Raw genomic sequence first — 72,089 nt, forward strand, 5'->3', positions numbered from 1 at the left:
ATCAGACCTGCAAGCTCCACATTTAAAGCAGAAGTACTCTTTCCTGCCAATCATTGCCAAAACCTACTGGGACCAGACACCAAAGCTGTATTCTGCTTGGATACAAGTTATCTTCAGTAAAGAAACGTTTGAACTTCATCTAAAGGTCTGGACATCATTTCTGCTACTAAATTCCTCTATTACTCCTACTATCACGACACTCAAATTTATTGCAAGTGAGCCAGGAGTCCGGCCATACCCAGGTAGGAGACAACGTGACACAATTATCACTATCCTACAGAGAAATTCATAGGCCATTACACCACTCTGGCATTCCTAATCTGGGACGTGCGTTATAACACCTTGGAATGTAAAATTTGATTCAGCTGCTTTGCCAAATTTTACAAAACAATTTGCTTTGTGACTAATTACTTTGTCACAAAGCGCATTTGTAAGTAGCGGATGCAATGACTGGGAGCTGCGAGAGAGGGCCGCCCCCCATCACTGTACACCTAAGATGCCGCATTCATACATGATCGCGGCATCTGGGAGTAAAAACTGTGTGAAAATTAACAGAATTATTATTTTTTCATCATTTGCCTCCATTTGCTTGCGATGGGCCGGCCGCCACCATCTTGCTTGAAGATATAGCACGATATAGCCGGTGTGGTGACATCATATGTCACCACGCACGGGATTTCGGCCAAGATCTTCAATCAAGTGAATTAAGGCGGTAAGTATAATTTTTTTTTTTGTTCTGTTAATTTTTACACTGTTTTTACTCTCAGATACTGCGAGCAAATGGAGGAGGTAAGTATGATTTTTTAGTTTTTTTACACTATTTCAGGTTAAATTGATTCGCTATCACGAAGCACGAGGAAATTCGGCTTTGCAGCGAATTGAATTTATCCTGAAATTCAGATTGAATTCCACTTAGTTGGATTAGATTCGCTCAACTCTAATGGGAACGCTGCATATGCCAAATAGAAAGCTGAAGAAATGCACCATGACTATAGCAGTTTCTATACGTTTGGCGCCTCCAGTCCCTCTATCTCCATGTTCCGGGAAATTTTTCCTCCTCCCTGACATTAAGCCAGCCTAGCCCTGTCAAGAGCCCTGAACGAAAAGCCTAAAATCAACGTCACGGAGCATATTAGAGACGTGAGCACATAAACCTGACACAAGTAGTTAACCGCGCTCGCAGAAACCTACTGTACGGAGGCACAGCCTAAATGGAAATCCAATAAAGCAATGTTATAATGGCCAATCAATATGTATGTGTGGTTAATGAGGACACAAGGTCACAGTAAATGGACATTAAAGCCAAGGGAATCAAGAAAATTGATATTCCAAGAAAACTGCGGAGTCGTGGGAATTTTTGCACGTTACTGTATACATCTGTAAAGAATAAATCAAGGCAACTGGACGTACTGTAGATTTCTTGAAAACGTTTCACTCGTTCTTCCAACGAGCTTTCCCAATTCTGAGTGACTGTACAAGAATTCTCTGGGAATAAATATGTAACTGAATCAACATCTGGTAATTATACCCAGCATGGGGTCAGAGGTCAATATACCCAGCATGGGGTCAAAGGTGTTGATTCCATTATCCTAATTGGAGTCAGTAGGTGATATGGACCTCACAGAAAAAGGTGTCAAGACAGCATTGTATGTGGCAGACAATAGATGTCTAACCCTCCCCCCCCCCCCCCCCCCCCGCCTCTATTCAAGCTTGGCTTCTCCATTTTTACGTACATGGCCTCCTTCACACCTCGTTTGTACCAATCGGCCTCCTTATCCAAAACACGTACTTGACTGTCTTCAAAGGTGTGACCTGTTTCTTTTAGATGTAAGGTATTTAGGTATAATTACCAGATGTTGATTCAGTTACTCAGAATTGAGAAAGCTCGTTGGAAGAACGAGTGAAACGTTTTCAAGAAATCTACAGTACGTCCAGTTGCCTTGATTTATTCTTTACAGATAAACTATGACCTGGATAAATGAGAACCTTCACAGACATGTTCCTGTATACAGGAGGGCAACTTATCGGCTTTACCCCTAGTATCGGTCCCCTATTGCATGACTTTCTATACGGTCATGGCTTGTTATTCCAGGTGGCTCATTCAGCCCTCTCATAGTTTTTCATGGCTGACCCAATTGCACATGTCGCGGCGATCTTTCATCCCGATGGCGCCGGCTTTTTCTTATACTCAGTGATGACAGTGATAGATCAGTCACTGACACGATCCCGCATGAAATGTTTCACTGAGGATATTGATTATCCGCAGTCCAGGTAGACTCAATGAGCTGAAGTCCTGGCGGCGGGCTCCCCGGGTGAAGACATCTCTCTGATAACTTAGTTTTCCATGTACTGTTGAACCGTGGCTCTGCTTTGTATGGACACATTAATGGGCTGCCTTAGAGGAAGCATTACAGTATGTCTAGAGCAGGCATGTCCAAACTGCGGCCCTCCAGCTGTTGCAAAACTACAACTCCCAGCTTGCCTTAATAGCTGTAAGCTCTTGTTAGTCTGTACAGTACCTTATTTGTGTTGGTATCTTTCTCTGTTTCCTGACCTTGGCTAGTGTTATGGTAATAGTTTAAAATCCCTTTTTCTCTTGCTCGTTTTTTGCCAGAACATTTTGAACTTTGCTTTTTGCTGTATCCTTTGACATAAAACCTAACCATGTTATCGTATGCCCGACAGATCACACAAGTGGCCACATGGACAATACAGTAAAATAGTCTCCCCATATCCAAATGCTGCCCAGATAGTATCATAGTCTAAACATACAGAGCAAAACTATTTCAAACTAGTATAAATTAGTGTCAAGGTAGCGCCATAAGATGTTCAGATAAACTGTGTCCTAATAGTGCTCTAAGCTACTCATATAAACAGTGCCCAGAGCCATACGCCATTCAGACAAAAAGTGCCCAGATAAATCCGTGGGCCATTCAGAAAAACATCCCCCAAATAGAGCCTTAAAGGGGTTTTCCCATCTCAGACAATGGGGCATATCGCTAGGATATGCCCCCATTATCTGATAGGTGCAGGTCCCAGAACTGGGACCTGCACCTACAATGAGAACAGAGCCTGGAAATGAACAGAGGGAGCACTGAGCATGCGCAGCCACCCTCCATTCATTTCTATGAGGCCGTCGAAAATAGCCAAGCCCGCCGTCTGCCCCATAGAAATGAATGGGATCATGGGCCGCGCATGCGCTGTGCACTCCCATTTACTTCTATGGGAGCAGTTCTTGGTGGTGGACGGACCCCAGGAAATCCAGGGTCCTCCAGCAACCAACGCTCCCCACTTTGTTCTCGTTGTAGGTGCAGGTCCCAGCAGTGGGACCCGCACCTATCAGACAATGGTGGCATATCCTAGCGATATGCCCCTATTGACTGAGATGCAAATACCCCTCTAAGCTGTTCATATAAACAGTGCCCAGATAAAACCATAACCTGTTCAGATAAACAGTGCCCAGATAGAGCCATAACCTGTTCTTTTAAACAGTGCCCAGATAAAACCATAACCTGTTCAGATAAACAGTGCCCAGATAGAACCATAAGCCATTCAGATAAACAGTGCCCAGATAGAACCATAACCTGTTCAGATAAACAGTGCCCAGATAGTGCCATAACCTGTTCTTTTAAACAGTGCCCAGATAGTACCATAACCTGTTCAGATAAACAGTGCCCAGATAGAGCCATAAGCCATTCAGAAAAACAGTGCCCAGATAGAACCATAACCTGTTCAGATAAACAGTGCCCAGATAGTGCCATAACCTGTTCTTTTAAACAGTGCCCAGATAGTACCATAACCTGTTCAGATAAACAGTGCCCAGATAGAGCCATAAGCCATTCAGAAAAACAGTGCCCAGATAGTGCCATAACCTGTTCAGATAAACAATGCCCAGATAGTGCCATAACCTGTTCAGATAAACAGTACCCAGATAGTGTTATAAACCATTCAGATATACAGTATGCAGATAAATCCATAAACTACTCAAATATATAGTGCCATAAGACATTCAGATAAATAGTGCCCGGATAGAGCCATAGTCTTTTAAGATAAATAGTGTCCAGACAAAGCCAACTACACAGTGTCTATACAAAGCCAGCTAATGCTAAAATTCTCCCTATGACCTATTATACATTAATATTTATAGAATTTTAGGAGTTCTCTGGGGGAGTAACAGGTAACTTTTTACAATTTAATAAATAAAATACTTTTCTAGAAATATTTTCACTATAATATACAGTCCTGATCAAAATTTTAGGACCACTTGAAAAATGTCAAAAAATCATATTTTACATTGTTGGATCTTAACAAGGTTCCAAGTAGAGCTTCAATGCAACAAGAAGAAATGGGAGTGAGACAAAACATTTTTTGAGCATTCAATCAATTGAAAATAACGATTAAACTGAAATAGGCTGTTTTTCAGCTGATCAAAATTTTAGGACCACATGCCTTTAAAAGGCCAAATCTGTGCAAAGATGTGGATTCATTGTCATCTTCTGTCAGGTAGTCACACGTTGTGATGCAAAGGCAAAAAAACTCTCCCTTTTTGAACGTTGTTCGGGTTGTTGAACTGCATAAACAGGGTCTCTGACAGCGCGCCATCGCTGTTGAGGTGGGACGCAGTAAGACAGTCATTTGGAATTTCTTAAATGATCCTGAGGGTTATGGAACAAAAAAAGTCAAGTGGAAGACCCCAAAAAATTTCATCAGCACTGAGCCAGAGGATCCAATTGGCTGTCCGTCAAGACACTGGACGATCCTCGACCCAAATTAATGCCCTTACTGGTGCTGACTGCAGCCCCATAACCATCAGACGGCATCTGAGACTGAAGGGCTTTAAAAACAAAAAAAGTCTTTAAAGACCTCATCTTCTTGAACGCCACAGAACTGCTCGTTTGGACTTTGCAAGAGAGCACCAAACATGGGACATTCAAAGGTGGAAGAAAGTTTTATTCTCTGCTGAGAAAAGATTTAACCTTGATGGTCCTGATGGTTTCCAACGTTACTGGCATGACAAGCAGATCCCACCTGAGATGTTTTCTACGCGCCACAGTGGAGGGGGCGCCATAATGGTCTGGGGTGCTTTTTCCTTCAGTGAAACAATGGAGCTTCAGGAAGTGCAGGGACGTCAAACGGCCGCTGGCTATGTCCAGATGTTGCAGTGAGCATTCCGCATGACTGAGGGCCCTCGTCTGTGTGGTAACGACTGGGTTTTTCAACAGGACAACACTACAGTACACAATGCCCGCAGGACAAGGGACTTCTTCCAGGAGACTAACATCACTCTTTTGGCCCATCCTGCGTGTTCTCCTGATCTAAATCCAATTGAGAACCTTTGGGGATGGATGGCAAGGGAAGTTTACAAAAATGGACAACAGTTCCAGACAGTAGATGGCCTTCGTGCGGCCGTCTTCACCACTTGGAGAAATGTTCCCACTCACCTCATGGAAACGCTTGCATCAAGCATGCCGAAACGATAACGGCGGAGCTACTCATTACTGAGGTCATGTTTGGAGGTTGGATTTCTGTTTTGGGGGAGTTTAGTTTTTTTTGGGAGGTGTGGTCCTAAACTTTTGATCAGCTGAGAAACAGTCTGTTTCAGTTTATTTGTTGTTTTCATTAAATTGAATGCTCAAAAAATGTTTTGTCTCACTCCCATTTCTTCTTGTTGCATGGTGAAGCTCTACTTGGAACCTTGTTAAGATCCAACAATGTAAAATATTATTTTTTGCCATCCAATATGCTTTCCTATGCTTAAGCACAATGTATGTGATTTATATCTACCACAATACTCGAATTCTCCACCTGGTGGTGGAATTATACAGTATGGTTTGTTACTTTTGCTGTGTTAATTGTCTTAATACATCACAAATAAGAACAGATGGGAATTTGATGCCGGATGCCTAAGTATTTTCTGGATCTATTGTCAGTATCCGGAAGCCAAGTGTAAAAGTTACCTAAAATCAATACAAGCATTCATGAGATTATGTGGTTTAAGGAGATACATGAGATACGAGGGGTATCAGAGTTTATCTATAACCACAACAGACCAATCTAAATTATAGCAGCTATCAATGTCTACACCTTTGCATCTCCCCTGAGATGATCCAGAGGAACACGTTAACCTCAGGCCTCGAACGATAGATGCTTTATCTCAGCTTTGTTCCAAACACAATTCAAATTAGGTCAAGAGCTCCCAGCAAAGAACATTTCTAGATAAAACAGAAGAAAAATCTCATCACATCGGAGTAACAGCATTATATGTAAATCCTTCATCACTGTGCACAGCTCAGTGCCACAAACAGCCTGGGGAAGCGACCTCCCGGAGGAAATGACATTAGTGTTAATGATAATGATGCACATGAGATGGCGATGGATACGGACTATTTCTTTCCAGACTCTGCTTTGTTGACATCACTTTCTACTTAGACTTGTTACTAAAGTGTCTCGTTATCAGGGATCAGCTACTGCCGCTAATGGCAGGAAAGAAGAAGATATTCCAAATGTAAAATGAGATGCCTGGGCAATGTGGACTGAGTCAAGTTTTTGAACATTTTATGTTGGACAAACTTGGGAACTATTGGTCCTGGAAAGAATGAACAGAGCAAGAAGAAGGAATTAGTTGATAGAGATAGATAGATAATTAAAATCCTTGACTCCGTCATTGCACCAATCCTTCTGTATGGCAGTGAAGTCTGGGGCTCTTACACATACCCCGACTGGTCAAGATGGGATTCCAGTCCAACAGAAATATTTCACCTGGAATTCTGCAAGCATCTCCTCCAGGTCCATCGGAGAACCTCTAACAGCGCCTGTCGAGGGGAGCTGGGCAGATTCCCTCTACACTTTACAATCCAGAAGAGGGCGCTATCATTCTGGGGCCATCTATGGGTTAGTAGTGAAGGCTCCCATCACCATGAAGCCTTGCTATACCAAGGGATCCCAGGCAAGGCAAAGCCCCAAAATCAACTTACTGAAACCCAGCCTGACCAGAAAATCACCACCTCACAAAAGCGGAGGAGGAAGAGAAGCTGCCCATCCTGCTGGGAGAGGAAGAGAAGACTGTGGACATAGCAGCACAATATATCAGTGACTGGTACAGACTGAGAGGAGCCTGATACGCCATGGACTTCGATACCCTGACCCGGAGTGTGTCCACATTTCTCAACCCCCTATTTCCAACATGCTTTGGCAATACTAATGCATAATTTAGACCTGCCAATAAAGCTTGATAGATAATAGATAGATAGATAGATAGATAGATATGTGGTAGGTAGATAGATATTAGATAGATAGACCAATAGATTAGATAGATAGATAGATAAAGATTTACATAGGTGTATTTTGCCCGGCACTGTATAGACGCCAACACTTCGGTAACGTCCATCCTTCTCCAGTAGATAATGACTTACAGTAAATCAGTAGCCATACTCTCCTCTTAGTAACAATCTCTCTATATTTATCCTCTTTCTCACTTCATGTTTCTCGCTTCAGAGCTGATCCTCCCATTATACATGGTCTCTTTGACCCTAGATACGTCCACTCTGTTAGGTTTTATCACAACAGTTCAGGGTCTTATACAGCGGAGACCAGGGCATTGATCGACCCCATTAACGGACTCTCTATTATCACGTGTGTGAACAGCAGCACATTGCGCTACACATCAGTTAGTCCATGCGACCCATCTCTTGAGGGACATGGATTGAATGCAGCACTGCTTGACCAAATGGAATTAGCTGTAATTGTAGAAAGTGTGAAGACCACCATCAAATACTTCCTCATGGATTAGAATGGAAAATGCAAAAAAAGGCACAAAAAATACCCTGTAATATCTGAGGAAAACATGGAAATATTAAATGAGCAATGGTCTACAAAAGGCAACAGCTTGGACGTTCTAGGTCACATGGATTCTTTACTTGGGATCTCCATTTGATCTGCATCCAATTTGTACCATTTGAGAAGGAGAACCTTGGACACCAAAGGTGTTGGGAGCCATTTATGATTTTTCAGCCCCCAATAACTATTGTACATGTCTCAATTAAGTGGTACCTGCAAATACAGTGAAGGAGTTTAAGCATGCATGGGATAGTCATAAGGCCATCCTTCATATAAGATAGGGCCAGGGTGTCACGGATGGTGTTACAGAAAACTAGAAGACACAAATGAAGATCCGACTGACTTGATCCAAAACTAAGGAACAAAAGGGTAAGCCCTGTAACAGCCCTAGCTCTCTCCCTTACTGCTCAGCCTATGCAAAAATCTCAATGGGAGAAAATTGCAAACCCTCGTTCCTCGACTGTATGACACCTGAACACCCCATAATAGTGAGGGGACATGACCACCGACTCCCTACACTTAAAACGGAGGGAGTCAGGGTCACCTAGGATCAAGCCCGCAGGAAAACAGAAATAAAGAAACAGACTTATCTTGTGGATGCAGCAGTAACAGCTTCTAGCATCAGCACACTCCAGGAAGTTGTATAAACCGCAAGGTAAGGCAGTATGGGGAGGAGATATATAGGGAGGCAATCACTGCTAATAGATGACAGCTGGGAGAGGGAGGAGAGATGTCAAAACGAAAGCAAAACAAAATCATGCAGAAGGTACTGAAGAACGTCTAACAGAACTTCTCAAAGATCTGGTGGTGACCCAGGGGCTATTCATTGTATTCAGTATATTGGGAAGACTAGATGGGCCAAATGGTTCTTATCTGCCGACACATTCTAGGTTTCTTGTAAATTCAGTTTATTTTTTTATTTACAATATATATTTCAAAATAAATGAAACATTAAAGAATTATACATGAGATAAAGTTGGAGTTACTTCACTCCGACAATGAAATATAAGATTTAACGTTCACATTGGAACATGGATCAAGACAATAAGGGTCCATTCACACGTCCGTTGTTTCTTTCCTGATCTGTTCCGTTTCTTGCTGAACAGATCTGGACCAGATCTGTACCCATTCATTTTCAATGGGTCCTGAAAAAAAATCAGACATTGTGCTGTCCGATTTTTTTCAGGACCCATTGTAAATGAATGGGTCCAGATCTGGTCCAGATCTGTTCCGCAAAAAACGGAACAGATCAGGAAAGAAACAACGGACGTGTGAATGGACCCTTACAAGATTATTTAGTAACATCCAGTCACATAAAATATTCTATGTTTCTAAGAAGTCCGTTTGGTAATGTGACTCAAATAAGGGGCAGCTATCCCTGTGGTGACTGCAAGGCGATAGAGCTAAGGATTTCAAAAATAGTAAGGGATCATGCAATTTTCTCTTGAAGCACTGGTGGTGTTATCTATTATGCCTTTTATCCCTGTGACAAAATATATGTGGGATTGACGACTAGAGAGCTAAGAATAAAAGTTAAAAAAAAATGGGAACAAGAGGAGGGGGACAAAGCGAAAAAGCTGGCACAAATGGAAAGTATGTGGATATTTACATTGGACACCTTACAAGGCTTTTCTCTGATGTATTCTTAATTGGGGTTTTTATTCAGTTATTTTTAATTACTTTCAGAGAATCATTGGAAGTTCCTAATGTGAATATGGGGGAGATGGATCAAGTATGACTGCGGATATAGGAGAGGACTTTAAAAGAGATGATGACAGAATCATGATGACAAAATTATGATATGATTATAATAGGAACTTTTAAAAGAGTGATTTTAATAATTTGAGAACGGCCCTTCATTAATTCATGCACGGAAATTATTATAATATTACTATTATTATTATTTTTTGTAAAGAATATCACAGTTGTTTATCATGTACATCTTATAATAATGTATCTAAGTATAATATTTTCATTAAGCTTATCATTAACGTAGCACTTAATTATGGTATATTTAACTATGAACTAAATATTTTAATTATGTTATATTTATTTTTCACCCTATAAGACGCACCGGCCTATAAGATGCACCTAGGTTTTAGAGGAGGACAATAAGAAAAATTATTTTTCATTGCACCTTAGATCAGACCACCAAATGGACGCCCAATGCCTCTCATCAGCCCACAGCAGTCTCATATCAGCCCCCAGCAGGCCCAATTGCTTCATATCAACCCCCACCAGCCCCCATTGCCTCTCATCTCAGCCCCCAGTGGCACCATTGCCTCTTATGTTAGCCCCCATTGCCTCAGATCATCCCCCAACAGCCCCACAAAAATAAAATAAAAGCTTACCTCTCCTGCTCCGGATGCTGCCGCTCCTCTGCTCCAGCACTCTTCTTCTTTCTCCTCCTCGGTCAGCTGTGCTGTGACTCAACGTGCACAGTGTGAGGTCACAGAGCGCCGAGGACAGGAAGCGGTGAGTACAGAGCCTTCACCGCGTCCTGGTCCTCTGGTATTAATGAGCACTTCCATAATGGAAGCACACATTAGTATTCGCCCCATAAGACACAGGGGCATTTCCCCACACCTTTAGGAGAAAAATGCGTCTTATGGGGTGAACAATACGGTATCTTTATCACATAATCATTGTATTTGAACTGATGGCACTTTAACTAGTATTTTAGTCTGTTTTCATAAATTAGACTTTTAGGGTACACCTATATATGAATTAGGACTTTTGTATATTAGGTATATGGATGACGTAGTAATGCATGCACATTGGCACAGTGGCACTTTAATTAAGTATTTTTAATAAGTACATGTTTGTTGAGTTGTCTAGAATTTTTTTTCATTCACTACACAAATTGTACTTTTTTCACTTATATATATCACAGCCGGTTTATTTAGGTGGAAACGTTACCATTTATGATTTTGTATATCACTCAATAGCAATCAATAAATAGCAATCAACCCGCGCTTACTAGTAGGCACCTCTCATTTTTTGGATGTTAGTTTTAGTATAAATATTCCAAACCCACCGATACCTGTTGCGCCAACTGCAATAGAAATAGAAATAAGACTCCCACAAAGACACTTCTGTGCCTTATTCTGATACATACAATTTGGTACAATGTTCCAAAGAGTTGAAAAAATAGTCTACTACAGTCACTTGCCTTGTCTGTTCTTATATTTGTAGCAATCCTGTAGTTTAGTCCTGCCAATGAGCTCCGATGCTTAATCCTGCTTGCTTGTGTCTTTGGCTTCTGCGCGTGGCGACGCCCCGGCCAGCGGCGTTTGCTCGTGTCTTAAAAGTCAGAACGGGCTTCCCGAAGTGTTGGTGTGACGTCACACATGTACATCAGCCTCTGGGAACCAGAAAAAAACCAACACGTTTCAGAGAAATTGGTCTCCTTCATCAGGGATACTGGACCAGTATCAGTGACAAAGAAGACCGAGTTCTCTGAAACGCGTTGGTTTTTTTGTTGGCAATGGCTCTCCCGCCGAGACTCCCACGGTCATGTGAACTTCAGATCTAGTACCAACTGCTGGCAAGGGCAAATCCAAAATAATGAAACTATTCAGAGTGATATACAAAATCATAAATTGTAACGTTTCCACCTAAGTAAACCAGCTGTGATATATTTAAGTGAAAAAACTACAATTTGTGTAGTGAAAGAACCAAAAATTCGGGACAACTCAACAAACATGTGCATAATCAAAATACTTAATTAAAGTGCCACTGTGCCAATGTGTATGTGTTACTACGTGATCCATATACCTAATATATAAAAGACCCAATTCATATATAGGTGTACCCTAAAACTTTAATTGATGAAAACAGACTAAAATACTAGTTGAAGTGCCATTAGTGCAAATATACAATGATAAAGATAAAATAATTAAAATATTCAGTTCATAGTAAAATATACCTTAATTAAGTACCACATTAATGAAAACCTAATGTAAATATTATACTTAGATACATTATTATAAGATATACATGATAAACAACTGTGATATTCTTTACAAAAAACAAAAAAATAAACAAACTAATAATTTTATAATTTCCATGCATGAATTAATGAAGGGCTGTTTTCAAATTATTAAAATCACTCTTTTAAAAGTTCTTATTATAATCATGTCATAATCCTAAAATTGATACATCTATAGAACCATGGAGGGAAGCAGCACTCCAGAGCAACACAGCCCCTTTGTTCTGCTGATTGATGTGTGTGTGTTTGGAGGGGGTGACTACAGAGGTTGGACCCACAGCGACTGCACCTTTTTTATTTTAAGAATCAATGGAGGAGATTTATCAAACTGGTGTAAAGTAGAACTGGCCTAGTTGCCCATAGCAACCAATCAGATTCCACCTTTCATTTTTGACGACTCCTTTGGAAAATAAATGGTGGTATCTGATTGGTTGGAATGGGCAGCTAAGCCAGTTTTACTTTACACCAGTTTGAAAAATTTCCCCCAATATGTCTATGTAATACAAAAAAACTAATTTTAGTCAATGGGGATAAACTGCATAATTGGGACTGTGCCAAGTTCTGCAGTTAAAGGGCCACTCAACTCTCCAGCAACAATGGTGAAGCTACCAGGTGTCAGACCCTCATAATCACTCTAAACTGCCTTTAGGATACACTATCAATGTTCTGTCACTTAAAAAAAACAGATCTTTAGGGTTTTGAGATCAGATTTAAAGAAGAGGTCCACCAACTAACCAAAAATCTGACCAAAAAGGTCAAACAAAGAAAGAGAATGGCCCCATGCAAAACCTCCAATGGACTTTATGACAGATAAAGATTGGAGACAAGACTTGATACATTGTATTCTAACAATATTGATAATTAAGAACCCAAATTGTAAGTTATAGAAGATGCCAAAAGGAAAGTTTCTACAACAGATTGTTACTACTGTGGGGAATGAATGACCCTGAAGCAGAATCTCTTGCTTCTTCCATTGAGTAGACTAAGATCTTAAACTGATGCGCAGGTCGGTCGGACGCAGGAAATGGCAGGTTAAAGATGAAAAAACATTGTGGAGGTCTGACCCTGAATGCAGACGCTTCCAATTTGAAGTACATGACTCCTTCACTTAACACATCAATGCTCCGGTTAATTGCTACACAAATCGCTTACTAATGTAAGCAGGTCAAGGGCAGCCAAGCTCGTTTCAGATCGGTGTTATGTTTAATGACAGCATGTCCTTTTATTTACATCCTGCACAGCAGAAACTTGTGTTATCAAGTATAAATGTTAGGCTAAAGGTCTGGCGGAGCGCGGCGGCACATGAAGCGGCGCTGATTCATCTCAGGATTAAGAAGTACAGTAAAATTTTCTTAAAGGGGCTGTGTGGATTAGAAGACTCATTTGCAAAGAACTGTTTTAGATCATTCAGGAGAGCAGGTACAAAGAGAATGTCTCAGAAGGACCTTTGATTGTATGATTGGCCCATTGAGTTCTAGGACAAATTGTGTAATTCTTTATTTCGCCTGTGGTGGCACTGCAAGGAAAATAAACAGTTGATGGCAGATTTTATCATAGACGTCATCTGACTTCAGCAGGTCTTAATAATTGGCAAGGAAATTTTTTCACAAAAAGAGTGAGTGTCAACAATGTAAAAAGCCTTTCATCCAAGATGGGAGATGCTGGATTTCTAAATACCCTGGATAATTGGATAGTTAATAAACCTACTGTAAAGATATAGAAGGCAACATCCCAAAATCAATTTTTTTGGGGCAATTCTACACTTAAAACAGTTGTCAAACTGAGACACTCTGGTTAATCTGATGTTGGATTAAAGGAAGGTTAGCGTTAAAGCATCTGTAAAATAGCTTGAAATTCCTGAATAAGACGCGATTGTGCAAGAACAGGAGAATGTTTCATGTAAGGACACACTTGTCCACTAAACTAAGTGCAAGTCCAAGTTCCGAAGGGCCTCTATGACCCCAGATTTCCTTAGGACACAATCCATTTTTATTTATTTGGCCTTGGCCTTGTGACTCCAGGGTCAAACTGGCTTACGAAGGCACCTGAGGATCCTCTGATGGACACCAGCTCTCGCACAATGAGTCCCTTACTGTATAAAACTGGATCCCTAAGGTCTAGCAGAGGACAATTTGCAGCTGACCTCAGAACCAATAATTACCAAAAATCCTATTGTGAGAAGGGTATCGTTTGGGAGTACCAATATCTGCCATTGAAACAGTTAAACTGTGTGTGGTAAGCCTTGCATGTGTTTCTGGGAACCGAAAGGTTAACCCAGAAACAGGATAGGCAGGGTTGATAGCCTGTTTTGTCTATGTTGGCCATAGCTAACATAGACAGATCTTAAAATACGTACTGGGACTTGCGTATACTGGAGTGAGTGAGGGTGGCAGCGGGACGCTCACTCCACCCGGGCTTCGGTCCTGGGCTTCCATAGCCCACAGCTGAGAGTCACATAGGTCATTAAGGCCTAATTTAAAGCTCATTGTAGACCTGAGCAGGGTGGCCAGACCTGGAGAAGCTGGCTGCTGAACTACAGAAGGTATTGCATGTGCCGCTCAAACGTAAAAACAATGAAATAAAAACTGTGCCAAAACAACCAATTTTTTTGGTCATCTTGCCTCATAAAGTGTAATAATGATCAAAAAATCATATGTACCCAAAAATTGTACCAATAAAAATGTCAACTCTTCCTGCAAAAAATGAGCCCCTGCACAAGACAATTAGCAGAAAAAAAAAGAATATATGGCATTCAGAAAATGCTTTGTTATGTAAAACTGAAACAAACAAACCAAGAAAGTAGACATATCAGATGAACGTTGTAAAAAATAAAAACAGTCCCAAAATAGTAAATTTTTGGTTACTTTGCCTCACAAAAAACGTACTATAGAGCGATTAAAAATCATACGTACCCCAAAATAGTACCAATAAAACTGTCACCTTATCCCATAGTTTCCAAAATGGGGTCACGTTTGGGAGTTTCTACTGTAGGGGTGCATCAGGGGGCTTCAAATGGGACATGGTGTCTAAAAACCAGTCCAGCAAAATCTGCCTTCCAAAAACCATGCAGCGTTCCTTTCCTTCTGCGCTCTGCCGTGTGCCCTTACATCAGTTTACGACCACATGTGGGGTGTTTCTGTAAACATCAGAATCAGGGTAATAAATGTTGAGTTTTGTTTGGCTGTTAACCCCCGATGTGTTAAAGAAAAAAATGGATTAAAATGGAAAATCTGCCAAAAAAGTGAAATTTTGACATTTTCCTTTAATTCTTGTGGAACACTGTAAAATCAGTTTTGAGTAACTTGAGGGGTGTAGTTTCTACAATGGGGTCATTTTTTTTTCTATTATGTAAGCCCCACAAAGTGACTTCAGACCTGAACTGGTCCTTAAAAAGTGGGTTTTGGAAATTTTATTAAACATTTTTAGAATTCCTTCTAAACTTCTAAGCCTTCTAACGTTCCACAAAAATTTAATAACATTTACAAAATGATGCAAACATAAAGTAGACATATGGGGATTGTTAAGTAACAAATATTTTATGAGGTATCACTTTCTGTTTTAAAAGCAGAGAAATTGAAATTTAGAAAACTGTGAATTTTTCAAAATTTTTAATACATTTTGGATTTTTTCATAAATAAAGGTGAACTATATAAGATGCACATGTGGACTTATGACTCCAGTAGACTACATATTTGGCCTTGGGACTCCAGCAGACTTCACTTGTGGTGTTGTAACTGTAGTAGACTACAACTGTGGCCTTGTGACTCCATCAGATTACATGTGTGGCTTTGTGACTCCAGTAGAATACATCTGTGGCCTTCTGACTTCAGTAGACTACAAGCATGGCCTTCTGACTCTAGTAGACTTACACATGTACCTTGTTACTCCAGTAAACTACACACATGGCCTTGTGACTCCTGTAGACTAGACTAATCATGTAACTGCAGTAGATCACATGTTTGGCCATGTGACTCCAGTAGAGTACATGTGTGGCCTTGTCACTCCAGTAGACTACATGTGGCACTGTCACTCCACTAAACTAGACTGATATGTAACTGCAGTAGATTACATGTTTGGCCATGTTACTCAAGTAGGCTACATGTGTGGCCTTGTCACTCCAGTAGATTACACGTGTGGCCTTGTCACTCCAGTAGGCTACATGTGTGGCCTTGTCACTCCAGTAGACTACACGTGTGGCCTTGTCACTCCAGTAGACTACACGTGTGGCCTTGTCACTCCAGTAGACTACACGTGTGGCCTTGTCACTCCAGTAGACTACATGTGGCACTGTCACTCCAGTAGTTTACACTTTCCAGTGTAAACAATTTGCCCTAATGGTACTGAGCTGATGAGGAAGAAACCAACACAAAAGGATACAAAAATTTAGAAGTAAACAACAGTCTGTAGCGTGGCTAGACAGTGACAATAATATCACTTCTTAAAACCAGTTCTATGACCCATTTGGCTGTAATAGTGAATTTCTTTGGAAACATTTTGAAGCCATGTAAAAATGTTTACAAAATTCGACAGATTCAGCAGCAGCAAAAAAATAAATAAATATTTTACAGAATATTTATGGTGGAATATAGTAAAATTCTATAAGCTATGACATCCTTTACCTTTCTGGGGCTTGACCCAAGAAGCATCAAAAGTATCAAGAACCTTGTCAAATACAAACATTTTTTCACATAATTTTAGCCTCCAGTAAAACAAAACAAAAAAAACAACTGCATAAATTTTGATACTTAATTTTTTGTGTGGAAGAATTTGAAAATTTTGGAATCAACAGTTGAAACACAGAAAGCTATTTTTTGTACTCAAGGATTTATTTGAGCATAATCAGGACATATTCAATGATTTTGTCCATATAAATCCCAGAAAATGTTTGGCCGTGATTATGTTGTCTTGTAAATTAAAATGGCTGCCAAAGAAATTGGCTTTGCTGTGCTAGTCAATAAATAGGAAAGAGGCGGCGAGGCGTGATGCCTATGCCAGGAAGCTGCGTCTCAGCCTCATTGTATGAGTGAACCAATCTGCTCCACATGTCAGATGTGTTTGTATTTTGCCTTAGTGAGTAATGCTCGATGGTTTATCAAACATGAGACTCATTTACTTGCAGTGGACATGTTTATGTGCGAGATACCTGACATTTACTGACAAAGTGCTGTTTGGGTCATGTTTTAAGAAAAAATAAAGGTTCAGCCAAGAATTTAAGATGAATGGAGCAGTAATAATAGCTTATCTTCAATGCTTATATAGTGGAGTACTATTCAGCAGTACATACGGTAGAGACCAGTATTATAGCAGTTATATTCTTGTACATAGGAGCAGTATTATAGTAGTTATATTCTTGTACATAGGAGCAGTAATATAGTAGTTATATTCTTGTACATAGGAGCAGTATTATAGTAGTTATATTCTTAACCAAATCTCTTTTTATTGAGATAGCAAATAGTTAGAAAGTGCCACAGTACAGCATACGCCATACGCAGATGGCATCAGAATAGTGCAATCAAATATAACAACAGTCAAACAAATGAGGGGGGAAATAAACACACATAGACAAACAGGACAACGGACAGGGACAAAGAAGTCACATACAAGAAGAAGGGAGAGGGAGGGAGAGGGAGGGGGGAGGAAGGCAGGTCCAATAATGGCGGTGTCGGACAGATCATGACAGGGTCGTTCACGACGCCGGGTGACGATAGGCTTTCCAGGGACTCCATATGTCCAGAAAACGAGGGTGAGTGTGAGATTCCCAGTGAGCCAGTTCTTCAAAACGACATATCTGATCCGCTTTCTCTTGCCACATCAGCAGCGTAGGTGCAGAGTCGTTCTTCCACAGCAGAGGTACCAGCAGGCGGGCAGCAGTTAGAAGTAGCGTTGGTAGGTTGTTCTTAGAAGGGGTGAGGGACATATTGGGGCACCAAAGCAGGACTAATTGCGCATCTAAACTTATAGGGGAGCCACAAATGCGCCCGATTAGGCTCTCAATCTGTGTCCAGAAGGGACGGATTAGACTGCAGGACCACCATATGTGAGATAGGGACCCCTTCTCTGTTCCACACCTCCAGCACCGATCTGGTATTTCGTGATTAAGTAGTTTATTATTCTTGTACATAGGAGCAGTATTATAGTAGTTATTTTCTTGCACATAGGAGCAGTATTATAGTAGTTATATTCTTGTACATAGGAGCAGTATTATAGTAGTTATATTCTTGTACATAGGAGCAGTATTATAGTAGTTATATTCTTGTACATAGGAGCAGTATTATAGTAGTTATATTCTTGTACATAGGAGCAGTATTATAGTAGTTATATTCTTGTACATAGGAGCAGTATTATAGTAGTTATATTCTTGTACATAGGAGCAGTATTATAGTAGTTATATTCTTGTACATAGGAGCAGTATTATAGATGTTATATTCTTGTACATAGGAGCAGTATTATAGTAGTTATATTCTTGTACATAGGAGGCAGTATTATAGTAGTTAGATTATTGTATATAGAAGCAGTATTATAGAAGTTATATTCTTCTACATAGGAGGCAGTATTATAGTAGCTTATATTCTTGTATGTAGGAGGCAGTATTATAGTAGGTATATTCCTGTACATAGAAACAGTATTATAGTAGTTATATTCTTGTTCATAGGAGCAGTATTATAGTAGTTATATTTTTGTATATAGGAGGCAGTATTATAGTAGTTATATTCTTGTACATAGGAGGCAGTATTATAGTAGTTATATTCTTGTACATAGGAGCAGTATTATAGTAGTTATTTTCTTGCACATAGGAGCAGTATTATAGTAGTTATTTTCTTGTACATAGGAGGCAGTATTATAGTAGTTATATTCTTGTACATAGGAGCAGTATTATAGTAGTTATATTCTTGTACATAGGAGGCAGTATTATAGTAGTTATATTCTTGTACATAGGAGCAGTATTATAGTAGTTATATTCTTGTATATAGGAGGCAGTATTATAGTAGTTATATTCTTGTACATAGGAGGCAGTATTATAGTAGTTATATTTTTGTACATAGGAACAGTATTATAGCAGTTATATTCTTGTACATAGGAGCAGTATTATAGTAGTTATATTCTTGTACATAGGAGCAGTATTATAGTAGTTATGTTCTTGTACATAGGAGCAGTATTATAGTAGTTATATTCTTTTACATAGAAGCAGTATTATAGTAGTTATATTCTTGTACATAGGAGCAGTATTATAGTTATATTCTTGTAAATAGGAGGCAGTATTATAGTAGTTATATTCTTGTACATAGGAGCAGTATTATAGTAGTTATATTCTTGTACATAGGAGGCAGTATTATAGTAGTTATATTCTTGTACATAGGAGCAGCATTATAGTAGTTATATTCTTGTACATAGGAGGCTTTATTTTAGCAATTATATTCTTGTCTGTATGGGGCAATATCTGATCTATAAGTTATATACTCCACATAATAAGCTTGAGGCACAGCTAACATTCCCATCTCCACTCTTCCTTAAAACTCATATAATGGGTATTACTCAGCATTAATAAATAACAATTCAGATCTGTTCTCCATCCTAAGTTATTATGGGAGGCACAGTACTTGTTACTTAGGGATATTTACTCTATCTCTGATGCTAATATGTGATGTCCTTTGTGAATATAAAATACATAAATTATAATGAGCAGAGATGCATTATATAGATTTTTTTGTTTCCCTATTCACCAATTCTAGGAAATGTCCTTGTCTTTGTTATTCAAGGCCTCTGCACTAATAACTTACTGGATTTGGGCTTTCAGCATGTAGGAATCCCATTGGAAAGCAATGTCCTGTAAGTGGGTTACAATTAGATTAAGGCATTTTAGGGCCCAATTAGACACAGAAGCCTTAACTTCCATTAAGTCATGGAACGGTCTAGGCAGACTTAATGTTCTATATGGCTTGTAATGAGAGAGAAGTCCCTAACTAAGTAGGAATTGATAAGATTAAGGCTGAGAGGCACTGACACACTGGCATGGATCGTTAAGAGAAGGCTAGAAAGGTCAGAGACACCAATGAGACAATGTAACGAGCTTGTGACTTATGGCTGGACCATATGCTGCAATGTAACAAATGTGTAACTAACAAAACCATGGACAGGACCATATGCTACAATGTAATGATTATGTTACTTAAAAAATGTGGACAACGCCCATATGCTACCGAACCAACCTACTGTCCTATACAAGGTTATATTATCTATTAGTGACCCACCAGTGGCACGTTATAGATGGTCATCCCATATGTAAAGTGTAGAACCTACCTACTGCTAATATTATCTTCCTGAAGAAATTCTGATCTATACCAGAACACGCAATCTATCTATATACAGTGAGGAACAGAAGTATTTGAACACCCTGCGATTTTGCAAGTTCTCCTACTTAGAAATTATGGAGGGGTCTGATATTCACATTGTAGGTGCATTCCCACTCTGAGAGACGGAATAAAAAAAAAAAAATCAGGAAATCACATTGTATGGTTTTCAAAGAATTTCTTTGTCTTGCACGGCTGAACATAAGTATTTGAACACCTGAGAAAATCTGTGTTAATATTTGGTACAGAAGCCTTTGTTTGCAGTTCCAGAGGTCGAACGTTTCCTGTAGTTCTTGTCCAGGTTTGCAGACACTGCAGCAGGGGTTTTGGCCGACTCCTCCACACAGATCTCCTCTACATCTGTCAGGTTTCGGGGCTGTCACTGAGCAACACGGAGTTTCAGCTCCCTCCAAAGATGTTCTATTGGATTTAGGTCTGGAGACTGGCTAGGCCACTCCAGAACCTTGATACACTTCTTACGGAGCCACTCCTTGGTTATCCTGGCTGTGTGCTTCGGGTTGTTGTCATGTTGAAAGACCCAGCCGCAACCCATCTTCAATGGTCTGACTGAGGGAAGGAGGTTGTTGCTCAAAATCTCACAATAAATGGCCCCATTCATCCTCTCTCTTCGCAGAAAGCACCCCCAAAGCATGATGCTAACCCCCCCCCCATGCTTCACAGTAGGGATGGTGTTCTTGGGATGCAACTCATCCTTCTTTTTCCTCCAAACACGAGTGAAGTTTAGACCAAAAAGTTTGGTCTCATCTGACCACATGACTTTCTCCCATGCCTCCTCTGGATCATCCAAATGGTCATTGGCAAATTTCAGACGGGCCTGGACATGTGATGACTTGAGCAGGGGAACCTTCCGTACAATGCATGATTTGAAACCATGACGGAGTAGTGTTCTACAGACAGTGACCTCTGAAACTGTGGTCCCAGCTCTCTTTATGTCATTGACCAGCTCCTTCCTTGTAGTTCTGGGCTGATTCCTCACCTTTCTTATTGTCAGTGATACCCCATGAGGTGAGGTCTTGCATGGAGCCCCAGTCCGAGGGAGACTGACAGTCGTCTTTAGCCTCTTCCATTTTCTAACAATTGCTCCAACAGTTGATCTATTTTCACCAAGCTGCTTGACAGTTGCCCTGTAGCCCTTTCCAGACTTGTGGAGGTCCACAATTTTGTCTATGGTGTCTTTTGACAGCTCTTTGGTCTTGCCCATAGTAGTAGCTGGCATCTGACTGACTGTGGGGTGGACAGGTGTCTTTAAATAGCTCAGACAGGTGCTACTAAGTTAGAGTTGACTAGAGGTGGACTTTTTAAAGGCACAGTAACAGGTCTTTGAGAGTCAGAATTCTTGCTGTTTCTCAGGTGTTCAAACACTTATGTTCAGCAGTGCAAGACAAATACATTCTTTAAAAATCATACAATGTGATTTCCCGATTTATTTTATTTTATTCTGTCTCTCAGAGTGGGAATACACCTACAATGTGAATTTCAGACCCCTCCATGATTTCTAAGTGGGAGAACTTGCAAAATCGCAGGGTGTTCAAATACTTCTGTTCCTCACTGTATATATACTTAGCTGAAGGACCCGGCTTCGCCTGGGTATATTAAATCTATTTCATTTAATGTTTGTGTGTGTCGTTAAAAGATATCAACACTATCCACTATAACAGTGACATCTACAGCACCCCACCCCCTCCAGACTCCCTGTCCTTTTGAACAGCTCACTCTCAGACAGCCGAACTGTACTGTCTGAGTGTGAGTTGCAGGAAGAAAGTCACCGTCCCTACCACCCCTGCAGCTGATTTTTTACTTAATTTTGTCAGCTGAGAAGTGGGAGGGGGTGTGGACTAATCAGATCGGGGCGTGTCTTAGTGGGACCTATAAGTTGATTTTTGACTTCATTTTTTGAATCTTTGTTGGCTAAGGAGTGAGAGGGGCATGGCCTAACTGGATCAGGTTGTGTCCTTTTTAACAGCTCACTCTAAGGCCTCATGCACACGACCGTTGTGTGCATCCGTGGCCGTTGTGCCGTTTTCCGTTTTTTTTCGCGGACCCATTGACTTTCAATGGGTCCGTGGAAAAATCGGAAAATGCACCGTTTTGCAGCCGAGGCCGTGATCCGTGTATCCTGTCCGTCAAAAAAATATGACCTGTCCTATTTTTTTGACGGACAACGGTTCACGGACCCATTCAAGTCAATGGGTCCGTGAAAGAACACGGATGCACACAAGATTGGCATCCGTGTCCGTGATCCGTGGCCGTAGGTTGCTTTCATACAGACGGATCCGAAGATCCGTCTGCATAAAAGCTTTTTCAGAGGTGAGTTTTCACTTCGCGAAAACTCAGATCCGACAGTATATTCTAACACAGAGGCGTTCCCATGGTGATGGGGACGCTTCAGGTTAGAATATACAGAAAAACTGTGTACATGACTGCCCCCTGCTGCCTGGCAGGTGCTGCCAGGCAGCAGGGGGCAGACCCCCCCCCCCCCTGTTTTTAACTCATTTGTGGCCAGTGCGGCCGCCCCCCCCCCCCCTCCCTCCCCTGTAGTTAACTAATTGGTGTCCAGTGGGCCCCCCCTCCGTCCGCTATAGATAACTCATTGGTGTCCAGTGGGCCCCCCCCTCCGTCCGCTATAGATAACTCATTGGTGTCCAGTGGGCCCCCCCTCCGTCCGCTATAGATAACTCATTGGTGGCCAGTGGGCCCTCTCCCCTCCCACCCCCTCCTAATTAAAATCGCCCCCCTATCATTGGTGGCAGTGGTGAGTACCGATCGGAGTCCCAGTGTAATCGCTGGGGCTCCGATCGGTAACCATGGCAACCGGGACGCTACTGCAGTCCCGGTTGCCATGGTAGCTTAGCAATTTGTAGAAGCTTTATACTTACCTGAAGAGCAGCGATGTCTGTGACCGGCCGGGAGCTCCTCCTACTGGTAAGTGACAGGTCTGTGCTATAAGCAATGCGCCGCACAGACCTTTCACTTACCAGTAGGAGGAGCTCCCGGCCGGTCACAGACATCGCAGCTCTTCAGGTAAGTATGAAGCTTCTACAAATTGCTAAGCTACCATGGCAACCGGGACTGCAGTAGCGTCCCGGTTGCCATGGTTACCGATCGGAGCCCCAGTGATTACACTGGGACTCCGATCGGTACTCACCACTGCCACCAATGATAGGGGGGCGATTTTAATTAGGAGGGGGAGGGAGGGGAGAGGGCCCACTGGCCACCAACGAGTTATCTACAGCGGAGGGAGGGGGGGCCCACTGGACACCAATGAGTTATCTATAGCGGACGGAGGGGGGGCCCACTGGACACCAATGAGTTATCTATAGCGGACGGAGGGGGGGCCCACTGGCCACCAACGAGTTAACTACAGGGGAGGGAGGGAGGGGGGGCCCACTGGACACCAACGAGTTTACTACAGGGGAGGGAGGGGGGGGGGGGGCGGCCGCACAGGGGAGGGAGGGGGGGGGCGGCCGCACAGGGGAGGGAGGGGGGGGGCGGCCGCACTGGCCACCAATGAGTTAACTACAGGGGAGGGAGGGGGGGCGGCCGCACTGGCCACCAATGAGTTAAAAACAGGGGGGGGGGGGTCTGCCCCCTGCTGCCTGGCAGCACCTGCCAGGCAGCAGGGGGCAGTCATGTACACAGTTTTTCAGTATATTCTAACCTGAAGCGTCCCCATCACCATGGGAACGCCTCTGTGTTAGAATATACTGTCGGATCTGATTTTCACGATGTAGCTCATATCCGACAGTATATTCTAACATAGAGGCGTTCCCATGGTGATGGGGACGCTTCAAGTTAATATATACCATCGGATTGGAGAAAACTCCAATCCGATGGTATAAAAGAACTCCAGACTTTACATTGAAAGTCAATGGGGACGGATCCGTTTGAAATGGCACCATATTGTGTCAACTTCAAACGGATCCGTCCCTATTGACTTGCATTGTAATTCAGGACGGATCCGTTTGGCTCCGCACGGCCAGGCGGACGCCAAAACGACTTTTTTTTCATGTCCGTGGATCCTCCAAAAATCAAGGAAGACCCACGGACGAAAAAACGGTCACGGATCACGGACCCACGGACCCAGTTTTTGCGGGCCGTGAAAAAAAACTGTCGTGTGCATGAGGCCTAAGACAGCAGCACTGTGCTGTCTGAGTGTGAGCTGCAGGAAGAAAGTCGCACCCCTCCCTCCCAACCCTGCAGCTGACAGAAGTTAATTTTTACCTTCATTTTTTCAATCCCCGTCGACTGAAAAGTGGGAGGGGGCATGGCCTAACTGTATCATAGGTGTGGCTTATCGGGACCTGGGGCGGGGATTTAAGTTCGTCTTTTGAGGGTGGACACATTGTGGCAGGGGGCATGTCTGGGCTCCTTCCTGCAAGTGTGATGCCCCTCTGGGCACCTTACTGGCTCATTTGCATACCAAATAAACTGGATTTTTTTAGAGGAAAAAAACATCTATTGCTGGAACAAAAGCACATCTGGAAATAATGTACTAAGTGCTATTAGGCCATGGCTTTACTTCAATAGCGATTATTCTGGTGACAGATTTTCTTTAAAGCTCTCCTACAGCAGTGAAGAAAAATGGCTGGGTTGTTATGGAAACCTGATGTAAAGCTGTGTGTGTGTGGAGACTGGCCTGCGAGCTTCAATTGGCTGATAATAGTCATGTGACCAAGCTTCTATTGGCTAATGCATTTTTTGGAATATCTCAGAAACGGTACGTCCTAGAGAGCTGAAACCCAGTCTAAAACCTTCCCGGACACCTGATGTACTAGTGTGCCAAATTTTGTGATTGTAAATGCGACGGTGTGGATACCTTTAGCGGACATACACACACACACATACACTCAGCTTTATATATTAGATATATAAAGAAGGACGTATATATGTAGAGTATGTGTGTGTATGTGTGTATGTATGTATGTATGTATGTTCCGCGATCACTCAAAAACGCAACCATTGATTTCAACGACACTTGGTATACACACCTCTTGCTACCTGGAAAGAAATCTTGTGGGGGGTCTCAGCTATCTAGGACGTACCGTTCCTGAGATATTCCCCAAAAATGACCTGCATTAGCCAATACAAGCCTACAGGTCTTTCTTTTCATATCCCAACTGCCATACACACATGTCCCTTATCAGCCAATAGAAGCTCACAGGCCCTTAGTCTCCACATACACGCAGTTTTACTCCAGGTTTCCATAACAACTCAGCCATTTTTCTTCACTGCTGTAGGTCAGCTTTAGGCTAGGGCTGCAGGACACATAGGGCACAACTACACTGCTACATGCATCCAGCTTGGATGGATTTTTTGCCATTGTCGTGTCGCAGTCGCAGGATGTTACAGTGCGACTCCATAGTCTATCATTATAAAAATTGTTGTGCGACATTGGTATGACAAAATGTTGTGCGACCCATGTTGTCATGTTGCCCTAGCCTTAAAGGGGCAGGGTGTTGTGGAGGTCACTTTTAAGGGGGCAGGGGCCACTATTAAAGGGGCAGAGCACTGTGGAGGACACTGTTAAGTTGGGAGGGGCCACAATTAATGGGGCAGGTGCTGTGGAGGTCACTGTTATTGGGGAAGGAGACACTATTAAAGGGGCAGGACGCTGTGGAGGTCACTGTTAAAGGTGCGAGCACTGTGGAGTTCACTGTTAATGGGGCAGGAGCAACTATTAAAAGACAGGACGCTGTAGAGGTCACTGTTAAAATGGCGTTCACTGTGGAGGTCACTGTTAAGGGGCAAGCACTGTGGAGGTCACTGTTAAAGGGGCGGGCACTGTGGAGGTCCCTGTTAAAGGGGCGTTCACTGTGGAGGTCACTGTTAAGGGGGCAGGGCCCACTATTAAAGGGGCAGGGCGCTGTGGAGGACACTGTTAGGTTGACAGGGGCCATAATTAAAGGGGAAGCTGCTGTGGAGGTCACTGTTAATGGGGCAGGAGACACTATTAAAGGGGCAGGACGCTGTGGAGGTCACTGTTAAAGGGGCGAGCACTGTGGAGTTCACTGTTAATGGGGCAGGAGCGACTATTAAAAGACAGGACGCTGTGGAGGTCACTGTTAAAATGGTGTTCACTGTAGAGGTCACTGTTAAGGGGCAAGCACTGTGGAGGTCACTGTTAAAGGGGCGGGCACTGTGGAGGTCCCTGTTAAAGGGGCGTTCACTGTGGAGGTCACTGTTAAGGGGGCAGGGCCCACTATTAAAGGCGCAGGGCGCTGTGGAGGACACTGTTAAGTTGACAGGGGCCACAATTAAAGGGGAAGCTGCTGTGGAGGTCACTGTTAATGGCGCAGGAGACAATATTAAAGGGGCAGGACGCTGTGGAGGTCACTGTTAAAGGGGCGATCACTGTGGAGTTCACTGTTAATGGGGCAGGAGCGACTATTAAAAGACAGGACGCTGTGGAGGTCACTGTTAAAATGGTGTTCACTGTGGAGGTCACTGTTAAAGGGTAGGGCACTGTGGAGGTCACTGTTAAGGGGGCAGGGCCCACTATTAAAGGGGCAGGGCACTGTGGAGGACACTGTTAAGTTGACATGGGCCACAATTAAAGGGGAAGCTGCTGTGGAGGTCTCTGTTAATGGGGTAGGGGCCACTATTAAAGAGGCAGGCCGCTGTAAGTGTCACTGTTTAAGGGGCGGGCACTGTGGAGTTCACTGTTAAGTGGGCAGAGGCCACTATTGAAGGGGCAGCTGCTGTGGAGGTCACTGCTAAAGGGGCGGTACTGTGGAAGTCACTGTTAAGGGGGCAGGGTGCCGTGGAGGTCACTATTAAGGAGGCAGGGGCCACCATTAAAGAAGCAGCTGCTGTGGAGGTCACTGTTATCACTGTGTGCATGCTGTCAGTCACTAATAACACATCTCCTGTGAAAAAAGCAAAGGTATAAAAGTGTAAATTACAGGTTTTACTGAATCGTTTCCCACAAAACTTAATTTGCAGTGTCATGCTCCGCCCACTTTGCCACCGCACCAGGCATAACACAGTGGATCAGTTTTCTTCAGCGCTCCCCTTTAAGGTTATATTCGAAAATCAAGTCAGATGTGAATATTTTATTAATTGTAGTGAGCTCAGCTGTAACCGTCTCTCCTTGGAGAAACTGACCCTGAGGGCCCATAACGTCTCCAGAATTTCAGATCTGTAAAATGAGAATATGCGTTAATGGGTGAGGCGCTAAATGATATTAACGGACAGTGTATAGTAATTTGGAGGAATGTCGACTCGCTAAGCAAATTGTCAGACTAATGTGGGCGAAATGGAGACATGAGAAGGGAATTGGGTTGAGTAAAGTCATTTCCATTTCATCATCTCAGGAATAGTCCAGCAAGTCGTGATCTATCAAAAGAATATAGAAAATGTAATGATCCAGCCTAGGAATCACCCCCAAGGTTAATGCAGAGCACCACATAATACATGCATCTGACATTCCCGTCCCCACATGCCTTAGCATGTACTCCCATGACTTAGCATGTACCTCCATGACTTAGCATGTACCTCCATGACTTAGCATGTACCCCCATGACTCAACAGGTACCTTCATGACTCAGCACGTACCCCCATGACTTAGCATGTACCCCCATGACTTAGCATGTACCTCCATGACTTAACATGTACCCTCATGACTCAACATGTACCTTCATGACTCAACACGTACCCCCATGACTCAGCACGTACCCCCATGACTTAGCACGTACCCCCATGAATTAGCACGTACCCCCATGACTTAGCATGTACCCCCATGACTTAGCATGTACCCCCATGACTTAGCACGTACCCCCATGACTCAACATGTACCTTCATGACTTAGCACTTACCCCCATGACTTAGCATGTACCCCCATGACTTAGCATGTACCCCATGACTTATCATGTACTCCCATGACTTAGCATGTACCCTCATGACTCAACATGTACCTTCATGACTTAGCACCTACCCCCATGACTTAGCACCTACCCCCATGACTTAGCACCTACCCCCATGACTTAGCACGTACTCCCATGACTTAGCACGTACTCCCATGACTTAGCACGTACCCCCATGACTCAACATGTACCCCCATGACTTAGCATGTACCCCCATGACTTAGCATGTACCCCTATGACTCAACATGTACCTTCATGACTTAGCATGTACTCCCATGACTTAGCATGTACCCCCATGACTCAACATGTACCTTCATGACTTAGCACGTACCCCCATGACTTAGCATGTACCCCCATGACTTAGCATGTACCCCCATGACTCAACATGTACCTTCATGACTTAGCATGTACTCCCATGACTTAGCATGTACCCCCATGACTTAGCATGTACCCCCATGACTTAGGATGTACCCCCATGACTTAGCATGTACCCCCATGACTCAACATGTACCTTCATGACTTAGCATGTACCACCATGACTTAGCATGTACCACCATGACTTAGCATGTACTCCCATGACTTAGCATGTACCACCATGACTTAGCATGTAGTGTAGCATCATGACTTAACATGTACTCCTATGACTGAGTATGTACTCCCATGACTTAGCATGTACTCCCGTGACTTAGTATGTATCTCCATAACTTAGCATGTACCCTCATGATGTAGCATGTGGCCACATGGTTTAGCATGTACTCACAGCATATTATCTATTTACTATGATAGATATTTTTGTAAAAATGTAAAAAATAGGAGGGCACTCAATTATCTGGGACCACCAATGTCAGGTGACAATGACCACATTTAATATAAAAGTTGGCATAACAATATACATACATAAAATAATACAATGGAAATGTGCCCACTTGGGCATAACAATCCTGAACGGCACAAAACAAGCGGCGTGATAACGGCTGATGCGAAATGTGGACTTTATCCTAGGTGGGCAATCCGAGTCCAAGTGTAATGTCCTATGGGGATCAAGAATGATGTTGGTCTATGAGCTAGACCGCACTACCATGCATAACGTAGTAATGGTGTATCGATGAATATAGCCCCAAGGGGCAAAGTACGTTACCCCTCTTCTTATGCTGGGTGGAGGTGGAGAGAAGTCCTTGCTTCGCCACCCGGACTCACTTCGGTGTCCCGTGTGGTCTCTAGGTCTGATACGCGGCGTCCCACGTGACCCGGCGGCACACCACGTGATACACGCGGCTCGTTGGGGAACAGATCGACTGATGGTATGTTGAGTCCTAAAGTACGGACCGTGCAATAATCCACAACTCCAATCAGTAAGGGTCCAAGGGGCTGCCTTAGAGTGTCGGCACCTCAGGAACTTGAACAAAGAACTTTGCTGTCTCAAACCGGACGCGTTTTAGGGATCACACCCTTTCATCAATGGTAATAACAGCATCTAAATGAAATTCACAACCGCACATGCGGTATTGGTGCATTTGACATTATGTAAATTTTTTGTAAATACATATGCATTATGCACACACTAGTTGCTGGATTAAGACTACAATAACAGCATAACATAGCATAATTAGCTCCAGATCTAGACCACCTATGTGACACATACACCTGCATCCCAGGACGCCCGTATGGTATACGCACGCTCCTTTGTGGTCAGAAAATGCACTTGCTGTATAGGTGCGTTTTTTGCGATGCGAGTGCGTTTGTTGGAGCCATCATGCTAGAGCACAGATCTTTACTATAACTGGCCTGAACAACATTAGAAAAAATTTTGAAATGTATATTGGAGACCTCAAAAACATAGGAATGTTGCTAGTGAGATGAATACCAAGATGGAGATGGACGTGAGGGGTGGTCCGGCAGGGAGAGGGAATCCAAGTGCTGGAAACAACATGGAATGGTAGGATCAGTTCAGACCAATTTTGAGACTGATCCTACCATTCCATACACAATATAAACAGGTAGAGAGGATTGTCTGAAAATACTGGCACTTTTTATTGGAGGACAAACTTTTGGGTCCTTTTCTGTGAGGATTTCCACGAATAACGTACACCAAAGCCAACAATTTGGCTTCAAAAGTTGCCCCTACTACCAAACAACAACCGATCACAACGGGCTCCTTATGAATTAAACCAAAGGGGTTCTTTAGGTGTGGTAGATGCCTAAACTGCAAGAACACATCCTTCCCTAAAAAAACTATGAAGGTAAAATCCACGCAGAATGACTTTGAGATTGAGATCAGGGAAACATTAACATGTGACTCCCAAAATGTCATCTACCTCCTTGAATGTCCATGCCGTAAACAGTATGTAGGTAGAACCAAAAGGCTCTTGAAAAAGAGAGTGATGGAACACATTTTGAAAATTTTAAAGGGAGATGAAATACACTCACTCTCCAAACATTATAAAATATTTCATAATTGTGATCCATCCTCCCTTCATTTTACAGCCATGGAAAAAGTACATCAACCAAAAAGAGGAGGAAATCAAATTATCCGCATGTCCAGACAGGAATCCTGTAGGATATTTAAGTTTGACACATTGGCTCCAAGGGGGCTAAATGCGGAGATGGAGTTGTTCGGTTTTTTGTGAGCCACACGGGGGGTTGTCTGGTAAGGACATGGGATACAAGTCAGGCTGTTGTTTCCAGCACTTGGATCCTCTCTCCCTGCTGGACCACCCCTCACGTCCATCTCCATCTTGGTATTCATCTCACTAGCAACATTCCTATGCTTTTGAGGTCTCCAATATACATTTCTGAATGTTTTCTAATGTTGTTCAGGCCAGTTATGATGAAGATCTGTGCTCTAGCATGATTGCCCCAACAAACACATCCGCACCGAACTTTGTTCAAGTTCCTGAGGTGCCGACACTCTAAGGCAGCCCCTTGGACCCTTACTGATTGGAGTTGTGGATTATTGCACGGTCCGGACTTTAGGGCCCAACATACCATCAGTCAATCTGTTCCCCAACGAGCCGTGTTTATCACGTGGTGTGCCGCCGGGTCAAATGGGACGCCGCGTATCAGACCTAGAGACAACACGGGACGCCGAGGTGAGTCCGGGCGGCGAAGCAAGGACTTCTCTCCACCTCCACCCAGCATAAGAAGAGGGGTAACGTACTTTGCCCCACGGGGCTATATTCATCAATACACCATTATTACGTTATTTATGGCAGCGCGGTCTAGATCATAGACTAACATCATTCTAGATCCCCATGGGACACTACACTTGGACTCGGATTGCCCACCTAGGATCAAGTCCACATTTCGCATCAGTTGTTATCACACCGCTTGTTTTGTGCCGTTCAGGCTCTTTATGCCCAAGTGGGCACATTTGCATTGTATTATTTTATGTATGTATATTTTTATGCCAATTTTTATATTAAATGTGGTCATTGTCACGTGACATTGGTGGTCCCAGATAATTGAGTGCCCTCCTATTGTTTACATTTTTGCACTTTTCTCTCTGGATTCGAGTGGATCTGTGGAGTGAGCACCTGGTCTTTTGGGAGTGTTTGGGGTGAGCCGCTGTTCCTTTATCTATGTTAGATATTTTTGTATGTGCCTATTTCTAGTTAACCTGAAGTTCCTGAGCCCCAACACAAAATCTACAAGAGCCCTCACGTGCCGTGTGACATCTATAACATTGGTGGCTTCATATATAGCAGAGGGGCTTTTGGGCACCCTCAGTTATAAGGAGGTACAAGTGCTTTCTCTGTACCAATCTTAGTTACCATGTAGGAGGCATCTAGGGCAACTTTATGATAGCTTTGGAGGAAGTTTTGAGTGTTTATCAATATTTTGGTGGTCTATGGGTAGGCTCAGGCAGACTTTTTAGGCAGATTATCTTGCCAGTTTTTCAGCCAAAGCCAGAAGTGGATTCAAAAGGCATCAGAAATATAAAGCAAGGACTTGTACTTCTCCTTCCTTCTGGATCCACCTCAGGGATTGCTGAAAAACCTGTACAAAAAGCTTTGGTCCCTGCTGTTCCTTAGTTTAATGTCCCAGTACAATGGAAATGCCAGGTAAGGCCTGATCACTGTCCGATGATTGGCTGAGTGGCCCTTTATTAGCATTTCTGGTATTCCAGCATCTGAATAACAGCAGTGGGAGATCTATGAAGGTGAGTAATGCTTCTTTTTTATTTTTAACATGTTCTGGCCCCTTTTTTTTTGTTGAAAAAAGAGTTTATTTTCTTCTAAATCCTGACTCAAAGTCCTGTGCCGTATGACCAGCCTTAAAATAAAATGTTGATTAAGGCAATGTCATGATTTGAATAGAGGAATGGAGATAATTTCACAGACTGAGAAGCTAATATTAGAAGATGAATAATTAGAAGAGAAGCTTGATGACCCACGGGTCTAGTTAGGACGATACAAGGTTAAATATGAAGAAAACAAAATATGAAAATAGGAACGTCCCCTAACCTGCCATAGAAGAGCTAAAGTCATACTTGTATCACTGAACTTTACTGATGCAAGGGTCTCATCACAGCCACATACAGATGTAGTAGAGTTAACACACATGCTTTATGAGAAGTGTTATCTAAACTAAATGCTTTAAGCAAACACCTTCAATTGCTTTTCAATGTCTTTTGTTTTTAAGATAACGTGATGAGTTAAGAAATTTAGCACAAGTTAACAGTTTGTGTGTTAACCCTACTACACCTGTAGGCGGCCTCTATAGTACTAATGTCCTTGAAAACAGACTCGTTTTGGCTCTCCAGCGGTTTTAGCACTACAACTCTCAGCATGCCCAGCAGCTGACATACTCATGACTGGAATAAGTCTGCAACTCCATAACTACAACTCTCATGCTCTTACAGCCTTTGAGTGAAGCACTAATAACTAGACTGAAGTTGTGTCTCCTGAACATAGCATGGGAGATTAAAGATCAGTGCTTTCTAACCTTCCAGCTGTTGCAAAATTACAACCCCCATCTGCTGAATGTCAGGGCATGCTGGGAGCTGTGGTTTTGCTACAGGTGGAGAGCCACAGGTTGGAGACTGTTGACCTAGACCAGGGCTTCTGCTTGGGACACACCAGCCAATCCAAGGTAATACCAAGGACTCACCAACAACGTATCACAGAGCATCTGCCAAATAACACAGTGCCACACAACATACTGCCCTAGTCGTGCCAAATACTACAGTGCAATACAGCATACCACCCAAAAAATGTGAAATGACCAGCAAAATCTCCCCAAAAGTGGAAAATATCACAGTACAGTATACAATACCTGCACACAATTGTTAAGCACAACTGTGAGTAGGTGCCACTGGCAGCAGCACTGTCCCCCTTTCCCCACTGAACGCTGCATTATCACTCCTTCCACACCTCCCCCACTGACAACAGTATTTTCTCCCTTCTCACCCCTCTCCCACTGGCAGCAGCACTGTCCCCCTTCCCCCACTGAATGCTGCATTATCACTCCTTCCACACCTCCCCCACTGACAACAGCATTCTCTCCCTTCTCACCCCTCTCCCACTTGCAGCAGCATTGTTCTCTTTCCCTCCAGTGTCCCCATTCCCGCCTCTTCCAGACAGGCAGTATTATTCCAACAACAGGTGGCAGAGATTAAATGATGCAGGAGGCTGGATGAAGAATGTCAACAGAGCTCCTATCTTACCTTCTGAGGGCTCCTGATGAACTAGTGGGTGAAGGACTTGTGGTTATGTGGACATGACGTCACCACTGTCCTTCACCACTTCTAGCCATGGAAACTGCTATTGCAGGGCTGACGTTATAGGCATAGTTTCTACTGTAGACATTCTGCTTTCTGCAACCCACGCTTCACCAGCCATACAGAATCACAGTTTGAGAAGTGCCGATCTAGGCCATTGGTGGTTAACAATTATAGAGAAAAGTAGAAGAACAGGAAGATAACTAACACGGATGGTTATATCAATGGTAGAAAACATGAACATGCTTTGAAGAAATAACAAGAACCAAAGAGAAAACGGACCATTCTGGAGTCACTTAGAATGATCTCCAGGAGCAGACGCCACAAATAATAATAATTAATAATTAGTCAAGGTAGAAAATCCCATAATAAATACTGTATTGTCTGTGTTACCACTAATAATTTTCTTTCCATTGTGTGGCTCATGTAACCTGTGCCTCGCCGAGTACAGTATGTGGGCCCCTCCCAGAGCGTTCACGTGTCCGTGGAACAGTGATAGATTACGTGGAGGTTAATTTTCCAACAACAGGGTGATGTATCATCAGGTTACATGAAAGTTACAGAAGAGTGAAGTGTATTTACAATGACTGCGCAGCGCGGTGGTCAATGGCTATTAGAAGGCTAGACTTAAGGGCATCCCAGTACGAAGTCAGTCAATTGAATTCAATCACATTGATGAAAAGTCCTAATCAACTGAGATATCCTAAGGGCTGAACACAATAAATGATTTTGTCAACCCGTCAGATGAATAGATTGAAGTTACAGCAATGGCCGGGCTCAAAATATACAGAATTTGTGTACAATTTTAGAATCAGTGGTTGTATATAGCACCAGCTTTCTTCTCTACAACTAACAGGCAATGGCGTTATGGAGTTCATTTTGGACATAGTTGACACTTAGGCCTAAGATATTTGAGTATTGGGCCTATAGAAATGCTGTTGTTAATTCAAAAATTCCAAAACAATTAGCACTTATACAGAAAAAGTATATACAATATATTTGCCACAAGGACAGAACAAGGATAAGGGGGGATGGTCATGACTGAAATTTAAAACCATAGTTTTCTCAATTTTTTTATGATATTTGGACACCCTTAAGGACCATACATGAACTTGGAGCCTTCAGGATGTAACGATTTGAGAATGGGAAAGTGAAATAGTAAATCCATCAACATTTGTTGGGTTATTTTATTTTTATTTTGGATTTTTACACTTTATTGCACTTTTTTTTTAAGACCTGCTAGGGAAAGAAAGTTGCTCTATACTAAGTATTTTTTAAGCCATTCCTACCTGTCAGTAATACATTGCCTTTTGCATGGCCTAATAGATATCTACCAATAGAATACCCATAGGTAACAAGGGTGCCGGTGGGCTGACATAAGGACTCTAATCCCTCTGACAAGCTTATAAGAGGCCTATGTCGCTATTGACCATGGCATCTAAGGGGGGTTTCAATGGCTGAGATCAGAGTTATCTTCTATCCTGGCTCCATAATGCAGTGCGCACCAGCAAGTGCAGGAACGACCCAAAATAAAAGTCGGAATATATAACGAATATTCTACAAAAATATTCGTGAAATATTGTGAATTCGAATATAGCCCATGCCGCTCATCACTAGTTGTAACATACAACCTATACAGTATATAGCAGTACACTGGTGCAGGAGGACCCTAGAGATGTACCATACGACCTGTACAGTATATAGCAGTACACTGGTGCAGGAGGACCCTAGAGATGTAACATATAACCTATACAGTATGTAGCAGTACACTGGTGCAGGAGGACCCTAGAGATGTAACATATAACCTACACAGTATATAGCGGTATACTGGTACAGGAGGACCCTAGAGATGTAACATACAACCTATACAGTATATAGCGGTACACTGGTGCAGGAAGACCCTAGAGATGTAACATATAACCTACACAGTATATAGCGGTATACTGGTACAGGAGGACCCTAGAGATGTAACATATAACCTATACAGTATGTAGCAGTACACTGGTACAGAAAGACCCTAGAGATGTAACATATAACCTACACAGTATATAGCGGTATACTGGTACAGGAGGACCCTAGAGATGTAACATACAACCTATACATTATATAGCGGTACACTGGTGCAGGAAGACCCTAGAGATGTAACATATAACCTACACAGTATATAGCGGTATACTGGTGCAGGAGGACCCTAGAGATGTAACATATAACCTATACAGTATATAGCGGTACACTGGTACAGGAGGACCCTAGAGATATAACATATAACCTATACAGTATATAGCGGTACACTGGTACAGGAGAACCCTAGAGATGTAACACATAACCTATACATTATATAGCGGTACACTGGTACAGGAGAACCCTAGAGATGTAACATACAACCTATACAGTATATAGCGGTACACTGGTACAGGAGGACCCTAGAGATGTAACATACAACCTATACAGTATATAGCGGTATACTGGTACAGGAGGACCCTAGAGATGTAACATAAGACCTATACAGTATATAGCGGTACACTGGTACAGGAGGACCCTAGAGATGTAACATAAGACCTATACAGTATATAGCGGTATACTGGTGCAGGAGGACCCTAGAGATGTAACATAAGACCTATACAGTATATAGCGGTACACTGGTACAGGAGGATCCTAGAGATGTAACATACAACCTATACAGTATATAGCGGTACACTGGTGCAGGAGGACCCTAGAGATGTAACATATAACCTACACAGTATATAGCGGTATACTGGTGCAGGAGGACCCTAGAGATGTAACATATAACCTACACAGTATATAGCGGTATACTGGTGCAGGAGGACCCTAGAGATGTAACATACAACCTATACAGTATATAGCGGTACACTGGTGCAGGAGGATCCTAGAGATGTAATATACGACCTATACAGTATATAGCGGTATACTGGTACAGGAGGACCCTAGAGATGTAACATAAGACCTATACAGTATATAGCGGTACACTGGTGCAGGAGGACCCTAGAGATGTAACAAGTAACCTACACAGTATATAGCGGTACAGGAGGACCCTAGAGATGTAACATACAACCTGTACAGTATATAGTAAATCTTGTACCAAATTATTGAAGAAGATGGCGCTCAGAGAGCCAAATTGGCCCATCATGTAAAGTCTAATTAACACCCTTGCACATAATATACCTCCTGCCAATGACATGGTAACTGGGATTTCAAAGATTTTATTGGTGACATTCCCACAGGATGTGGTGGCTTCCACTACAGGCAGGAGACAAGATTAGCACTGCCTCAAAAAAAGCTAAGTAAATCGGGCAGGTGCAAGTCTGCGGTAACTGCAATGAAAAAGCACAGAACCCCAAAGATGGAGCAATGCTAAGAATAAGATATATGCAAACATGTAGGGGCCCATTTATTTACTGATCTGCGCCACCTTTGTTCCATATATCAGCCAGGCATTTTGTGACAAAATCTCACGCCATGCCACTTTCCCAACAGGTCTAAAAAAGCGGGTGTAGCGTGGGCAGGGAAGAGAGCGGGCCGGCAGGCTCCTCTCATTTATTATTTTCTACACCACATTTTGGGTAAATAAAAGGAGGAAGAAGCAATATAAAGTCATGTACGGGCATGCACCTCCACATCATTATGGCACTTCCACCAGCAGCGCAGGCACAATCAAGACCGGCATCTAAATCACCGGTCTTAATAATTGTGTCCTGTAATATCTGTATCATTTATATCACCAATTATTGTCCAATATCAGCCATAAGACGTCCACATCATCCAAGCATCACGTTCCGGAGCAGATACAACAAGTGCAAGTCAAATCATTCCTGTCCAATGGTCCAAACCTCAAAATGGAGAACTGGATAAACTGGCCATCCTGCTATCCACCACGCTCCACGTAGACCCAAAGCTTCTTAAAATGACATATAGAAAGTCCACTTACCTATGGAGACAAAAACAAAGAAAAACAAAGAGTTAAATATGGGAATTATCCAACGGCAGTCATCAATGAGGTTAATTCCTCAATTCCTATTCACTTGAATAGGGCTAAATTATAAAACTAGGCGCAGCCTATCAACCAGAGGAGCCCTGCTCCTGAAAAGGAACATGTATCAATGTTTTTCTACTGTGGGGTGCAAGTTCTCCTTAAAGAGACCAGCTACGTATGGAGACTTATTTGAAGTGCTCCATGGTGTGGAGACTTATTGGCAATGCTCCATGGGAAAAGAATATGCAAAGAGGCATCTCCCAAGAAAAGAGAGTTATCTCGCCAGCTTCACCTTCTGGAAGTGGCTTCTTATGAGTCAAAATTCAACTTTTTAACTAAGCCTCATCATATCCCAATGATGGCTCTAGTGAGATGGTTCTCTTTCCTTGTGAGATACCTATTTGCATGTTTTTCTAATTCCATACATCCCCTTTAAGGAGGGTTAAAATGTATGATTTATCAAGGTCTTCAACTACCTAGTGGACTCCTATTACACAAATGTCCAATGGCAATCATTAGTCCACCTACTTGCACCTATAGTGTATGTTCCTTATATTGTGCAGATGTCTTTCCCTTTGCAAACCTGCACAATGAGGTCATAAATGACCCCAAGGGACCAAGAGAGGGCAGTATATCTTGTCACAGTCCACCCATACAGGGTATCTTGGCCAGAAACATCTATTAACTTTCCCACTAGATACTGTAGGTGATCAGTGCTATATTTTTGAGGATCCATCTGTTGGGACCCCACCAATGTCTACAATGAGGAACTGCAGTCTCCTGCTCAGGAGAGGTTTGAATAGAGCAGTGGTTGAGCATGAGCCCACCACTTCATGCAAAGTCTATGGTGCTGATAGAAAATGGTAATCGGTGGGGTCTCATGGTCAGACCTCCACTGATGGAGCAATTATTGGCTATGCATTGGACAGGTGACAAATGTTTCTGCACAAATAAGGTAAGTAATGGAGGCTGAAGTCCTGAAATGTAGATGGCTCCATAATACACATAATATATTCATCATCTGAACGCCGTCAAGGTGATTTCTGACTGATTAACTCGTTGACGTGGTAAATACAGCCATATAGTCATGACACCAGAGGGGACAGGTCTCCACAAGAGCCTATCTCCTATTGTCCTCCTTTCTATTAACTTTTTCCCAATGGATTACATTAATTTAATTTTCAAAGCTCGTTACTCAATCTTGTCCTTCAATTAATTTCTAATTTACATTGGTCCTTGCCACAGGGTTATAGAATATCCAGAAGATGCAAAGTTCAACCTTCAAAACCATTTTTATTTTTTATCCACATGGGTTCAGAATTCTGATTAATTTCTTCATTGGCCTGTATAGCTCTGTTCTCCTAATACTGAGCTGCCAAGACAAAGGGTTAAAGGGGGTTTATTGACAGACTATACTTTGAAATATCAGTTTGGTGGGGGTCCAAACTGATCATTATATATATAATATGTATGTAGTGAGCTCCCTCTAGTGGTAGCTATATAATGTGTATGTAGTTAGCGCCCTCTAGTGGTGGCTGTATAACCTGTATGTAGTAAGCTCCCTCTAGTTGTGACTGTATAAAATTGTATGTAGTGAGCTCCCTCTAGTGGTGGCTTTATAATCTTTATATAGTGAGCTCCCTCTATTGGTGACTGTATAATCTGTATGTAGTGAGCTCCCCCTAGTGGTGACTGTATAATCTGTATGTAGTGAGCTTCCCCTAGTGGTGGCTGTATAATCTGTATATAGTAAGCTCCCTCTAGTGGTGGCTGTATAATCTGTATGTAGTGAGCTTCCCCTAGAGGTGGCTGTATAATCTGTATATAGTGAGCTCCCTCTAGTGGTGGCTGTATAATCTTTATGTAGTGAGCTCCCTCTATTGGTGACTGTATAATCTGTATGTAGTGAGCTCCCCTAGTGGTGGTTGTATAATCTGTATGTAGTGAGCTCCCTCTAGTAGTGGCTGTATAATCTGTATGTAGTGAGCTCCCCCTAGTGGTGGCTGTATAATCTATATGTAGCGAGCTCCCTCTAGTGGTGGCTGTATAATCTGTATGTGGTGAGCTCCCCTAGTGGTGACTGTATAATCTGTATGTAGTGAGCTCCCCCTAGTGGTGACTGTATAATCTGTATGTAGTGAGCTCCCCCTAGTGGTGGCTGTATAATGTGTATGTAGTGAGCTCCCTCTAGTGGTGGCTGTATAATCTGTATGTGGTGAGCTCCCCTAGTGGTGACTGTATAATCTGTATGTAGTGAGCTCCCTCTAGTGGTAACTGTATAATCTATATGTAGTGAGCTCCCTCTATTGGTGACTGTATAATCTGTATGTAGTGAGCTTCCCCTAGTGGTGGCTGTATAATCTGTATGTAGTGAGCTCCCTCTAGTGGTGGCTGTATAATCTGTATGCAGTGATAGTGGTGGGTGTATAATCTGTATGTAGCGAGCTTCCCCTAGTGGTGGCTGTATAATCTGTATGTAGTGAGCTCCCTCTAGTGGTGGCTGTATAATCTGTATGTGGTGAGCTCCCCTAGTGGTGACTGTATAATCTGTATGTAGTGAGCACCCTCTAGTGGTGTCTGTATAATCTGTATATAGTAATAGTGGTGGGTGTATAATCTGTATGTAGTGAGCTTCCCCTAGTGGTGGCTGTATAATCTGTATGTAGTGTGCTCCCTCTAGTGATGACTGTATAATCTGTATGCAGTGAGCTCCCTCTAGTGATGGCTGTATAATCTGTATGTAGTGAGCTCCCTCTAGTGGTGGCTGTATAATCTGTATGCAGTGATAGTGGTGGGTGTATAATATGTATGTAGTGAGCTCCCTCTTGTGGTGGCTTTATAATCTTTATGTAGTGAGCTCCCTCTATTGGTGACTGTATAATCTTTATGTAGTGAGCTTCCCCTAGTGGTGACTGTATAATCTGTATGTAGTGAGCTTCCCCTAGTGGTGACTGTATAATCTGTATATAGTGAGCTTCTCCTAGTTATGCCTTTATAATCTTTATGTAGTGAGCTCCCCTAGTGGTGACTGTATAATCTGTATGTAGTGAGCTCCCTCTAGCGGTGGCTATATAATCTGTATGTAGAGAGCTTCCCTAGTGGTGACTGTATAATCTGTATGTAGTGAGCTCCCTCTAGTGGTGGATGTATAATCTGTATGTAGTGAGCTTCCCTTGTGGTGGCTGTATAATCTGTATGTAGCGAGCTCCCTGTAGTGGTGGCTGTATAATCTGCATGTAGTGAGCTCCCTCTAGTGGTGGCTGTATATTCTGTATGTAGTGAGCTCCCTCTAGTGGTGGCTGTATAATCAGTATATAGTGAGCTCCCCTATTGGTGGCCACAGGCAACTAGAATTTTTAACATGCAGTTCTTCATCTATGCAGAGGATTTGGAGCTCAGTATTAGAAATATGGAGTCTGAAATATAGTCTGACCACTATAAATATACATTAAGAAAACAAACAGCACAGAATTCTGAACCTAACCTGACATAGTGAAGCGGTAGACTTATGTAGGGATATTAAAAGGAGGCATTCTGCAATATGTCTGTTTGTTTGGATTTGTTCACTGTGAGGGGAGTTGATGTGTGAAGATTACTGCTAAAGATGACATTCAATGGCTACATGACAAAAAGGATTGCATGCTTTCCTTACAAGGACTTTTATCAATAGACGTCAATCATTTACTAACGGAGATATTGATCCAAGGAACTCATCTGACTGCAAGGTGAGAAGTAAGGAGGTTATTACTACTCGGTTCTTTGAAGTTTTGAAGATTCCAGGTGACAGAAGCAATGAGAGACTGAACCCACCGGACATGTCTCTTTTTTCAAGGCTAGCACTACATGTTGACACCAGGTAGCAGTAAAATTGTGACTAGTCAGTGCCCTGAATCCGGCGTCCAGACGCTGAGATCCCCAACAATTGTTAAAATGAAGAGGCAGAATCAAGAAAGTCTATAAGCCCATTTTCTGTGAGAAGAGACTATAATTCTGTTTCTTCGTTTTAGCGACTGCAGGGGGACTCAGTGTCACGGCGGACAGGATCTCAGATACACAGACAACCAAATACACAAGTGTCTAGGTTAGATGCTGGGGTCACCTCCTAGCACATCCCTGACTTCTCTCCCTATGCTGCTAAGCCCACATTCAGACCTTGATGGTAAGAATGAAGTGTCCTTGTGCCTGGACTGCAAACACCCTACAATCCCTGAGATGGTGAAAGGGGAGAAGGGGCAGAAGACACACAAATAGCCTAGACCGCAAACAACACAAACAGAAACCAAACTTATCTGAGCTGGAACAGTCAATCCTTCCTTCCTTGAATCCAAGGCCAGACAGAATTCTATAACCCGCACGGACCTCTGGGATTGAAGGCAATTTAAGCCAATGACCCCACACAGAGCACCTGAAGGAAGGCGGATCCAGCATGATTGCAAAACAAACAAAAGGTTAGACACGTGCTGCCAATCTGACAGACCTCCGCACACCGTCCGAGTAGGGCATGACACTCAGCACCTGGACCTCCCCACTGTGAGAACATTTCCTATGTCAATATAAGAGATCTGAAGTTTTTAAACCTTAAAAAGACCAGAATTAGAAATAAAAAACTATAATTTCTCAGCTCACCTGGTGCCCGCTGCTGCTATTCCGCCACTGTTTCAGTCCCCGCTGCTCTGCACTGCCTGGTCTCAGCAGAACAAAAAAAGAATGGCTGGAAATGTCAGATCAGCCAATTATCGGCCGGAGTGGTGACCTGCTTCAGCCAGTGATTGGCTGAGAGAGCATTACCAGCTATTTCCTGTGTGTTCTGCTGAGACCAGGCAGTGCAGAGCAGCAGAGACTAAAGCAGAGTCGGAACATCAATGGCAAGGGACCAGTGAGGGGAATATTGATAGTTTGTAACCATTTTAATCAAACATGTGCCATAGCAGTATACCCTTTTCTTAATTAATATATGAATCCGATTTACTGCGTGTCTTCTTCGGGGTTACATCAACAGGCAGTAAACGCTCCTGTCCGCACAGTGGGATCATAGGCATCAGATGTCTCTGGCTGATTTTCCGCAGCCCAAAGCCAACACACACCAGAGTCTGTATAAAATCCCAGTTAGAGACATTTTCCTTGTGTTGGATCCCTGCCCGTTCCAGCTCCTGCAGACACTTATACACACACACCATCCATCTCCTCCCCCCGCAGCTGCTCTCAAACGGCTCCCAGCAAGTGGCAAATTCCTTAATTGTGTTATTAGCTGAATTATTAATTGATATAAAAACAGCGTTTCACTGGGCATAAAAAGTCATTTGGAAATTAGATAAAGCCGGCACAAGCGCGGGTGACTCAGACGACGCTACACTACATTAGTGCCGACTCTGCAAAGTAAATGCATCTTCTCAGGTTGTTTTCTTGAACACATAATTCTGTGTACATGAAGTGAACATATAGTAATGAAAGAGGTAAAAAATAAATAAAAAATAATAATAATCTGCCCCCTCTCCCGCTTCAACCACCCAGTCCGTAGGTCCATGACTGCCATCAATCCTTATCCTGCTTCTCATGTCAATGACTTTTCCCCAATCCCATTGTCTCTCTGTTTACAAAGGCTGTAGTCAACTTTGGCTCAGATTTGTGTGTATTATTGGCAACAAAATTATTTTTGTATTTCATAAAAATTTTTGCCCTTCTGTAACCTGCATGTATCCTCATACGTTGCAGGCAGTTCAGTCTCCTGCAGCAAAAAAATGCATCACTCTGCTTCCCTGAGTACAAATCTTACCTGACATTTCTACAATCACCAGACGAGCTCTCTGGCGACTATTGAGCTTCCAGAAAGCTCGTCTGGCGGATTTCACACTGAAAGACACTGAGCAGCCTGCAATGTATGAGAATACATGCAGGCTACAGAGCACAAATGGAGCAAAAATCAAATTACAATTTTTTTAATTTTTTTTTACTGGTATTTGGAATTTTTTGTTTGAACCTATTTTTAGTTGATAATTTGCACCAGAGATAATCGAATTTCTTAAAATGTGTTTCACGTTTCACATCTGATACATCTAAAGACTTCAGGCAGTCACTGCCAACAAAGGGTTTTCAACCAAGTATTAGAAATGAACATTTGATTTACAATTATTTAATTTGTCCAGTTACTTTTGAGCCCCTAAAATGAAGGGATTGAGTTTAAAAACTCACATTTTTATGCAATCATTTTGTTCAACCGACTGAATTAAAGCTGAAAGTCTGAACTTCGCCTGAATCTGAATCCATTGTGGTGATGTACAGAACAAAGATTAGAAAAGTGTTGTCTCTGTCCAAATATATATGGACCTTGCTGTATAATAAGGGACTAAGTCGTTATAGGTCGTCCTAGCCTTACTTTTCTACAACATAATATATAGTACAATTATGGACAGTAAGTCATCCTATATTTGTGCATTAACCCCATAGTACTACAGGTATTTGGGGTTGTCTAAAATTTGAAAAAAGGTGTCTTTTTCTGTAAACAGCGCCCCTCATGACCATGGGTTGAGTCTGCTATGGCAGCCTGCATTCAGACTGAGTTGAGAAAACTGGAGCTGTTTCTGTAAAAAAATTAAAATAAACCTATATTTCTAATCTTCTCCGACATCTCACAGGACCGGACCCTCACAGGGGAACGTTCCACTGAATCTAGAAATACTATAATACCATATACTGTACTGTATGGACGAGTCGTAGTCAGCGGGTCCTATATGCTGGAGGATGGAGGAGAAATAACCTGCAGGGTGAGTCCACAGGACATTACAGTCCAGCAGCACCTTATTATATACCATATGGCGGTATAATTGATTGATTGCCATGGAGAATACAGCATTAGGCTGCCTGATTCAGCTCCATAGACGGTGACCGACAAAAGAATCCATTAAGTGAGGCACCGAAGACACAAACAATCATATAAAGTGCATTAGGCTGAAGACGCTCTGCACTAATGGATGTAGTAGTCTTATGACTCCAGAGCATAACTCAGGAGACAGACGGATTTCAGCACCATGGACAGGGACTAACAGAAGGACTACACAGCAACCTCCAGAACCACAGCTGTGGCGAAACTACCACTCCCAGCATGTGCACTTGCATGGCTGTTCTTGGAACTCCCATCAAAGTGAATGGAGCATGCTGGGAGTTGTTGTTTCACAGCAGAGGGAGTGCTGGAGGTAGTCTCTTACAATGTTCACCAACCTGTGCCTCTTCAGCTGTTGCAAAACTACAACCACAGTACCTTCATGCCATAATAGCCTATGGCTATCGGAACATGATGGGAGCTGTAGTCTTGCAACACAGCCACAGGTTGGAGATCGCTGGTCTATTAGAACGCTGGATAAATCAAACCCCTGGCGCTCCATTATGTAAATGTATGTCATGGATTTTCTTGGCTCCATGATATGCACTTGTGTGAGGAGGAGGCACCGAATGTGCAATCAACAGGGGGATCCCAGGGGGTTTGGGCAGCTGTAAGGGCCCTTTAGATACAGCAGTTACTAATAACCCTTAAAATCTTAAGAAATGGCCTCTCACTGTCAGCCGATCTGTGCCTAACAAAGGTCTAATGCAGGGGTAGGCAACCTCCGGCACCCCAGCTGTTGTGAAACTACAACTCCCAGCATGCATTCTTGCTCTGCTCGTCTCAGCACTCCCATAGAAGTGAATGGAGCATGCTGAGAATTGTAGTTTCACAACAGCTGGAGTGACGAAGGTTGCTGATCCCTGGCCTAATGGATACTTTGTATCGCAAAGCATTATACAAGCATTTCACTAATCACAGCTTGAATTCCCGCAATAGGACAAAAAAACTTTCAGTTTATTAAAAAATACGTTTCAACCCTCGAAAAATGCATCTTTTAAAAAAAACAAAAACAATTTAGAATAAAATAGTATAATGTTTGGTAACTCTGCTAGTAACAGTACAAAAAAAACAATGTTAACCTATTATTGTGTGATAAATATATATATTATAAAGAAAAATCATAAAAATTAGTCAATAAATAAGAAGGAAACAAAGGAAAAGAAAAACCTGAAAAATGCAGGCAATTAAAACATATCTATATTTCAAAAAATAACATTTTCCACTAGGTATTTCAATGTTTTTGCACAGCGAAAGCAAGTTGATGGTACAGAAATACAAAAACTGAAAAAAAAAATTGTTTGTACCGCTGTCCCATAGAATAAAGCTACTGTGTGCATAAAAAAATTCACAAAACATAATAAAAACTGTGAAATTATATTTACTCCAAAATGGTGCAAAAAAATAAGAATGAAAAAATATATGTTAAAACAAAATTGCAAAATAGGTTAGAACTTAAAGGGATTCTGTCACCAGCACAGCTTACCTGGATTAGGCTGTGCTCTTTTATCTTGAAATCCGTCCAGCAGTTACTGCAAAAAACGACTTTGATTGATAAGGAAATGCGTCCTGAAGGTGCCCAGAGGGGCGTTTTTTTCTTCCTAGTGAGCCCAGTACCGCCCCTCTTTCAGTGCCCAGCCCGCCTTCCTTGTATTTTCTAACCGCCGCCTCCAGCCTGCCACAGCCTCCCCTCCCTCTCCTCCCCCTCCCTCACGCCGAACGAAGTCTCGCACAGGCGCAGTACCCACTGAGGGCTGCGCCTGTGCGATCATCAGGAGACTGAGGGCAGCAGCTTCATCTTCGTCACTGGGCATGCGCCGAGCCCAGTGACGTCCGATATTAGCTCTTTCCCTCAGTCAGCCTGGTAGGAAGCGCAGAGGATTGCCGATCGGCTGCTGCACCCTGCGCTTTCTCCAGTCTGCCTGCCACAGTGAAGACGGCCAGCGATTTCTTTCCCCACCCTCCCTTCAGGAAAGAAATAAGTATTTGTTGGGGTAAATTAGGTATTATTATATTAAGTAAAGCTGTATTGTATTTAGCCGATCGGCAATCCTCCTGATGATCGCACAGGCGCAGCCCTCAGTGGGTACTGCGCCTGTGCGAGACTTCGTTCGGCGTGAGGGAGGGGGAGGAGAGGGAGGGGAGGCTGTGGCAGGCTGGGGGCGGCGGTTAGACAGTACAAGGAAGGCGGGCTGGGCACTGAAAGAGGGGCGGTACTGGGCTCACTAGGAAGAAAAAAACGCCCCTCTGGGCACCTTCAGGACGCATTTCCTTATCAATCAAAGTCGTTTTTTGCAGTAACTGCTGGACGGATTTCAAGATAAAAGAGCACAGCCTAATCCAGGTAAGCTGTGCTGCATGGCTGCTTTAAAATCGTTTTTTGGCTTAGGGGAGGTGACAGAATCCCTTTAAGGGGTAAAAAGAGACGCAGCTCCATAGACATCACCTGGAAACAGTGTAGATGCAGGAGACATAATGTGTCTTATAGTATGACTGCCCTGCTGTACAACATGGTAATAGATCCACTAGCAATTATTATCTGCTACTAACCCCTTAACCCCCCCTCCCCCTTCCCCTAACAGTCACATAAAAATTGTGGGAATAAAAGTCCCCTCCAAAAAAATCACTTTTTCACTGCTGACATTTAATTTATGCATGGTCCTCAGGTCCCTTTAGTGCATATTAACCCTTGATGATACAAAGAAACATAGAAGCATAGAATGTGTCGGCAGATAAGAACCATTTGGCCCATCTAGTCTGCCCAATATACTGAATACTATGGATAGCCCCTGGCCCTATCTTGTATGAAGGATGGCCTTATGCCTTTCCCATGCATGCTTAAACTCCTCCACTGTATTTGCAGCTGCCACTTCTGCAGGAAGGCTATTCCATGCATCCACTACTCTCTCAGTAAAGTAATACTTCCTGATATTACTATTAACCCTTTGCCCCTCTACTTTAAAACTATGTCCTCTTGTAGCAGTTTTTCTTCTTCTCTTTTACCTTGTTGATTCCCTCTGTCTCTCATCTCCCCTCTGTCTCGTCTTTCTTCCAAGCTTTACATGTTAAGGTCCTTTCATCTTTCCTGGTAATGATGATGTTGCTGCTGTTGCCCTTAAAGTTTAACTGTCACCAGGAAATTACATTTCCATATGCAAATGAGCATTTGGGTGCACCAAAGGCGGACCCAAGTCACTCTGTGCACCTCTGCTTCCTCTGCTAGCTCCACACTCTCATTTTTGATTGACAGGGCCAAGCGAGATGACTATGCAGGAGCCAGACGCTGTCAATCGAGAAGGAGATTGAGGGGCTGGCAGAGGAAGCAGGACGATGCACGGAGCGACCTGGGCACCTAAATGCTCACTTGCATATGAATTAAAAGTACATTTTCTCCAGATTGCTAAGTGAAAAGTATCAGCTAGCCCTCCAAGGCCTTGTGCCTGGTGTAACAGTGGGTTTTCTGCTGAAGACCTTTTTTATGTTTTTGAGTTCAGTTGAATAGAAGTTTTTCTTTTCAGCCATTCACTAATCATCATTTATGCTTTTTTGTATATTTTTTCCCATCAGGTTATTAAGGATTGGATGATACAGTATATACTGTATGTATATTATTTCTTATTCTTTTATTTTTCATATTTTTCATTTATTTTCATTCATATTTATTTATGTACTTATATATTTTTTGATACATTTTATTAGCCTGGGCATTGGACGCAGGGAAAAAATAAAAAGACATAGACACAGAACCTTGGGTTACGAGGGGACATACGGGGATGGCCTTAATGGTGTGCGACCTGTGCGGCCACACAAAAGAGATGCCAGACAGTCCCCTCTCCCAGGTACCTGGTACCAGGTCAATTCACCCGGCGTCCTGGTGCCTCTGCGCCACAGGATGCAGAAATAGTTGAGCATTCGCCTCACCATTCAGCACAATATGGGGATTCACAGACGAGGCACAGTATGGCAGCACAGACGAGGCACAGAACATGAGACACTATGTAAGGGGGGCACACAGCAAGAGGCACTATATAAAGGGGCACAGAGCTTGGCATAATATATAGGTGGCCAAGAGTATGAAGCAATATAAACATTTGGCACAGACTGTACGGCACTATCTATAGTGGTATTACTTTTAGTGGTACTGTGTGCAGAATTTTAATTTTAGGGGGTAAAGTATGTGACATGATTGTATTCAGGGGCACATTGTATGCTGCTGTTATATTCAGGGCACATCATGATACATTAAGAGGAGTTTGTGTTAGTATATAGGGTACGGATTTGTTGGGAAAGTGAGAAGTTGAAGACACATGGCCAGTAAACTGTGCAGAGAGAAGTCATGGGCTGGAGAAGCCATCATGGTGGTCTGAACTGCACGGAGAATAACTCTGGAGGAGATGTCTCCTGTAAGTCACTAGATGTAAATGTTTAATGGTTCTGGTGCTGTATTTATGTACTGAGCTTGGTTCTGGTGCTGTATTTATGTAATGGGCTTTATTCTGGTTTTGTATGTATGTAATGAGCTTGGTTCTGGTTCTGTATATATGAACCATGTCTGGTTCTGGTGCTGCATTTATGTAAAGGGCTTCATTCCGATGCTGTATTGATGTAATGAGCTTGGTTCTGGTGCTGTATTGATGTAATGAGCTTGGTTCTGGTGCTGTATTGATGTAATGAGCTTGGTTCTGTATAAATGTACCATGCTTTGTTCTGGTTCTGTATATATGTACTGAGCTTTGTTCTGGTTCTGTATATATGTACTGAGCTTGGTTCTGGTTCTGTATATATGTACTGAGCTTGGTTCTGGTTCTGTATAAATGTGCCATTCTTGGTTATAGTGCTGTATTTATGTGATAAGCTTGGTTCTGGTGCTGTATGTATATGATGAGCTCGGTATGGCACCACTACTACAGTATCTTACATAGCAGACTGCGCACACACGCCATCCTCTCCTTTCGCTGCTATGGGTCGAAGCCGGCGCTCAGCTTGTTTCCGGAGTCCTGCAGTGGTGAATGCAGGGGTGGCCTCACATATGTGGCTTGCTCTCCATTCACTTGAGGGCCCCATTCTTGAGACTTGGATGGAACCTATCAATATGACATAAATGTCTGCCCTGGAGACAGATCACATGAAGGATGGATTACAAGGGTTGCCATATTGCATTGCATTTGTTTTGCAAGAAAGTCCTTAAAGGGACTGTTAAGCTTTCACACACTTTTAGGCATCCCCCTTCCTCACTGCACCCCCCTTCCTAGTTGCAGCAGTGACGTGTCCAACAAACACATGTGACCCAGTGACATGTTGCTTGGAACGCGCCCATTCTGAAAATTGGAAAGTGGTGACTAGAATGTGGGGGACCAAAGGAGCCTGAACAGAGGGGTGGTCTTCAGGTAAATATGCTTTCCTCCACAGGTCCGGCGAGAGCGAGGGCTACCCAAAAGTGTCTGAAAGCTGGACAACCCATTTAACCAAATTCAAGGAAAGGTAAGTTAGATGCTCCTTGGCCGACAAGTGATATGATGGGAAAGTCCCTTTAAGGACATATTTTCTCAGCAAAATCCAGCAATTGTAGCAAAAACATATTTTTTTACAGCAACATTTGCAGATCCATTCCGGGTAATATATGTTCTTCATATGTTACAATGAAAGGGAGATTCATCTTAAGGAGCGGGGCTTTAGTGCAGATATATGGAGCGCTCCTGCAATTTAAATTAAGAAGAGAAAGGGAAAGACTGTAAATAAAATCTCCTATAAATCTTCCATATTAAATCATCTTCACGGAAACAATCTCAGCGTGGCCCTCAGATATCAGCATCGGGATTGGCTGACAGATTTATCAAGATCTGGACCTCGCTGCCTGCGCCGAGCATTTAAGGAGGAATGATGAAATGTGAGGCGTCTACAATTAATGTTCTGTCTCCCAGACTCCAGCCGGTGCCTCCTGTGGTACTAATCAATGAGAGGCATTGTGCTGACCCCGCCGCTCGCACCTCCCCGGAAATGTCAGCGAATCGCCGTCAGTCTGTCACATTCTGGAAGAAGTAGTAATTTAGTAATAACTGTGTGACAATCACTGAATTAACCGGATTCTAGAAAGAGCAACAATTGCTGCCGAGACACAAACAGGACGTAATAAACTAACAAGACATCAGCATAACATCTCCTCATCTATCTGTCAATCTGTCTTCTATCTCATATCTGTCTATCTATCTATCTATTATCTATCTATCTATCTATATATTATCTATCTATCTATATATTATCTATTATCTATCTATCTATCTATCTATCTATCTATCTATCTATCTATTATCTATCTATCTGTCTATCTATTTATTATCTATAATATCTATCTATCTCATATCTATCTATCTCCTATCTATCTATCTATCTATCTCCTATCTATCTATCTATCTATCTATCTATCTATCTATCTATCTATCTATCTATCTATCCCCTATGTATCTATCTATCTATCTATCTATCTCATATCTATCTATCTCCTATCTATCTATCTATCTATCTATCTATCTCCTATCTATCTATCTATCTATCTATCCATCCCCTATGTATCTATCTATCTATCTATCTATCTATCTATCTATCTATCTACTATCTATCTATCTATCTATCTATCTATCTATCTATCTATCTCATATCTATCTATCTATCTAAAAGCAAACTATGTATAAAAAGTGAGGGTTTTGATGCAAGCTACCATGGCTGCAATGTAAAAGCAAACATGAACTACAAGTAGCAGCACACTGCTCCATGACCAAAGACAGATGCAGATACTATTAATAAATGTACACTGGACAAAAATATAAACACAACACTTTCGTTTTTGCTCCCATTTTGCATGAGCTGAAACATTTTCTACAGACACAGAAGACCCATTACTCTCAAATATTGTTCACAAATCTGTCTAGATCTGTGTTAGTGAGCGCTTCTCCTTTGCCGAGATAATCCATCCCACCTCACAGGTGCGGCAGATCCAGGTGCTGATTAGACAGCATGAATATCGCACAGGTGTGCCTTAGACTGCCCACAATAAAAGGCCACTCTGAAATGCATTACTGCTATACTTACTATATAAACATTAGAAGCTCCTTGAGCACATTTTTGATCAAATATCTATCTATCTCGCCATCAACCTTATATCTATCTTTTTTTCGATTATTATCTAACTTTCTTCTCAGAGCTGTTTAAAGGTTTGTCCTTATTATGTTGACTTGATCTATTTATTGTTATCATTTCAGGTGCTGTAATTATGTGATGAAGAGGTTCTCGTGCTGTATATTTGTACTGAGCTTGGTTCTGGTTCTGTATTTATGTGATCAGCTTGGCTCTGGTGCTTTATATATGTACTGAGCTTGGTTCCGGTGCTATATGTATGTTATAAGCTTGGTTATGATGTTGTAGTTATGTACTGAGCTCGGTATGGCAGCACTTCTACAGTATCTTAGACAGCACACTGCGCACACGCCATCCTCTCCATTCGCTGCTATGGGTCGAAGGCGGCGCTCAGCTTGTTTCCGGAGTCCCGCAGTGGTGAATGCAGGGGTGGCCTCACATATGTGGCTTGCTCTCCATTCACTTGAGGGCCCCATTCTTGAGAATTGGATGGAACCTATCAATATGACATAAATGTCCCAGGTGGGTTGACTTGACCTTTTTATTGGTATCATTTCAGGGTACATAACAGTTTTTGGGGAGCAGTAATTCTTGCATAACTTTATTAAACTTTTTTTTTTTACACTTTTTATTAGTCCTAGGATTAGACAGTTCTACTGTATTGCAGTACACCAGACAGGCATCCTATTGGTCCCTTCTTCTGTACATGTTCTTAGACATCACACGTGGGGCCATTTTCCGGTCTTCGTCTGCCAGAGAAACCCATCAGCACCCTGCCATTGCATCAGGGAGGGGGATGGGTTCACAGAGGGATCCCCCTTCTCTCTGTTTAATGGACAATTCCTTAAAGTCCCATATCTCTTATAATAGGGGATGTTGTGAGGACTGTTCATTTACTGTCTTCACACATCCGCATAATGGGTCCACATCCATTACGCAATTTTGCAGAAGGGGTGCGGACCCATTCATTTTCAATGGGGCCACAAAAGATGCGGACAGCACACCGTGTGCTGTCCACATCCGCACTTCCGTTCCGCGGACCCGCAAAAAAATAGAACATGTCCTATTCTTGTCCGCAGCCACGGACAAGAAAAGGCATTTCTATTTTAGTGCCAGCCATGGCCGGTGTCCGTGTTTTGAGGATTCGCAATTTGCAGACTGCAAAACAGTTGCGGACGTGCAAATGGACCCTTAAACACAACAGTGGTTAATTTTTCGGTATACTTATACAGTATGACAATGACGGGTTTATTTTCAGCTCAGTGGCCGGGTGACTGTGGCCACGTTACAGCAGGTCTAGGTCTAGATTGAAGTCCACACTGAGAATGTGATCGTTGCGCCGGCAGAGGCCTCGATGTAAATTCAGCTCAGCCCCAGACACTAAGTGCAGGGCACTGTACATGAGTCCAACAGTTTAGATGTCAATTCCGAAAGGTCTAAGTGATTTGCAAATGCCTTACCGCCACCATTCATTGTGTGACAATAGCCACTTTTTAAGGACAAACTCTGCACCCCTCATTTGGGCTCATGTTCTATTCCAAACCTATTTAGACGGACTTCACACTGAGCACAATTTACAGTCACCTTTTTACATTTAGTTAAATTGCTTTCTGGAGCCAAAGCCTTTTCATCACCTTAATGAATGAATTTATCACCTCACGGCTCCTTTGTCGGCTCCGGCTGAATAAATATTTTGTAGATGTCAGAGTAAAGAAAAGGCTAAGGAGGTTGGTCTCCGCGCCGTTCTTGCCTGAAAGACCCCCTATTTACACATTAAAGTCAAGGGCTGGAATGCAAGCTCCGAGGAGTGGGAAGTGAGCAGAGGGCCGACCCTCAGGAACCTTCCTGCGATTATGTTTATGGCATGTTTGATGCTCGGTTAAATGAATATTGATATTATTGTGCAGATTCATTTCTTATTAAACGTGTAGTGTTAAAGTATTTTATTACAGATTGTAAATGTTACTCTGTGTGCAAAAGTATAAGAAGAAAAGAGTGAAGAGAATAGGAAGGAAAAGAAGTGATAGGAGAAAAGAAGGGAGGAAGGAAGGAAGGAAGGGGATAGAAAGGAAGGAAGGAATAGGAGAATGGAAGAAAGGAAAATACGGGATAAGCGGAAGGAACAAATGACCAAAAAGAAGGCATAGGAGGAAGGAATGATGGACGGAAGAAGATAGGAAGGAAGGGAAATAAGGGAAAAGAGTAAAGGAGGAAGGAAGGAAGGAATAGGAGAATGGAAGAAAGGAAAATACGGGATAAGCGGAAGGAACAAAGGACCAAAAAGAAGAGATAGGAGGAAAGAATGATGGAAAGAAGGAGATAGGAAGGAAGGAAGGGAAATAAGGGAAAAGAGTAAAGAAGGGAGGAAGGAAGGAAGGAAGGAAGGAGGAAAGGAAAGAAGGAATAAGAGAATGGAAGAAAGGAAAATACAGGATAAGCGGAAGGAACAAATGACCAAAAAGAAGGGATAGGAGGAAGGAATGATGGACGGAAGAAGATAGGAAGGAAGGAAGGAAGGGAAATAAGGGAAAAGAGTAAAGGAGGAAGGAAGGAAGGAATAGGAGAATGGAAGAAAGGAAAATACGGGATAAGCGGAAGGAACAAATGACCAAAAAGAAGGCATAGGAGGAACGAATGATGGGAAGAAGGAGATAGGAAGGAAGGAAAATAAGGGAAAAGAGTAAAGAAGGGAGGAAGGAAGAAAGGATTGACGAAAGATCAAAGGGAAGAATGTAAGGAAGATAAGGAGGGAGGATGGAAAAAGGAAGAGAGTAAGGAAGGAACAAAGCTGCCAAGGAAGGGATGAAGGAAGAGAGTAAAGAATAGAAAGAAGAAGGGAGATAGGGAAGAAAAACACTAAAAAGATAAGAAAAGCGAAGAAAAGAGGGACAAAGAAAGGAAGGAAGCAGAGAATAGGATTAGGTATTAGAGAGTAAAGTAAGGCTAAGTAATAAGAGCTGAAGAGTAAGAGAGAAAGAAGGATAACTGAAGGATGGAAGTAGATCGATAAAGGGCAGGGTGAGGTGTATAATTTGACGGATAGTAAGGAGTAAAATAAGGAAGTGGTAATTCACAAGGACAGCACATATATAACAATAACAATCTGCTCTGAGCAGGAGGGAGAGAAATGAAGGATGGAAGGAAGAAGGGGGTTACATGTATCAGAGTGAGGTATATAGGGCGAAAGGTATTAACTATTAAAAGAAGAACAAGTAGAATCCATTAGTACAATAATAAAGTATGTATTATAAGACACAGCAGTAATTAGACCAGCCATCTAGTAATTCACAAAGACAATCAAGGACCTACAACAATAGTGACATGTTTATTCTTATTTCTAAGATCACAAATCTATTGTAGTCCGTTCACACAGAACTTACTTTTATTTACAATGAAAAGGGGAAAAATGCAGAGAGACGAGAGCTCTGGCCGTAGGGCAGCTGTTGCCATGTCCACCATGATGGAAAGCAGGAAACATAAAGTGTTACCAGGGCCGGTTTTAGACAAAATGTGGCCCTGGGCAAAATCAAAAATGGTTTACACCCCATAAAGCTCCTTACACAGACCTGCACCCTCATGGACCCAGAATGCGCCACATGCCTCGTCCCCTCACAGCAATGAGTTCCCCTCACTCACGGCATCTGAGAGTGTAAAAAACCGGAAGCGCGGGATTCCTCTTCAGGCTCACTTTCCCCCAGCGGAGATCAGGGGAAGCACTCTGTTCTATAAATAAGCCGCAGCCTGTACTAGGCTTCCAGGCTTAATGTTAGTATATCCCAGCTCAGGCCACTAGATGGCAGCACTGAAGTGTGATATAGCGATATCTATACAGAATAATGGAGCAATTTACATCTGATGATTGTAAACTGTGGTCCACTTGGAGGACTTAACAAAAAGTAAAAAATTAATTAAAAAAAGGTTTGCTGACCCCTATTTTATGTGTCCATTACTTGTCTCCCTGCTCGATAAGAGTCAATTCTCATTTAACAAAAGCAATTTAAGACAAATCACTCTTGTCCTCCGTCAGCCATAATCCGGTTCTCCCAGAGACTCCGATATCCATCCAGATGCCCATTGTGTGAGCATATTTTGGCGTCCTTAGAATGACTTTTATCACAGATGTCACCTCAGCCTGTTCCCAACAGGACACCCCCAGCACAGATCCTGAAATTTACAGATTATTATCCCATTAACCTTCATGCATTTTGACAGAGATACGAAAATACCCTAAAAACGGATACAGATTCCAGTAGAAATGAAAGTGGGAAAATAGAAGAGAATGAGGAATTGTCATTCTCCAATTTAAAGAAGGAACATTGCATCTGGAAGACTTGATGGAGACCATTCCATTGCACTGGATGAAGCAGGGACTTATGTAGGACAACACAGAATATTTACAGATGGGCTCAGCTGAACGCCACTTTATAAGACGTAGCATTAGACTTCTCGGGGTCTTGACTCTCATTTGTCACATGCATTTCTTTCTTTCAACTCAAAACCTAATTCATTACTTGAAGGACGATTCTCCAAGGACTTTGCATCTCATTATGTTTCCAGAATCAATCACTGGTTCCACTATTGAGATACAACATTCAGGACCAAGAACCATCTCCTGGATACACATTGTAGAAACTATGGCCACCAACAGTGTTTAGCAAATTGAAGTATCTGAGGCGGACTTCGATCCGAATTTCAGGGAAAATTCAATTTGCAGCAAATCCGAATTTCCTTGTGCTTCATGGTAACTAATCAATTTCCCCCAAAATTGCATTAAAAAATCATACTCACCTCTTCCACTTGAGTGCAAAGAGGCCTCCTTGGCGATCTTGATTGAAGATCACATGCAAAATCTCATGTGTGGTGATGTATGATAATTAGAGATGAGCGAACTTCTGTTTTAAGTTCGGCGTCTAAAGTTCGGGTTTGGATTAGCGGAGAATCCCGATCTGGAACCGGATATGGATTCCGACTTCCGTTGTGGTCCGTGGTAGCGGAATCAATAATGGCCGATTATTGATTCCGCTACCACGGACCACAACGGAAGTCGGAATCCATATCCGGTTCCAGATCGGGATTCTCCGCTAATCCAAACCCGAACTTTAGACGCCGAACTTAAAACAGAAGTTCGCTCATCTCTAATGATAATGTGATGATGTCATCACGCACCGAGCAAGATTTTGAGTGGGATCTTAAATCGCGATGGCCGTGGCAGCCTCTTCATGCTGAAATTGATAAGGTAAGCATCATAAAAAAAAAAATTAACTCATCAATCCCTGAAGGGCCTAAATGTTCATCTCAGATGCCGCAATCAGTGATGAATGCAGCATTTGAGGGGTTCAACTACAGGGGCGGTGCAATAGCTGGTCCCCATGATTTTGCCCACTACTTACAAATAAATGCACTTCGACAAAGTAATATTTTTTTGAAATTCGGCGAAGCAGCCAAATCAAATTTCTAAGAACTTCTCTCATCTCTAGATTTGGACTCCTTGGTCAGACTATTCTCTCTCACAGATCCCTGCTCTTTATATATGACTCTGTATCTCATGACTCCTGAGGATACCGGCCTGGGTTTCACTGCTTGCAATATTGTTGCCTGTGCTTGCTCCTCTGATTTTTTTAGTTGACAGCCACATATCAGTGTATGGTACCCATGCCTATATAAATCTTATTTGCAGTGTCTGCCGTCCTGCAGGAGTCTTGCCTCCGCGGTTTGTCATCGGTCTGTCTCCCCCGTTTGTTCTTTCTGTCAGTTTAGGTTTTTCTCATGTTTTTCTATTTGCCTCGACACTATTGGCTTTTGCATGGTATAAAACTTTTAATAAAAATTGTATGTAAAAAAAAAATAATGAAAATGAAATATGCTTTCATGAGATGGCTATACTATGTGTGTCCATCTAGTGGTTGTGATGGGAATAGCAGCCTGTCAAGGATTTTGCTAACATGGCCATTAGAGGTTTGAGGCCAGTGTTGCCACAGGATCTAGTGGGTAAGATCAGGTAAGTATTGTCAGCAGGCTCTGTAAGAGGGTGCACTATTACATTAATGGACCCCAAAGTTCCAGCAATGAACCCTCTGCCCTGTAAGATGACATCATTAAAGAAGTTGTCCAGGATTAGAAAAACATGTCTGTTTTCTCCCAGCCGCACACCTTTCTCTCAGCTAAGATACATGATGTAGCTACTTGCAGTATTAACGCTGTTTGCAAACTCCAGGGTCTCCCATTAGCTGCATCTCCAACAAATATTAACAAGCCCCCGTCAGGATTAGCACCCCCGAGCAGGTGATACATCTTACCCAGTAATGACTATGTACCTAGCAGAATATAGAATGAGGCAAGAGTTCTTCATTTGCATGGAAGTCCTGTAACCTGGAATGTGTTGCTCTCCCTCTAGTGAATTTCCAATCTAACAATTTTTAGCATTTGCATAGGAATCTAGAAAAGTGCTCATGTATACATCACCCAACGTGACATGATCAGCTCCTAACGAGACCTTAATGTCCACGACAGGGGAGGGTTCCCAGATAAACCATCACCATGATGAGACTTTCTGTCACCTGTGACAAATATTCAGTTTGCCTTCTGAACCTTACCTCTAAATAACCTGGCCAAGGTGGAATAGCGTGTCAGCAGCACCCTCCCTGACACCCAACGGTCACAGTTACTCTTAATGCAACAATATTTTGCACATTTCATATTGTGTCTCAACTTTATGGCAAGTCATGGGGCAGTTACGTTTGTAGATGACTGCTACAGATGTGTCCATGCATGTGTCCTCAAGCTTGGTTCATTACATTATCGCAACATGTTAGCAAAGCCTTTGACAGGCTGCAATTAAAATCACAACCACTGGTGGCCACGTATAGGAACCTATAGGATAGACATCTCGTGACAGAGTATCTCAACATAGTGTCTTTTTTCCATGTCAGTCATCTCATGTCACACATCTCAGGATATGTTCATCCAAGAGAAAAAGCAGGGAAGGACACATCTCTAAGTCTCTATTTGTGGAGGTCTGGGACTGCAGAGCTGTCCTTACCTGCCTGGACATGTCCAAGATGTGTGGAAGAAGATGAGCAGCTTGGATAAAATGACATATGAGAGAATCAATTATAAAATGCCGATTTTTTATTTATTTTTTTTATCAATTTTTCTAACAGGCATGACCTGTGTGTGATTTGATATAGAAGATTATATCAGAGCCAAAGAATTAAAGAAGAAAAAGGAGAAGAAAGGGGGAAAGAGAGAGAAAGAGAAGAGAGAGTGTGTAGAAAGGAGAGACATGGAAGAGAGAGGGGGAGAGAACAAAGAGGGAGGATAGAGAAGATAGAAAGAAAAGAGAGAGGCCAGGGGGAGAAAATGGAGGAGAGAGAATAGACAGAGGAAAAGATAGAAAAAAAGAGAAGAGAGGGGGAGAGAGAGACAGGGAGAAGAGATGTAATAGAGGGGTGGAAAGAATAGAGAGTGAGAAGAGAGATGGAAGAGAGAGAGAGAGAGATTAGAGAAAAAAGAGTATAGAGAGGGAGAGAGAGAAGAGAGACAGGGAGAAGAGATGGAAGAAAGGGGTAGAAAGAATAGAGAATGAGAAGAGAGATGGAAGAGAGAGAGAGGGGTTAGAGAAAAAAAGAGTAGAGAGAGAGAGAAAGTGGGGGAGTGAAACGAAGAGAGAGTGAGAAGAGAGATGGAAAAGAGAGAGGGATTAGAGAAAAAAAGAGTAGAGAGAGAGAGAAAGTGGGGGAGTGAAACGAAGAGAGAGTGAGAAGAGAGAAAGGGATTAGAGAAAAAGGAGTAGAGAGATGGAAGAGAGAATAATGGGGGTGGGATGAAGGAGGGAGGAAAGAGAGAGAGATGAGAGGAGAAAAGAGAGGTAGAGAACAAAGAGAAGGAAGGGAGAGAGAAGAGAGAAAGAGAGAGAAGAGAGAGGAGAGGAGAAAACAGAGAGGGATAAGAGAGAAGAAAGTGAAAAAAAAAAGAGTGAGAAGAGACAGAGGGGGGATAAAAAGAGAGGATAAAAGAGACTGTGCAAAAAAAGAGAGAGAAGGGGGGAGGGAATAAAAAAAAAAAAAAGAAAGAGGAGAGAGAGAGAGTTGAGGCACTTTTGCTTTGGGTTGACTTTATTTGGACCCAAATATAATTTTAAGACATTTGTTTACAACAAAAAAAAAAGCACAATATTTTGAGACACTCTGTGGGGAGACGTCTACCTTGTAGGTGTCTATATGTGGCCATCCAGTGATTAGGATGATAACTGCACACAATAAATCACAAACATGGAAAAAATGGGAAAACAAAGCCATAAAAGTTCAGTCTTTTGATACTGAGATTAGTTTTTTCTTGCGTTTTTAGGCTCTGGCAAAATAAGGGGGTCTATAGCTGGGGTACCCCATCTCGTATAATGCCGGTATGCCCTAAAAAAACATATGGACCGGGTGCATAGACGAAGCTCACTACTGACACCGCTCAGTTCACAGCTCGGTTGACAGTCATCGTCCCTTTCTGGAACATTTCTCAGAATTTTGTCATTGCATGATTTCTGCTCCGGCATATACTTAATTCTCTCCCCTCGACTGATTTGACAGAATTGTTTAACACATGATTGACAGGATCCGTATGTCAGATGAAACCTGGCACTTGGACACCTTACAAAAGGCCCTGGAGCTGTAGAGCAGCAGATGTAGATGGCTCATCCCCGGCCAAGGTAAAGAACAGGAGGGGGGGGGGGGGATGTAGGTGCATTAGGAAGCCAAACCCTCTACCTCAGCCAAAAATATTCATCGAGAATCCAGACATCAAATTCATCATCCAAGAAATCCTCAGTAATTCTGCTGAATATTTATGAATATCAACCATTGTCGGCCACTAGAAACAAAAAATGCAATTACTGACAACCACAAAGTGCATCTTTAGACTTGACTCCCTTTTGGAGACCCTGTGCCTCCCTTTCTGAACCCCAGGAAATAGATGACCTTAAGGTTGTATATCATATGCAGTCACGCGGGGGCGCCAGGAGTTGCTATTAAGTACCGGTATTTAAATGGTTGTGCCCCCATGTTGTATATCATTTAGCAGGACTGGTTACTTTTGGAAATTATTTCATGTTACCAAAATACCCCAGTTGTTATTTAGTCTTTACTTCATTATAATGGCGCCCCCTGGTGGGTCATCAGCAGTGTCGGACTGGGGTACCTTGGGCCCTCCAGTAAAATTCATTCTGGGGGCCCACTGTAAAGCTACATGCATATACTACCGGCCCACACAGCCCTGTTTTTTATGGACATATCAATGTACTGTATAGCATCTCAGCCAACCTATCTATATGTCAGTATACTGTGCCATGTGCCACTTGAGCCTGGGGGGACTAGGGGCCCACCTTGCTCAGGGACCCATCTGTACCCCTGTGGGCCAGTCCGAGCCTGGTCATCAGTATCTGATCGTTGGGGGTCCAACACCCAGGAGCCCCTCCGATCAGCTGTTTGAGAAGCCACCATCACTCGCTGTAGCGCCACAGCCTTCTCTCAGCAAACCAAGCACAGCGCCATATGTTGTATAGTGGCTGTGCTTGGTATCGCAGTTCAGCCCCATTCACTTCAATGGGGCTGAGCTGCGTCTAAGCCACGTGACTGATGAACGTGACATCACACAGTTTAGAGAAGGCCACGGACTACTGTAGACTCCAGTGTCCTCTCAAACAGCTGACCATCGGGGATCCCGGGTGTCAGGCCCCCACAGATCACATAGTGATGACCTATCCAGAGAAACAAAATGCCCTCTGAGTGTGATAGGGAGAGATCGGCAGCAGAAAGAACACACCCTCTAAGCTGTGATGGGAAGAGAGCTGCAGCAGAAAGGACACGGCCTCTAAGCTGTGATAGGAAGATAGCTGCAGCAGAAAGAACACACATTCTAAGCTGTGATGGGAAGAGAGCTGCAGCAGAAAGGACACGGCCTCTAAGCTGTGCTAGGAAGAGAGCTGCAACAGAAAGAACACACCCTCTAAGCTGTGATAGGGAGAAAGCTGCAGCAGAAAGGACACGGCCTATAAGCTATGCTAGGAAGAGAGCTGCAGCAGAAAGGACACACTCTCTAAGCTGTAATAGGGAGAGAGCTGCAGCAGAAAGAACACACCCTCTAAGCTGTGATAGGAAGAGAGCTGCAGCATAAAATCCACACCCCCTGAGCTGAGATAAGGAGGGAGCTGCAGCAGGAAAGACAGGCCCTCTGGGAGTGATAAGGAGAGAGGACACACCCTCTGAGCTGTGATAGGAAGAGGGCTGCAGCAAAAAGGACACACCCCTGATCAGCCAGCCTGAAACTATTGTAGCAGATCTGAGGCACTCAATTGGGGAGATCTCTGGAACCATGTGAGATTTGGGTCTGGTTCTAGCTTTATCAGAAAGAGATATGTAACTGAACGCCTAGCACCCCGACCGGGTACCTCCGTCGATAGATGTTCCTAGTGCTTTCCGAGGACTCCAAGCACTCCACTTGACACCGTACGCCCTGCAGACCCCACGAACCGCCGTAGCTTGGTTGGGGTCTCACCGTCCTCCACCCACGCTGGACCTACTACAAGGCTCCAGGCTCCAGTGGGTGAACCTCTCCTACAGCCAGAGAGCAGGAACAGCTCTTACAAGAGCTAGTAGTTATGCCAGGGGAGTATAGCAAATCTTCAGCGTATAGCAATCCCCCAGTTTTGATCAGTTATCCAAACACCAGTCTCAGCATGATGAAGGATAAAGCAGGAAACCTTTATTAAGGGCTACTCGCCCGTAGTTATGCAGGTCCCCATCTGGTGGCCACGCCCTTAGGGGACCAGAAGGGAGACTGTGACACAGGACAGATACAACACATCCCCACAATGCATCATGGTTTCCTCCTCTCTGCCTGGCGACACCCGAGGAGCAATCCAATTATCTCTCAGGACAAAGGGAAAACACCAATACACATGTGGAGACAACAGGACAGAAATCACTATTTAAACACACAATGTCACACCCTCCCAGCAAACACAGACATTTAACATATCCCCAGATAGCTCAAGTCTGAGTGCATATCATTAGGTGAATGGCACTCAGAATACACAAATAAAATACTATTAGCTATCTGGGTGCCCTCACATAACATACAATTTAACCGAACGCATAATAACATAAAATACAATTCCACAGACAGATTTAAGCTGTGCGGCCGGCCTGTCTTCTTTAAAGTTAGTATGGGCCATAATCCTGAGGCAAGAGGCTGGCAACCAGCCCTCTCCAAAACACCGTGGCGAGGTTGGTTTCGTCACAGATGGTCATGTACTGTATGATGTCTGATTTTTATTTTTCCCATCAGTCATGACATAACCCCTGTAAATTATGCTATTATTGAAAATATAATAATAATAATAAACAATGATACTCTGAATACACTAATAATGATAAATAACATGAATTCAGTGAAGTCTCATATTTCATATGCTTATTATGATAATTATTACATTTTCATCACTTAGCGCGTTTGTGTAATTTGCCGCCGGCTCTTTGAGTTCCCTATAACCAGGCCTCCGGGTGCTGGAAGGTTCTAGACATTTATTTGTTAGGGATGATTGATCTGCGTCCGTCTGTAGGTGAGCTCCATCATTCTTAGAGGCAGAGGATCCAGGAGAGACCCATAAAGCCGGAGTGGTCCGCAGTAACACAGCCGGGCGCGCGCTGCTTGTCGGCTGGCTGCAGAACAGAGTGGCTGGTTAAGTGCTATGGAGCACAGGGGGAGCAGGGGATATTAATATAAGGTGGTGGAAACGAGACATGACAGCGCTCGTCAGGAGCACAGACAGGCCGGTTGGAGCTGGAGATGGCTGCGGCCGGGATTTACAGGCCCAGCTACTGGATAGCACTCTGTCAAACCGACAATATTAGACTTTTGTGAGCTCGACTGATTATGATGGAAGGACTGGCTGCTGCCTGTACACTGGGTATTACCGGCTGCTGGCTGTACACTGGGTATTACCGGCTGCTGCCTGTACACTGGGTATTACCGGTGCTGCCTGTACACTGGGTATTACTGGATGATGCCTGTACACTGGGTATTACCGGCTGATGCCTGTACACTGGGTATTACCGGCTGATGCCTGTACACTGGGTATTATTGGCTGCTGCCTGTACACTGGGTATTACCAGCTGCTGCCTGTACACTGGGTATTACCGGCTGCTGCCTGTACACTGGGTATTACCGGCTGCTGCCTGTACACTGGGTATTACTGGCTGCTGGCTGTGCACTGGGTATTACTGGCTGCTGGCTGTACACTGGGTATTACCGGCTGCTGGCTGTACACTGGGTATTACCGGCTGCTGCCTGTACACTGGGTATTACCGGTGCTGCCTGTACACTGGGTATTACTGGATGATGCCTGTACACTGGGTATTACCGGCTGGTGCCTGTACACTGGGTATTACTGGATGATGCCTGTACACTGGGTATTACCAGCTGCTGCCTGTACACTGGGTATTACCGGCTGCTGCCTGTACACTGGGTATTATCGGCTGCTGCCTGTACACTGGGTATTACCGGCTGCTGCCTGTACACTGGGTATTACCACCTGCTGCCTGTACACTGGGTATTATCGGCTGCTGCCTGTACACTGGGTATTACCGGCTGCTGCCTGTACACTGGGTATTACCGGCTGCTGCCTGTACACTGGGTATTATCGGCTGCTGCCTGTACACTGGGTATTACCGGCTGCTGCCTGTACACTGGGTATTACCGGCTGCTGCCTGTACACTGGATATTACTGGCTGCTGGCTGTACACTGGGCATTACTGGCTGCTGTCTGTACACTGGGTATTACCGGCTGATGCCTGTACACTGGGTATTACCGGTGCTGCCTGTACACTGGATATTATTGGCTGCTGCCTGTACACTGGGTATTACCAGCTGCTGCCTGTACACTGGGTATTACCGGCTGCTGCCTGTACACTGGGTATTACCGGCTGCTGCCTGTACACTGGGTATTACTGGCTGCTGGCTGTGCACTGGGTATTACTGGCTGCTGGCTGTACACTGGGTATTACCGGCTGCTGGCTGTACACTGGGTATTACCGGCTGCTGCCTGTACACTGGGTATTACCGGTGCTGCCTGTACACTGGGTATTACTGGATGATGCCTGTACACTGGGTATTACCGGCTGGTGCCTGTACACTGGGTATTACTGGATGATGCCTGTACACTGGGTATTACCAGCTGCTGCCTGTACACTGGGTATTACCGGCTGCTGCCTGTACACTGGGTATTATCGGCTGCTGCCTGTACACTGGGTATTACCGGCTGCTGCCTGTACACTGGGTATTACCAGCTGCTGCCTGTACACTGGGTATTATCGGCTGCTGCCTGTACACTGGGTATTACCGGCTGCTGCCTGTACACTGGGTATTACCGGCTGCTGCCTGTACACTGGGTATTATCGGCTGCTGCCTGTACACTGGGTATTACCGGCTGCTGCCTGTACACTGGATATTACTGGCTGCTGGCTGTACACTGGGCATTACTGGCTGCTGTCTGTACACTGGGTATTACTGGCTGATGCCTGTACACTGGGTATTACCGGCTGCTGCCTGTACACTGGGTATTACCGGTGCTGCCTGTACACTGGGTATTACTGGATGATGCCTGTACACTGGGTATTACCGGCTGCTGCCTGTACACTGGGTATTACCGGCTGCTGCCTGTACACTGGGTATTACCGGCTGCTGCCTGTACACTGGGTATTACCGGCTGCTGCCTGTACACTGGGTATTACCGGCTGCTGCCTGTACACTGGGTATTACCGGTGCTGCCTGTACACTGGATAGTATTGGCTGCTGCCTGTACACTGGGTATTACCAGCTGCTGCCTGTACACTGGGTATTACCGGCTGCTGCCTGTACACTGGGTATTACCGGCTGCTGCCTGTACACTGGGTATTACTGGCTGCTGGCTGTGCACTGGGTATTACTGGCTGCTGGCTGTACACTGGGTATTACCGGCTGCTGGCTGTACACTGGGTATTACCGGCTGCTGCCTGTACACTGGGTATTACCGGTGCTGCCTGTACACTGGGTATTACTGGATGCTGCCTGTACACTGGGTATTACCGGCTGGTGCCTGTACACTGGGTATTACTGGATGATGCCTGTACACTGGGTATTACCGGCTGCTGCCTGTACACTGGGTATTACCGGCTGCTGCCTGTACACTGGGTATTATCGGCTGCTGCCTGTACACTGGGTATTACCGGCTGCTGCCTGTACACTGGGTATTACCAGCTGCTGCCTGTACACTGGGTATTATCGGCTGCTGCCTGTACACTGGGTATTACCGGCTGCTGCCTGTACACTGGGTATTACCGGCTGCTGCCTGTACACTGGGTATTATCGGCTGCTGCCTGTACACTGGGTATTACCGGCTGCTGCCTGTACACTGGGTATTACCGGCTGCTGCCTGTACACTGGATATTACTGGCTGCTGGCTGTACACTGGGCATTACTGGCTGCTGTCTGTACACTGGGTATTACTGGATGATGCCTGTACACTGGGTATTACCGGCTGATGCCTGTACACTGGGTATTACCGGCTGCTGCCTGTACACTGGGTATTACCGGCTGCTGCCTGTACACTGGGTATTACCGGCTGCTGCCTGTACACTGGGTATTACCGGCTGCTGCCTGTACACTGGGTATTACCGGCTGCTGCCTGTACACTGGGTATTATCGGCTGCTGCCTGTACACTGGGTATTACCGGCTGCTGCCTGTACACTGGGTATTACCGGCTGCTGCCTGTACACTGGATATTACTGGCTGCTGGCTGTACACTGGGCATTACTGGCTGCTGTCTGTACACTGGGTATTACTGGCTGATGCCTGTACACTGGGTATTACCGGCTGCTGCCTGTACACTGGGTATTACCGGTGCTGCCTGTACACTGGGTATTACTGGATGATGCCTGTACACTGGGTATTACCGGATGATGCCTGTACACTGGGTATTACTGGATGATGCCTGTACACTGGGTATTACCGGCTGCTGCCTGTACACTGGGTATTACCGGCTGCTGCCTGTACACTGGGTATTACCGGTTGCTGCCTGTACACTGGGTATTATCGGCTGCTGCCTGTACACTGGGTATTACCGGCTGCTGCCTGTACACTGGGTATTACCGGCTGCTGCCTGTACACTGGGTATTACCGGCTGCTGCCTGTACACTGGGTATTACCGGCTGCTGCCTGTACACTGGGTATTACCGGTGCTGCCTGTACACTGGGTATTACTGGATGATGCCTGTACACTGGGTATTACCGGCTGATGCCTGTACACTGGGTATTACCGGCTGCTGCCTGTACACTGGGTATTACCGGCTGCTGCCTGTACACTGGGTATTACCGGCTGCTGCCTATACACTGGGTATTATCGGCTGCTGCCTGTACACTGGGTATTACCGGCTGCTGCCTCTACACTGGGTATTACCGGCTGCTGCCTGTACACTGGGTATTACCGGCTGCTGCCTGTACACTGGGTATTACCGGCTACTGCCTGTACACTGGGTATTATCGGCTGCTGCCTGTACACTGGGTATTACCGGCTGCTGCCTGTACACTGGGTATTACTGGCTGTTGCCTGTACACTGGGTATTACCGGCTGCTGCCTGTACACTGGGTATTACCGGCTGCTGCCTGTACACTGGGTATTACCGGCTGCTGCCTATACACTGGGTATTATCGGCTGCTGCCTGTACACTGGGTATTACCGGCTGCTGCCTGTACACTGGGTATTACCGGCTGCTGCCTGTACACTGGATATTACTGGTGCTGCCTGTACACTGGGTATTACCGGCTGATGCCTGTACACTGGGTATTACTGGCTGATGCCTGTACACTGGGTATTACCGGCTGCTGCCTGTACACTGGGTATTACCGGTGCTGCCTGTACACTGGGTATTACTGGATGATGCCTGTACACTGGGTATTACCGGCTGATGCCTGTACACTGGGTATTACCGGCTGCTGCCTGTACACTGGATATTACCGGCTGCTGCCTGTACACTGGGTATTCTCGGCTGCTGCCTGTACACTGGGTATTATTGGCTGCTGCCTGTACACAGGGTATTACCGGCTGCTGCCTGTACACTGGGTATTACCGGCTACTGCCTGTACACTGGGTATTACTGGCTGATGCCTGTACACTGGGTATTACCGGCTGCTGCCTGTACACTGGGTATTCTCGGCTGCTGCCTGTACACTGGGTATTATTGGCTGCTGCCTGTACACAGGGTATTACCGGCTGCTGCCTGTACACTGGGTATTACCGGCTACTGCCTGTACACTGGGTATTCTCGGCTGCTGCCTGTACACTGGGTATTATTGGCTGCTGCCTGTACACTGGGTATTCTCGGCTGCTGCCTGTACACTGGGTATTACCGGCTGCTGCCTGTACACTGGGTATTCTCGGCTGCTGCCTGTACACTGGGTATTACCGGCTGCTGCCTGTACACTGGGTATTCTCGGCTGCTGCCTGTACACTGGGTATAACCGGCTGCTGCCTGTACACTGGATATAACCGCTGGAGCTCATCTAGGGCTCCATCTATTCATATACTGCAGGAAGATACAACGTCAATGACCTCTGTGCACTAACCACTTGTGAGAATGTCATAAAAAATAATAATAATAATAGATACAATGTATTCCGTTCAAATTAAAGTGAACATATCCTTACAAAAAGAGAATCCCTGACCCTCTGCAGGCAGCTGGAGATGTAGTATGGTCAAAATAATTTGATGTAACCTTCAGATTAGTATGTTCTTTCCTTTCTTCTGCTGGTACATGTTCTCTCTGCATGCATGGGATGATGGTGATGCTGTGCTGTGTTCTCTGAGCCAATCAGGCATCTTCCACTTGCTGCTCCCTCTCCCTTCTCACAGCATGCAGTCTCAGAGAGCGAGAGAGAGAGACTGCAGCTTCATCCCCCTCCACCCCTCACTCTCTTTCCTCTATTAATTGTTTGGAGACTGAGAAGAAAGAAGAAGAACCTTCAGGCCACTGGAAGGTGGAGAAGATACCGCTTGAATATGATTTACAGTTTTACAAAGTTTCATATATTCCCAAGAACTTCTGATACGTACAAAACAATGTATTAGTAATCACAATGCTGCTGGTTTGATACATTTGTTTTTTGTGGTTATTTTTGTCTTTTTTGTTGCTTGATCCTTAGAGAGAATGTTGACCCTTAATGTTGAGTTCTGCCCACTAATTGTATTTTGGCCTCAGACTTGAACTACTCCCTGACGGCTTCACGCCTTGACCTTGACTACAACCCTCACCAGATCAATTTATGTTTCTAAGTCATTCAAAGGGGTTTTATGTCCTTGTGAAGTTTAAAGGGCTTGTTGTATGCCTGGAAGCCATGCATTATACTGTAAACAAAACTTGCAACCCCGAGTAGACGCCGGATAACCTTGCTCGACCTCGCAACGGCGCGGATTTCTGACTACATGCATTGCTAAACAAGGCTTGCTCGCAGCGTGTGACAGCTGGTATTGACTTGACATGAAAAACACCAAAGGCAGCCTGGTCCACGCTCAGAGAAAATACTGCACAGTGAATACGCCGGCCAGACCTTGTCATTTCATCTATCTACTGTACCTAATAGATGGAGCCACTGATGTAGCAGACCCGAGTTTGTCATTTGAGAGATACAGTATCATATGATATCTTTGGCTTTACGTAGGTCGGTAAATAAGGGTAAGTTCATATTGAGTATGTTCTGTGCTGAAAAAACCTGATGCTGAAGGATTCCAATATTTTTTTAGTTTTTTTTTAGGATGCAGATTTTACTCCCACGCAGCTTTGTTTATGCAGTTTTGCTGTGGATTTTCATCCCGGACCCGGATTCTGCGCGTGACAACTATAGACATGTCACCGTACGTTTTTTTTTAAAACATGCAAAAAAATGTGCTGTATGAAGTCACCTACAGATTCACCATTTCAATCAAAAGCGAATCCACACCAAAATCCTCACCATCATGTGAACATGCCCTTAACCTATTACAGATTCCTATTATCACAGTACTCCACTTTTTTTCATAATGTTGGCCACCTGTATGTAAATTCTAGTATCATAGATTGCAACATTGTATTTTTAATTGTTGGTTTAGTACAAAAAAATAAAATAAAAATATCTGGAAACCATCATCAAGTAGGTTAAGCAATCTTGGTTTTAATTTCTAATGATGGTTTGTATGAGAATCCAAGGTAGAGGTCCCTTTAACATAAATCTGAATAACCTAGACAGTGTTTCCCAACCAGTGTGCCTCCAGCTGTTGCAAAACTACAACTCCCAGCATGCCTGCACAGCCAAAGGCTGTCCAGGCATGCTGGGAGTTGTAGTTTTGCAACAGCTGGAGGCACACTGGTTGGGAAACACTGACCTAGGAGACTGATTGCCACACTTTTATATTGATGGCCTATCCTCAGGATAGGCTATCAATATCTGATTGGCGCCCTGAACCCCCACCCATCAGCTGTCCTGTGGCTCCAGAGCTACACAGCTCCATCCATTGTGTAGTGGACAGAGCTGGTTACTGCAGCCTTGGTGCCATTCACTTCAGTGGAAGTCAGGACCACGGCTACTGCAGCATGGCGGTGGTCCGGGATATCAGACCCTTGCTGATCAGATATTGATGGCTTATCCTGAGAGCAAGAAGTCCCCTTTAATTCCCTTGTAATGTATGTGATTCCCACAGGTGCGAAAGTTACCGTATTTCTTTTGCCAGGGTTGAAGTAATAAGACCGCGATGAACGAGGAAATCTGTAGAAAAGCTGTTCAGGTGTAGCAGAGCTGAGTGTGTCATTTGGCACTAATTCATTAGTCTCCATCCTAAGGCCTCTTGCACACTGCCGTGTTTCACGGCCATATGCGGTCCGTGGAACCGCGGCCTGGATCCCTCCTGAGAGCAGGAGCGCACGGCGTCACTGGTTGCTATGACGCCGTGCGCTCCCTGCTGCCGGCACAGTACAGTAATACACTGGTATAGATCATACCAGTGTATTACTGTATTGCGGCGGCAGCAGGGAGCGCACGGCGTCATAGCAACCAGTGACGCCGTGCGCTCCTGCTCTCAGGAGGGATCCAGGCCGCGGTTCCACGGCCCGCATACGGCCGTGAAACACGGCAGTGTGCAAGAGGCCTAAAGCTCTCCTGCGGTGCCACATTCAGTCTGGATATGTTGGGAGTTCTAATTGTGCAAAACTTTGATAGCTGAACGCCAGTAGCTTAATGTGAGAAAAAACCCATCGGGGAGGTATGCTGATAGGTAATACCCCTATAAAGTGGCAACTTAATACTGCCATATAATACTTAGATAAACGTGCCATACAGTGGATACATAAACTCATCATAGTGCTGCAATGTAGTGTTAAAATAACAAAGCTGTATGTTAATAACTAAAATTAATATAAAGCGTCCACATAATACTGCCATATAGCACATACTGTATATAATAGTGCCGTACAGTGAAAATATAATAATATTAAATTATATTGTTATGTGCAATAATAATAAAAGTGATACCAGTATAAAGTGCCCACGTAATACTGCCATATGTTACTTATATAACTGCGCCGTACAGAGAACGCATAATAGTGTCTGTATTATTGCCATGTGGTAATGTAATAATAAAGCTATACGTTAGTAAGTAATTCCGATATAAAGCATCCACGTCCTGCGGCCAAACAATGCACGTATAAATGTGCCATACAGTGAACAGTACAATGGTACGGTAATAATATTGTTATGTGGTGCCCTAACAATGTTGATAAGAAACATCACTGTACAGTGCGTAAATAATACTGCCATATTGTCTGTATGCAAAAGTGCCATACAGTGAACCCACAACAGTATTCAAATTCTTTTACTATGTAGTGTAATAATAATAATGCTTTGCATACTTATAACGTGCCACTTAAGACTGCCATATAGTGTATATATAAAAGTGCTATGCAGTGAACACATAAAAGTTTCAAAAAGTATCAAAATGTATTAGACTATAATAATAAAGCTTTACATGGATAAGTAATACCACTACAAAGTGCCCACATAATCTGGCCATATGGTACTTATATAATAGCGCCATACAGCAGACACATAGTAGTATCATACTATTGCTGTGTAGTGCTATAGTAGAAAAGCTCTGCACTGACAGGTAATACCACTATAAAGTGCTCATATAACACTGCCTTGTAGTACATATACAATAGTGCCATACAGTGAATATATAATAGTACCATAATAATACTGCAATG

Source organism: Bufo gargarizans, chromosome 3 (assembly GCF_014858855.1).
Source record: "Bufo gargarizans isolate SCDJY-AF-19 chromosome 3, ASM1485885v1, whole genome shotgun sequence".
NCBI lineage: Eukaryota > Metazoa > Chordata > Amphibia > Anura > Bufonidae > Bufo > Bufo gargarizans.